Below are 72,089 nucleotides of genomic sequence, written 5' to 3'. Positions count from 1 at the left end.
AAGAAAGTTCAATCCTGTAAAGAATAAAAAATATTGAACCTGCACAAAGAAGACTCGTGAAACACAGCATTGGGATCATGGCTATATTTATTAATATAACTACTCAAAGGAACTGCAAACCAAACTAAATGAATTCATGAACTATGGGCTGATGAATAATCTAGCTAGCTCTGGTAGGGAAGCTCCTCTCCAAACCCCTGAGTACAGTGGTACCTCAGTTTTTGAACAGCTTGGTTCTCAAACTACTTGGAACCTGAACACTTCAAACCTGCAAATGAGCGTTTGGGTTTTTGAACTTTTCTCAGAAGCCGAATGTGTTCTGAGTATAACTTCCATTTTGAATGCCATACTTCCATTTTCCGAGTGAGGGAAGGTGGGCAGGGTGGCAAGCGAGCAGGCACGGGCTGCCCTCCAGCGCTGGTCTCTTCGCTGCTGCTCACAAGTAGGAGCGGGAGCAGGCAGCTCAGCTGGGGCGTGCGAAGCCTCCACTTCCCAACTGAGAGATCAGCTCAGAGCTGGGGCTGCAGGGCTGCAGGGCTGCATTCAAAATTAAAACTGAAACTTTCTGGAAAACCACAAAGCCAACAAACTTGCAACTCATGAAAAAACAGCAAAACAACAAACTGAAAAAGCAAACCAACCGCAAATGAATAAAAATCACAAGAAAACATAAAATAACACTGACACTGACCCTAACCCTAATTCAAATCCTTACTCTAACCCAGTCCAAAAATTAACCCTAACCCTAACCCAGAAATGGTCTGGTAAAATTCATGTTAAATTGCTGTTTTAGGGGTTGTTTTTAAAAGTCAGGAATGGATTAATCTGTTTTGCATTACTTTCTATGGGAAAGTGTGCCTTGGTTTTGGAATGCTTTGGTTTTGGAACAGACTTCTGGAACTGATAAAGTTTGAGAACCATGGTACCACTGAATGTGATGCTGCTGCAGGCTGTGAATACTCAATGAAATATGGGCTGTGGACTAATCAGGCTGTGACTGCTCAGAAAATGACTCTCTCCTTGCTAGCTGAGACTTGGCTATGACACAACCTGACACAATCACTCAGGCCCCTCTGTCTAGCATTCAACCAAAATGTACATCAATAGAAGTACAGTGTCCAGATCAAGGGAAGTAATAATTCTCCTCTATTCTGCCTTGGTTAGACAAGCTGGAATGTATGCAGAAGTGGGCTACCAAGATGATAAAGGGTCTGGAAACAAAGCCTTACAAGATATGGTTGAAGAAGCTGTGTATGCTTAGCCTGGATAAGAGGAGACTGGGAGGAAATAGGATAGGCATCTTCAAATATCTGAAGTGTGGTCACATGGAAGATGGTGCAAGCTTGTTTTCTCCTCATGCAATAGTCAGTGTAGTCCTTTCATATTTCTTCCATGCTGGAGTATGTTGAAATATCATGATGCTTCTTGCTTGCTTGGATGGTGGGTGGATAGGAGACAGGGGTGCATGGTTGTAGATATAAACCAGCCTATTGTCTGAAGGTAAAAATCACATTCATTCTTCTGCCCAATTCTGCCTTTAGCCTTGGCCCTACTGGCTCCTAGATGGTTACCTAGAAGGGAATGTGGCCCTTTGGATTAATAAAGATTACCCACTCCTGTTTTACAAAATGGTAGAATTCTTTCAAGTGAGTCTTTGGTTAATGTGAGTGTGGAATTCAATCTGTTGCCTATAATGAACATTTAATGAGAACATTGAATAACCCTGAGAGATGAAAACTGATTGTTGAGTTGATTGTTGAGAATCCAAAATGGGGAGACCAATATACCATCAAATAAAGTCTATCACGATCTGAAGAAGTGAACTCATGACTGAGCAGGCAGCAGATAGGAAGGCCCAATCCTTGGAACTAAGAGATATTAGACACTGCTTTATTTTGCTTTAAATGCTTTACATTTATATGGACACCCCTCCCCCAAGGCTATATAATATATTCATAATTACTAGAAATTTACATAATTCCCCTTCCCATCAACCAAGTATTTCAGAATATAACCATCAAGCTCCTGGCAACTCATTGTTCAACATTCATAATGATCTCTTGTTGTAGCTTAATGAGAGTTATTCTGTGTTTGTTTGCGGGAGGTATGAAATGGCACGAGACTTTGGCTTGACTAGAGGGAACAATCCTTCTGGGATAAAATTCTCACTTAACCATAGCCCCACAGTCACAAATGTTAATTGGACATAGCAAATAAAGTATTAAACGGTCACTGTTTTCTGTTAACTGGAATATTTATGTGGTAATTAAGCCTAGTTCAGGGAAAATAAACACCAACAATTATAGCAAATCACAGTTTTTTATGGGCTAAGCTCATTTAGGAAAAAAAATCAAAGGTCAATTTGTGCAAGTTAATAAATTAGCATCTCAACAGTTGCTGTGAAATCAAGAGAATGCAGGTCTTGAAAGGTCCTTGCAGTATGTGCTGGGTTCTTTCCTTGACCTATTACCAGAAAAGTAGCCATTTTTGCCTTTAGACATTGCCTTTAGATACTGCAAAAATAAACAGGATATTTAAGAACCATGTATATATTGTGCAAATAAAATTATAGAAGTCATACTTAATTAAAAAGAGCAACAAAGAATCAGAATAAATCTATGAATTTGTTTGCATGTATGAGTTCTCATACCCTCCAACCTGCTGCAGGAAAAAAAGAGACACATGTCTTCTTGGTGAGTCACATGACCAATGCAAGAATATAGAGCCCCCCAAAACACATTTTTTGGGTGCTACAATCTCATGCATTTTGGGTATTGTGCTCTCACGTGAGAGCACAGAGCCCAAAAACAGGATGTCCCAATTTAATTGGGACAGTTGAGGGGTATGAGTTCTCTCTTTTGAAATTAATGTATGGGATGCTATGTGCATATTCTGGAACTATCCTAAACTGAACTGGTTGCACCATGATAACTGTAATACATGTCTAGTCATTATGCCAATAAATGCTGAATGAATGAATGAGAAGTCAAATTCCCTGATCTGCTTTATATTATTTGGAGCCAAAGGTGGGGAGCAGATTTAAGCCAATGCCAAGGGAGACAGAACCAACTAATTCTAGTTTCCTCCCATCCTCCTCCTTATTTTGTCCCATGAAGGAAACACCGAGACTAAGGTGGAGGAAGCTATCAGACAGTGCAAACAACTGGATAATTGTAAGCAAGAAGGTAGGTAAGTGGGAGCTGACTAAGGCCAGACTGTGGCCAGTGGGGCAGAGTCCCATTTGTTCTTATGGGGCAGTGTCCACATTGCTGCTCCTTTCCTCAACCCCAAGGGAAAGGGAGCCTCATCTTGGAAAAATCAAATGCAGAGTTCTGATGAAGATGACAGTCATAGACCAGAGTATAAGGTTTCCATGTAAAAGGTCCCCAAGTTCAATTTTGAACATCACTGGTTAAATGGGCAGGTAGCAACTGATAGAAAAGAATGACCCTGGAGAGTTGCACCTAGTAAAGGTAGAAAATACAGGGTAGAAGTGAGATACAGCAGTGGCATCATGATGGGCCAGATGATCATTTGCACTATACTGTACATGGCCACAGGCCATGTATTTACCATGTGGAGGCAGATGCACATACTCAGCAAGCATATCCTGGACATATCCTCCTTCAAGAAAAGAAAATGCAAATATTTGCCTCATCTTTTGATAATGGATATCCTTTAGCTTATTGCTTGAACACCACAAGTTATAACCTGCGAAATCCTGATGGAAGGGAATAGCTGCACAGTAGGGCATACCCATACACTTTTTACCATACTTCCCCAAGAAGTAGTAACAAGAATTTCAGTGGGCCCTGTAGGAGACTGGCAGGGAAAGTAGGAATGCACACTGGGTCTATCTAAACACCAGATAACAAACCCAGCTGGGCTGATTTTAGTCTACCTAGGATTCAGCTTGATCAGGTTGTAGGAGCCACGTGGAGCAATCCAGGACTGTTAAAGCAGGGTTGGTCTGACTGCAGGAAAATGCATGCATAACTAAGGTTTAAAACCCTGATTAAACATAGTCAGAAGGGAAGGAAGAAGAAGCACATCTCCTTCTCCATCCCCTCCTGATTCTTCAAGATGCTCAAATTAGTTCAGGGCCTGGATCTGTGGAGGGGCAGTCCTGAATTATACCAGGTTGGATCCAAAGCAGCAGATTGGATCCTAAATCGGATTGGGGGCATGCACAACTCTTAGGGGAAATATCTGGGAATGAGTGAGATATATTTTCCCTGAACTTTTTGGGTTGGTTTAGATATACAGTGGTACCCCTGGTTACGTACTTAATCCTTTCCGGAGGTCCATTCTTAACCTGAAACTGTTCTTAATCTGAAGCACCACTTTAGCTAATGAGGCCTCCTGCTGCTGCCGTGCTGCCAGAGCACAATTTCTGTTCTTATCCTGAAGCAAAGTTCTTAACTTGAAGCACTATTTCTGGGTTAGCGGAGTCTGTAACCTGAAACGTATGTAACCGGAAGCCTATGTAACCTGAGGTACCACTGTAAATATTTCTCCCACCCTTTTCAATTGTTTTGGACTGTTTCCCCACCTGTACTCTTATTACCATGAGCTGAAGGTAACCAAACAGTGTTTGCAGACTTGACTGCCTTCATACTCTGCATCTGAGTTTCTAGGATAGACCTGCCTGGCCACTTTTGTAAATGCAATGCAGAAACAGAGACGGACTGCTGGCTCTTCTTATTTTAAATTTGTGGGTTGATTTCAGATGCCAAGCCAATCACATGGCTAATTTTGGAACATTCCACAAGAGGATTGAGTACATCTATTTTATGCTTGACCTTTCAAATCCCCCTTTCCCTCCCTCCTACTCAACTTCTTAGATCAGAGAAGGAAAATGGAACAGAAAATGTCTTCCCTGAGGATGAAGATGAAAACTCAAATCTCCTTGCATTTCACTCAAGTCAAAATGTGGAAGAGGATTACCTATTTGGTAGGGCAAGGAAGGAATAGGATATCAAACTTGTTCATGTACTACAGTAAGATGTTCTCTGGCTAATAGTTGACCCTAATAATGCTACTGTCCATTGTTCTCATTAGCTGTAGCTCCAACCCCAAAAGCAATCGCAACAGCTAAAATTGCCTATCATAGTAACAGTTGACTGAGGTCTTTGAATGATGACAGCAACCAGCAATGATGCAAACAATATCCAATCTCCTAAGGTGCAAAGCAATGTTCTGTTGTTGTTTTTAACCACTCTAATAGGGGATGGGCCATTGTGAAGGGGTAGAAGCTGCTTTGCATGTAGCAGGGTCCAGTTTCAATTCTTACATTTCCTGGGAGGCCTGGGAAAGTATCCCCTGTCTGAAAATCGTGGAAAGTCAGCTTAGACACTACTAAGCTTGTTGTAGTTGCTTAGTTGTTTAGTCGTGTCTGACTCTTTGTGACCCCATGGACCAGAGCACGCCAGGCACTCCTGTCCTCCACTGCCCCCCGCAGCTTGGTCAGACTCATGCTGGTAACCTCGAAAACACTATCCAAACATCTCATCCTCTTTCGACCGCTTCTCCTTGTGCCCTCAATCTTTCCCAGCATCAGGGTCTTTCCCAGGGAGTCTTCTCTTCTCATGAGGTGGCCAAAGTATTGGAGCCTCAGCTTCAGGATCTGTCCTTCCAATGAGCACTCAGGGCTGATTTCCTTCAGAATGGAGAGGTTTGATCTTCTCGCAATCCACAGGACTCTCAAGAGTCTCTTCCAGCACCATAATTCAAAAGCATCAATTCTTCGGCGATCAGCCTTCTTTATGGTCCAGCTCTCACTTCCATACATCACTACTGGGAAAAACATAGCTTTAACTATACGGACCTTTGTCGGCAAGGTGATGTCTCTGCTTTTAAAGATGCTGTCTAGGTTTGTCATTGCTTTTCTCCCAAGAAGCAGGCATCTTTTAATTTCATGACTGCTGTCACCATCTGCAGTGATCATGGAACCCAAGAAAGTAAAATCTCTCACTGCCTCCATTTCTTCCCATTCTATTTGCTAGGAGGTGATGGGATCAGTGGCCATGATCTTAGTTTTTTTGATGTTGAGTTTTAGACCATATTTTGCACTCTCCTCTTTTACCCTCATTAAAAGGTTCTTTAATTCCTCCTCACTTTCTGCCATTAAGATTGTTCATCTGCATATCTGAGGTTGTTGATATTTCTCCTGGCAATCTTAATTCCGGCTTGGGATTCACCCAGTCCAGCCTTTTGCATGATGAATTCTGCATATAAGTTAAATAAGCAGGGAGACAATATACAGCCTTTCCCAATTTTGAACCAATCAGTTGTTCCATATCCAGTTCTAACTGTAGCTTCTTGTCCCACATAGAGATTTCTCAGGAGACAGATGAGGTGATCAGGCACTCCCATTTCTTTAAGAACTTGCCATAGTTTGCTGTGGTCAACACAGTCAAATGCTTTTGCGTAGTCAATGAAGCAGAAGTAGATGTTTTTCTGGAACTCTCTAGCTTTATCCACAATCCAGAGCATGTTTGCAATTTGGTCTCTAGTTCCTCTGCCCCTTTGAAATCCAGCTTGCACTTCTGGGAGTTCTCGGTCCACATACTGCTTAAGCCTGCCTTGCAGAATTTTAAGCATAACCTTCCTAGCATGTGAAATGAGCACAAGTGTGCGGTAGTTGGAGCATTCTTTGGCACTTCCCTTCTTTGGGATTGGGATGTAGACTGTTTTCTCCAATCCTCTGGCCACAGCTGAGTTTTCCAAACTTGCTGGCCTATTGAGTGTAGCACCTTAACAGCATCATCTTTTAAAATTTTAAATAGTTCAGCTGGAATATCACTTCCTAGCTAGATGGACCAATAGTCTGACTCAGAATAAGGCAGCTTCCTGTGTTCCTGTTAGTGAACATGCTCAGGGCCATAGTTAACTGGAGGCTAGCCAATGTCTCAGCTCTGGGTCAAGCTTCTAGAGGGGTGCCACTGAGGTTCCCAGCTTGCGGGGGCTTCCTCCAACCACAGCCTCTCCTTGCAGCTCTGGAGTCTAAAGTGTCCTTCCTGTCTTTCATAGCAGTGTGGGTGGATCTTGACCTGCTGAGCACCGGAGGGATGCTAATATGCAAGGGGAGGCAGGAAAACCTGGAAAACAGTCCTCATTCCCCTTTCCAAAAACAGGAACTGTGTGCGAAAGAGAAATCCTGGAGAAGGTTGCTCTCCAAGCAAAATTGAAAAGGTTAAGATGATGAGAGTTGTAGCACTAGAACATCTGGAAGGTCACAAGTTCCCTACCCATTCTTTTAAATTACAAAAATATATATTCTAACCTTCTATTTGTGAACATGAAAAAGAAGAATAGTAGTTGGTGACTTTGCAAACCTAGTGCTTTCCATAGTTTGCTCAAATAATAGGAAACCATGGTTTCTCATTACATCTGAACAAGGCCTCTGAAACTCTGCAGGCAACTCTTTGGGAAAGTCATACTATAAGCAGAGAATCTTCTCTCCATTTCCAACCTTCCAGTAAGTCTGGCATCTGGGACCTGTCTAATTTACCAAGAGAATCTATGTACAAACAAGCAAAGGGCAGGAGTAGCTGGAGTAGGCCCAAGGTGGTATCTGAACAACTTTTAAAGGGTGGTTGCTAGGGAAACAACTCTCTGTCTTTGTTCCTTTGCAGAACAAATGTCACTCAGACATTTGATGAAAGTATCTTATACCTGCAATAAAGAGAGGAGCAAAACTAAATATATGCACACGAGCCTATTTTCTGAAGAATGAATGCGAACCTTGTGTCACATGATGTACAAGAAGAGCTTTTCACGATGTCTCTAACACAAGGTGATATTTTCTTCTCCTTAATATTCTGTTGTTCTAGGAATGGAGAACAGGTATTGCTGACCTATAATTCCCACCAACCCTGACCATTGGCTATGCTAAATAGAGCTGATGGAATCTGAAGACCAACTTACCTGAGCATCATTAATGTGTCACCCCAAACTTCCAGATCCCCCTAAACCAGGGATCAACAACCTTTTTCAGCAGGGGGCCAGTCCACTGTCCCTCAGACCTTATGGGGGACCGGACTATATTTTGGGGAGAAAAAAAGAACGAATTCCTATGCCCCACCCAGAGATGCATTTTAAATAAAAGGAGAGATTCTACTCATGTAAAAACTGGCTGATTCCCGGACCATCCGTGGGCCAGATTTAGAAGGTGATTGGGCCGGATTCGGCCCCCGGGCCTTAGTTTGCCTACCCATGCCCTAAACTAGTGATTGTTTTGTTCTATTTTGACAAGAAACAGATGCCAAAGTGGTATGCTGGTTTGGTACCATTTTGTGTTGCCAACCGCACTTTCTGTGCCATCCTCCAAACTCAGTATTTGACCCTCAAACCAGGGGGCATATGTACACCCCAGAGAGAGAGAGAGAGAGAGAGACAGACAGACAGACAGACAGACAAGCAATACTCCAAATTGTTTCTGTTCCCAGAAAGGGCAGGAGGTGGAGTTCTGATCTCTTCACCACTTTTAATTGATCTCTGAGACATTGAGAGAGAGATGTTGAGATCTCTGAGCAAAAAAAACCCCCAAAACCTTGTCTGATTAACTGCAGTTCAGTGCCAAAGTATTGTGCTGGTTTGGTGTTGCTTTGTGCCGCAATCCCCATTTGGGGGTTTAGGCCATTTACTTGTGACCCAGGTTTGCGTGTGACAAGGTTTGGTTTTGGGGTGTACCTATTGCCCCTGGTTTGACTTCAATTACTCAGTTTTAGGGGCTGCTCAGAAAGTGTGGTTTGCATCACAAAATGACACAAAACCAGCACACCATTTTGACACTCATTTGGAGTCAATTGGATCAGGTTGGGTTTCTGGACATTTAATTATGACCCAAGTTAGAGTTTCAATTACTCAGTTGGGGGGGGGGGCAGCACAAAACGGCACTAAACTAGCACTAAACATTGGCATCAGTTTGTGGGGATTAGTAATTTTGTTAATGAAGCAACAAATCTGGAGAACCATGGGTGAACATGAGAAAGACAATATAATACATTGTATCTAAACTTATGCCTTTGATGCCAGTATATGAAGTAACATCATTTTTAAAATTGAAGGCATATACAAAAATTGCATCAAGTAACAAAATCATTTCACATTACGTTAGGATTACACCCTTTCCTGCAGAGTTGCAGTGCAGCCCTACAAAAAGGGTTTTAATTCACTAATCTGATTTACAGAACCATATTCTCCATGTCTATCCAGATGTAAGCCCCATTGAGATCAACTGGATATATTCCCAAATAGTTGTGTATGGCAGGAATAGAAAGCCACAGGCTCTAGGGCCAAATGTGGACCACTAGTTCTCTCCCCTAGACCATGCCACATACGTCCAGGCAACACACTTCATTGGCCCTGCTTCACACCTGAATTGGTTTTGTTAGCTGGAGTGTATCCTTGAATTGCCTCTTGTTTGCCTAGGTGGAGGACTAAGGGCTGTATGTGAATGTGGATATAAACTAGTCTATTCACAGAGGTAAAATTTGTATTAATTGTACCACTCACTCTTGCCTCTAGCTATGCCCACCACTTGCATGTGCCTGAATGGAATATGGCCCTGGGGCTGAAAAAAAAGGTGTATATGATTGCAACCTTAATCTATTAATTGATCCCCATTAATCAACTAAGATTTGTTTAATGGGAAGTCTTGGTTACCCAGTTACTTTAAGATAAAACTGTTTTTGAGTAACGTGTAAGGCACATTGCAAAACACTATCAAATTGTAAAACCAAATTATTTTAAACAAACAAAATATGGATTGACCTGAGTTCTGAAGCCTTGTCTACACATACAGTCTAGCCTACAGTGAAGTTTCACATCATTTCTAAGGTCTGCTATATTCAGTGATCTTATAAAAACTTTCTAGTAATGACTTAGTCTGGGGTTCTTTGTCAGCCTCCCAGAATTATGACTATAATCATTGCCACCCAGCATAATGCCCCCATAAATGCATTAACAGTAACTTAATACATTTTAATAGAAAAGCTACACACTCTTCAGGAACCAAAAGTTGTTATAGCTCCAGGATCCTGCATTTCATTATGAATATTTCAGGTGTGTTCATTAAGCTATTTAAAAGCAAATGGTGAATCTATGGAACTGAATAAATGCATTTTGTGGTGGGCGAGTGCATGGCGTGCCCTTCATAGAAGCCATTAAACAAGTCATAAATAAACTTCTCCAGCTGAGAAGCAAAGATGTTCTTAAAGGGGATAGGAATGAAACAAGAGCCAGAACAAAACAGAACAACAACAACAAAGAGCATCTAGGTTACAGGTGAAGGAATGGTAGAGGTGGAAATGAAAGATACCAGCTAATTCTAAGAATCCTGGATGACTTTACTTTGGCCATATTTTTAAAAGCAAAATGGCTTGCTTTGTATTTCCAGGTCAGAATGCAGTTATCCTTTGTTCTTAACCTTTTAGAATAAATGCATGCAATGTGAACACAAATTTTAGGTGGGAATATGTACAAAAAAGGGACGCGGGTGGCAATGTGGGTTAAATCACAGAGACCAGGGCTTGCCGATCAGAAGGTCGGCGGTTCAAATCCCCACGACGGGGTGAGCTCCCATTGCTCGGTCCCTGCTCCTGCCAACGTAGCAGTTCGGAAGCTTGTCAAGTGCGAATAGATAAACTGGTACCGCTCTGGCAGGAAGGTAAACGGCATTTCCTTGCACTGCTCTGGTTCGCCAGAAGCGGCTTAGTCATGCTGGCCACATGACCCAGAAGCTGTACACCAGCTCCCTTGGCCGGTAAAGCCATTTCCGCCTGAGAGGAGAGGGGGTTGCGGGCAAAACCCTCCACCCACACACGCGGGGGCGGGGTCTTGCCCCCGCGTGGTCAGGGAATCCCCGGGCATGCCTTCCACCCCGTCCACCAATCGGCGGACCACGGAGGCAGGGCCTAGCCATGGACCAACGGGGTAAGGGGGCTCTCATACGGTTACCAGCTGCACAAGGTAGTGGGCCCTGCCCGGTGAGGGATACAAGGCGTTTCCTATACTTAAGGCCCTGTAGCCCAGGCACCCTTTTTAATCACGCGGATAGATCACTGTTGGCTAGACACCAGTTTACAAGGGTGATGCGCCTGGCTTTGACAGCCTGCAGTCTGCCCGCGGCTGAATTTGCGGCTCACTCCTTTCGGATTGGGGCCGCCACCACAGCTGTCCACCTGGGGCTCTCCGCAGAGAGGATAAAGGACCTGGGGCGGTGGAAATCTAATGCCTACAGGGCTTACGTGAGAAAGAATTTATGACTGGTGTGGTACCCTTACCCGGTTTTTTCTGTCTATTTGCTTTTCGGAGTGCAAGAGGGTGCGCATTTGGTTGGTGGGCCACAGCATTGTGCATTGGGCCAAGAATTGTGCAATGACGACCGGGTTGGGGCAGAATTTGAATTTACCTGCCAATGTCGAGCTGGTGTGGATAGCACGAAGAGGGATGCGCTGGAGCGAATTCAAGCCAGCTGTGTTGGCAAGGGCCGCCCGCGAGGGCCCCCCGGATGCCTTGCTTATCCAGTTGGGAGAAAATGATCTTGCATACCGTAAAGCTATTGACTTGAGATGGAACATCTTTGACGACCTGGCTGATCTGACGGCAGTTTACCCAAACATTACTATACTATGGTCCTCGTTGCTCGAGAGAAGGACATGGAGGGATTGTTTGAGCCCGGTTGGAATCAATAAAGCAAGAAAGGTCTTGCAGCGGGCTGTGGAACGTAGAGTGGCGGCTCTGGGTGGGTGCATCATTGGCCACCCGAGCATCCAGTACAGCAACGAGGCCCTCTACAGATGGGATGGCGTGCATCTGTCAGATGCTGGAAATGATATTTGGCTGGGGGACATCATAGCAGGAATTAGGGATTGGTTACAGGTTTGAAGGTACTGGCGGCGAGCTTTGCTCGAGTGGCGGTTAGGCATTGGCAGGGGTTTATTGTTATGCAAATGAATGGGAGGAAGGAAGCGCCATCACCTTCCCCAATGGAAAGGGTAGTCCAGTAAAGGACTCCGGGGGGCATGGCCTTGTCCGAAACCTAGGGAGGTAAGGGCCTCCAGCACGCCCCCGAGCGGTGACACCCGTGGGATCCTAGTTGGCGTACTTCAACAGGTCTCCCACGGCTTGTGGACAACCCATCCCGGTCACCATGCCGGGTAGACGGTAGGAGCCAATGCCTAAGGCCAATACCTTTCAATTCTGTAATCAATAAAGTTGTGGCCTTTTTATGCCCATTAACCTTAAATAATGTGTCCAGTGTCTTCATTTCTCATGGGGGAGGTTACTTGCCACGCAAAGCCATTTCTGCCTGAGAGGAGAGGGGGTTGCGGGCAAAACCCTCCACCCACACACGCGGGGGCGGAGTCTTACCCCTGCGTGGTCAGGGAATCCCCGGGCGTGCCTTCCACCCCATCCGCCAATTGGTGGACCGGGGAGGCGGGGCCTAGCCCATTTAAGGCCAGGCATGCCCCGGGACCGCCCTCTTTTCCCTTTCCCAGCTGAGCGGTTTTCCCATTCCACCCACCCTTTAGGTTTAGCTAGGTATGACCTTGCTATGGACTTCGGTTGGTCGCCGCAAGGGGCCTGGTAGGAATTTTTCCAAGTTGGCACACTTCAAGCCTTTTGGTTTTTTCGCCTACCTCGTAGCAAACGTCACAACTTCCGCGGTATTGGCGGTTAGGCATTGGCAGGGGTTTATTGTTATGCAAATGAATGGGGGGAAGGAAGCGCCATCACCTTCCCCAATGGAAAGGGTAGTCTGGTAAAGGACTCCGGGGGGCGTGGCCTTGTCCGAAACCTAGGGAGGTAAGGGCCTCCGGCACGCCCCCGAGCGGTGACACCCGTGGGATCCTAGTTGGCGTACTTCAACAGGTCTCCCATGGCTTGTGGACAACCCATCCCGGTCACCATGCCGGGTAGACGGTAGGAGCCAATGCCTAAGGCCAATACCTTTCAATTCTGTAATCAATAAAGTTATGGCTTTTTATGCCCATTAACCTTAAATAATGTGTCCAGTGTCTTCATTTCTCATGGGGGAGGGTACTTGCCACGCAAAACGAGATGAGCGCCACAACCCCCTGTGTGTGTAAGCTTGCACAGTGGCAGAGAATGGGAAGAGATTAATTTATGACTGAGAATATGCAACAGTGAAATACTCAGGAAATAAATTGATCTTTCAACCCCTTGTAGGCAAAGGTTGCAGGGATTATGTAAAGCCCAGAAAACTTTTCTATATGACCACAATGACTATGCTGAGCTTCAAAGATTCACCCTGCATTTGACAAGGGATGGGTGTGTGGAAATATCACTTTTTCACTGGCCCCATCTGTATTATGCATATAAAGGAGTATCACACTCCTTTAACAAGTCATGGTTTCCTCCAATGAATTATAGGAATTGTAGTTTATTAACTACAGTTTACTGTTTTCCAAATTACTGTTTTCCAGAGATACAATTCCAAGAGTTCCCTGGGGAGAGGGACCAAGTAGTAAGCCACTCTGAAAATTATAGCTTTGTAGAGAAAACAGGACTTTTTCTAACAGAATTCAGAAGTCTTAACAAACTACAATTCCCAGCATTCATTGAGGGAAGCCATGATTATTTAAGGTGGTATGCTATGTTTTCAACACAGAATGCTGATGGGAGCTGGGTGTTGGTTGCTTTCTCTAAATATGTCTCCTTCCCTGAATACTTGGCAAACATTTTTAAGAATTAGTCTCAACTTATTGCATCTTTCAAAGAGGGTAAAATTCACACAGTTTCTGTTTGCATGGAAAGCTGAATGAAGTTGAGGGACACTGAGGTTTCCATACAGGACAAATGAGTCCCCATGCAGGACTTTCGCTCTGTCACAGGTCTATATGGATGGGTTATTTGTCAACTGAATTAATTCAGAGACGTCCATGTTATCCTTTAGAAAGGGCAAAGAAGCCAGGAAGTAAAAAATAATCCACAAAAATGGTGGGTTGTGGTTTATTTGTGTGTGTGTGTGTGTTTGTTTTGTAGTCACAAAAGGAAAGCAAGAGACAGGGAAGTTAATAGAGAGGGAAATTATATAAGCATACTGCTACCTTATGATTAACACACTACAGTTCTCAGGACTTTTTGAGGAAAACCATGACTAATTAAAATAGTATGCTACTACTTTGAACATTGAATGTAGACAGGGGCTGGGGGGTGGTTTCTTTCTCCTTCCCTGAATACTTGGAAAACATTTTAAAGCTGGCATCCCCAACCTGCGGCCCTTCAGAAGTTTTGGCCTACAACTCCCATGATCCCTAGCTAACAGGACCAGTGGTTAGGGATGATGGGAATTGTAGTCCAAAACATCTGGAGGGCCGCAGGTTGGGGATGCCTGTATTAAAGGATTCGCCTTAACTTCTTGCATCTTTCAAAGAGTGTAAAATTCGCACTGCAGGTGTAGAATGCTTCCCTTACATGCTTTTCAGCAGAGTCCACCCCCCAATGTTTTTTTGAAGATAGTGCCTCAAAAACAGAAGATGAGGAGGAAAGTTCAGCAGGCAGAGGGGTGTGTTTGAAACTAATTTCAATTTGCATAGAAAGCTGAATGAAGTTGAGGGACATTCTGAAATTTCCATACTGGACAAATGAGTCATTATGCAGTCTATATGGATGGTGTACAGTGGTACCTTGGGTTAAGAACTTAATTCATTCTGGAGGTCCGTTCTTAAACTGAGACACCACTTTAGCTAATGGAGCCTCCCGCTGCCACCACACGATTTTTGTTCTCATCCTGAAGCAAAGTTCTTAACCCCAGGTACTATTTCTGGGTTAGCGGAGTCTGTAACCTGAAGCATCTGTAACCCAAGGTACCACTGTATTTGTCAATTTAATTGATTCAAAGAAATTCATGTTATCCTTTAGGAAGGGCAAAGAAACCAGGTAGCAAAAATTAATAATAATAAAAAATGTGGTTTCTTCCCCTTCTTTTTTTGTACAGTCACAAAAGGAAAGGAAAGATAGGAAAGTTAATAAAAAAGAGGTTAATATAAAAATAAAACTACTTATAAGTAAACTACAGTTCCCAGGAGTTTTTTTGAGGAAAGCCAGGACTGTAGTGGCTTAATGTTCAGTAGCAGCGGCTACTGTACATTAAGTGGGAGATTGTGCACAGAAACCTTTGCAGTGCGCCTTCCCTAATACCAGGAAGCAGTAGGAGCCAGAAGAACTTCAATTGTTTCATTTATTCTTGAACAGCATGTCTTTGTTATGAACTCTTTATTAGTGTTATATTTGTTCCGATAAATACTTAGTATAGCCATTCCTGTAAGACAATTTTTCCTGGAGTTAATCTTAATCATAATAAAGGTAATTTCAGCCATTAATGCTGCCTAGTATGCCTCCTAAATTAGACCTTACTGGATCTCATTTGAGAAACATTCCGCTGAAGGAAACCTTTAATCAAATTAAGATATTGACAGCTATGCAAGTCAAGTCAGTGATTAAATGGAAAGGTTTGTAGTAATGGAACTTGAATGCAAGATTAATTTGACAGAAAGGAACATTCTTCATAGCTTTTTAGGTGCAACCTGCCAAACATCACTGCTGCATGTACTGCACACATTTGTGGCCTCATATGCAAGACTCAGTGAAGGGTATAGAAGTGTAAGGAAAACTGTGGCTATGCATAACCCCACCTCCACCACCTGATCCAGGACCTTAATTTGGGGCCATGGGTTGGCCCTCATTCAGCTTTGGCCAACTTGGAGATCACCCAGCCTAGCCCAGATCTGGACCAGAGTTAATGGGGAGGACGGGGCTAATGTTTAACTTTAATTTTTTTGCTGCCATTTTAAATGTTTAAAGGGCATAAAAGGATGCTGTCATAAGCTTGTCTGAGCCAAGTTGTCATTTAATAAATAGGAAAGTTCCTTCGTGATCTTTCAGATGGTCAGTGACTATTAAGGGACATTTTCTAGCTATTAGCAAGGCCACACTCCGTTTTAAATGTTTAATTAGGGTTTTGCAAGGAGATCTAATTTCCAAACTTCAAACATCATTAGGGGTTGAATGCCTTCATTTTTGCAAATAAGTGAATGAGCAAACAAACAAATATGGCATATTTGGATCAAATTAAGAAACAAATTAGGAATATTTCAATTAACATTTTTCTCAGCAATTGGGAGAATGATCTTTATCCTGAATATTCCTGCTCTTTCCCATTGTTTATATTGCCTGTACTTGTCTGTATAGTGGAGCTTTGGGTGGTCTAAAATAGGTGTATGAGGGAATACTCTGGGTGCCAGCTGTGCTTCACATAGTTTCTAGAATTGAAACCCTTGAGATTGAGTTTTCTAGTTTTTTAATTGTTACTCTGGAGACATGTGGAAGTGGGAGTGCACAAATTGATATAGATAAATATGCTAGATTTGACAGTTTGATTACTTTATTTATGCGTTCCAAAATCTTATTAATTTCAGGTTAGCCATATTGATTTGTATGCTGTTGGTGGATTTTTGTCATTGTCTTGTTGGGCTGTGTATGTGATAAAGGGGAGCCATACAGGGGTGAAGGTGTCTTCCTCTAATTGTTCCCGTGTCAGTTTCAGTTTATTGGTTAATTTTTCTAGTAAGGCTGTTTCCCATACTATTTGGTACCATTGGTCCATGCTTACTCCTGACAGGTCTCTCCAGTGTCTGGTTATGATGCTTCTGGGTGCTGAAAGTAGGTGGATTATGAGTTATTTGTGGTGCAAGTGGACATTATTGTCTGGGAAGTTATTGAGTAAGGCCAATTCTGCAGTGATTTCTAATACTTGCTTGGTTATTTTACATATTTCTCATATGGTTGTTGTCCAGAATAGTTGGATTTTGGGGCATTCCCACAACATGTGGAGGTATGTGCCTGTGGAGGTGCACCCTCTCCAGCATTTTGGTGAGGTTCCTGGTCATATTAGAACTAGTTTTCTTGGTGTTAGGTACCACCTGTAGGTGAGTTTCAGAGTGAGTTCTTTTCCTTTTGTTGATATGGATTTAAAGGGGGGGGGGTTAGACCACATTCTGGTCCATTGAGTGGGGTTAATCTCATAGCCTGTGTCATCCTCCCATTGTATTTTGATTGCATCTAGGGGGTTTGTGGGATTTTGGAGTAGTATTTTGTATACTGCGGATACCATCCCTTTACTGGGTCCCTTTGTTGTTAGGAGATGGTTTTTAAAGGTTGTCAGGGGCCTAGTTGCTGCTGATTTTACTGCTGGATTGTTTAAGAGGGCATGTAATTGGTGTTGTGCTAACCAGGGAATTTGGGTGTCTTCTAGTTTGTCTTGTATTTCTTGTGTTGACAAAGGTTTGTTATTTTTATAGAAGTCTACAGTCAGGGACGCGGGTGGCGCTGTGGGTAAAACCTCAGTGCCTAGGACTTCCCAATCGTATGGTCGGCAGTTCGAATCCCCGCGGCGGGGTGAGCTCCCATCGTTTGGTCCCAGCTCCTGCCCACCTAGCAGTTCGAAAGCACCCCTAAGTGCAAGTAGATAAATAGGTACCGCTTACCTAGTGGGAAGGTAACGGCGTTTCCGTGCGCTGCGCTGGTGCTGGTGCTGGCTCGCCAGAGCAGCTTCGTCACACTGGCCACGTGACCCAGAAGTGTCTGCGGACAGCGCTGGCTCCCGGCCTCTTAAGCGAGATGAGCACGCAACCCCAGAGTCGGACACGACTGGCCCGTACGGGCAGGGGTACCTTTACCTTTACAGTCATACCTCGGGATAAATACGTTTCAGGTTGAGCTCTTTCGGGTTGTGCTCCGCAGCGACCCGGAAGTAACGGAACATGTTACTTCCGGGTTTCACCACTCGCACATGTGCAGACGGTCAAAATGACATCACGTGCATGTGCGGAAGTGGCGATACACGACCCGTGCACGCGCAGTCACATCTTACGTTCTGTTCAGGATGCAAACGGGGCTCCGGAATAGATCCTGTTCGCATCCCAAGGTACCACTGTATTAGGCGATATAAGCCTTTGGTTTGCCAGGTTTTAATCTGGAGGTTTTGTGCTGCGTGGTGGAATAATGTGTGGTACGCCAGGGGGATTAGTGGGGATAGGGTTGGGGATAGTTTGCCTATTACTGTTTTCCATGCTTTGAGCATGGTCTATGTATACCTGTTAAGTGTTGTGGGAATTTTTATTAGTTTGTTTGGGAGGAGAGGGTGCAGGTATTTTCAACAGTGTCCCTCTCTAGGTGTATCCATCGTTTTGTCTCATCTTCTAGTATATATGGAATTATATGGTGTATTTGGTTGGCACTGTAATATGCTTCTATGTTGGGGATTCCCCATCATCCTTCTGAGGTGGGGAGGTGCAGGTATTTGGGGCTTATTCTTGGTTTTTTGTGTGAGAAGATAAAGGAGTGTAGATTTCTCTGCCATCTGTGGAGTATTGATCATGACTATTTTGTCTCAGAGAGTGGAATTATTGTTGTTCCATCTCTTTAGGTCTTTATTTGTTGCCACAGGGGCTTGTAGTTGTAGAGGTACAGTTTACTGAGGTTTCTGGTTATTTGTACCCCTAGGTACCTCCTTCCCCTCCTGCTTCTGCCCTGGCTCCGAGGTTCTCCTGACCGTGGAGCTCCAGATGGCTGGGTGCCCTTGATCCCGGCTCGATCAAGGTCATGGGGGGGTTGCGGTTTGCTCTGGGTGCCCCCCCCCCATTCCTCTCCATTGTCGGTGCTGGTATCAGCACCAAAGGCACTGGCAGCGGCAGTTCCAGGAGCCAGCCAGGTAGCTTTATAGGTTCTGACTGGCTTCAGGAGCTGCCTGTTTCCGTGGCATCCACCATGCTGCCTTAACTGGAAGTCATAATAAGAACGTCTTAAATAGGATAGTGCTCATTAAATACACTCTGTTTATAACATTTGTAATTCAGCTTTTTCGTTTGTTTTCCTACATCAAAATGATATTTTAGATCCAGATTTATTAAAGTCTTGTGTTAGGGTCTTTAATTCAGCTAAGAGGCTTTCCTCCCAATATTCACCTTATCCATTTTTGTACATCTAGAGCTCTCGCTTATACAATGTCTCCTGGCTACCAATTTAATTGTGTTCCACATCAAGGGGTCACTGATACTTGGTTGAGCATTTTCTTCAAAATTATATTTTAAGGTCTGAGAAAGGTGATCTTGATACAAAGTATCAGATAACAAACATGCATCAAAATACCATTAAAACTCTCTGGGTTTGCAAGAGCCCAGCTTAAGCGGCACGGAGATGGGGGCATGATTAGATAGTTATTAAGCCATATCATTATCAACTACCTTGTGCCCAAATATCCAATGACATGAACAAATAACTATTGTAAGATCTTGTCCTGAAATGATTATAATGGAATGTATATGATCTCATTATTGGATACAGAATTCTCCAGGAGTCACACAGACTCTCAGATTTTGGAAGTTCAGAAAGTTGCTTGCCAGTAGTGGTTGTAGAATGTCTTTTACTGTTTTTGTCTAGGGTACGATATAAACATGCATTTAGATCACCTCCCAGGATTACACCACCATCCTGACAGTTGCAAAGTGGTCTATGCATAGAATGCAGAAATGCAGAAATCTAGAGCCGGGTGCATAAAATGATCCTGTCATAAGCCTGTCTGAGCCAAGGTGTCCTTTAAAAAAAGGAAAATTTCTTCATGATCTTTCAGATGGTTAGTGGCTATTAAGGGACATTTTCTAGCTATTAGCAAGCCTACACCTCAATCCAAACACCATTCAAGGAAAATATTGAGTTTACAGGAACTGGAGCTCATTTTTAACCCTTCTTGCGACAACTGCAGGAATCATTCCTGTCTCATAAGTACCGTCTTCATTTCTTTCTTCTCTTCACACCCAGGAGGAGAGTTGCATTAAACTTGAAGAGTGTTGTTCATGATTATGTATTTAGAGACTCTATTAGTCCTCTATATAGGGAATGCAGTTTTCTATCTTGGTCCCCTTCTAATAAATATTTAATACATAGCTTGAAGCTCCTTAGGAAAGAGCCTCCTCATGGCCTGGACTCCTCAACATTACTGTGACATACTTATTAACTGAAGCAAAGGCCCTGGGGGGAATTCTGTCTGCCTCTCTGTCTCTGTCTCACCCTATATATGCAACCATCAGCTGAGAGCTGTGTCTTAATGGAGCACACACAACTTTCTATTGCTGCAACACTAGGGTATATATATTATAAAGCCACTGTGAGCTTTGTTCTAGAAGACAAGCACTTGCAATATTTCTGGCTTATTAAAAGGGAGCTATATGAGCTTAAAATTGGTACATGTTGTGAAAAAGAAGGGTTGATTTGAGTAAAAGAAATGGTTTCTGAATTCCACAATCAATCACATTTCTCCTACAGGCATGGGTGCAATTCCTAGCCTGTCAGTAGCCCCAGGCTAGGAAATATTAAATGAGCTACTAAAATTTCATGTTATAGCTTTATAACTGTAACCACACTGCTGGCACCCACTGTTTTCTGCTACAAGAAATATCATACTGCTTCCACAATATGGTTAACAAATGTCTGAAATACACACAAACACACATGCACAAATACTGTTTAATAATGGGAAGGTTTAAGCCTGTTTAATGGGAAGGTATAAACCTGGCCAAGAGGGATATTTTAAAAATGACCTTTTAAAATTATCTGTTTCATTCTCCCCAACTTCCTCCTGCTCTGTTGTCATATGAACATCGAAAGCGGCCTTATATCAAGTCAGATTATTGGTCCATCTTGCTCAGTATAGTGTACACTACTGTACATTCCTGTTCCAATGAATTTATCAGGTAAAATGGAACTCCATGATCTGAAGGGCTGGGGGAAACTGCAGTGGAGTATTCCATGTGCAACCTAAGCTTTGGAGTAGCACTGTAATGTGTGGAAAAGGGCTTTGTTTTGACTTTGATAATTGTAACTGGGAGGTACATACATATACAGAAAAACATGCAATATTGGATTAAGTTTGAGGAATCCAACTATCTCATCAGTGCCTTCTGAAAATCATTTCACTTCCAAATAAAAAATTTCCCAGGAGAAAAATAATGCATTAAGGGCATATGAAGTATCATGATGAGGTGTATAGGGTGGCATATATTCCTCTTTATTAATCAATATTTTTCACCAGGGAATCTGGTAACCAGCTATGAAATATAACAGTGCTTTGAAATGTTACATCCCTGTGATGTTGGCAGCCTCTGTGTAGCTCTTTATAGGTAATATAATTCCAATAATCTCATTTGCCTTTAACTCATTATGGGGTGTCCTAATGTTTCTTTTCCAGTTCAGGATGTTTCAGATTCAAGGTTCCTTAATGAACCTCGGCTTTCCTCAGCTTTCTTCCTGGACTAGTGGGAGCGATAGCTACTTAACAGCTCCACAGGGCTTGAAGCACAGAGGCTGCTTTGTGTGTTCGTTAGGGCTCAATAAAATGAAGTACTAAAAGTTTTATAGCTGAAAAAGAATGGGTCACCTTGTTGCCATGAAGGTATGGGAATAGTTGCCACTTGTAGGGTATACAATGAAAATTCTCACTTGATGATCCAAGTATATTTCTATGAAACTGCCTACAACAAAGAAAATCTGGAGCAAAGGTGTTGGGAGGGATGTGCCATATCAGCTTCTTCCCTGAAAAGAAAGCCCTTTGTCTTGCTCTCCTAATTTCCCAGATGGAACAAGAGCATCCTTATACATCCATGAAGTGAGTCCATAACATGAGGTTATATGATGATAAAGGCCATGAGCTTTGTAAGAACTGTGTATCAGAATCAGGTTTTCATGGCCATAGTAAAACTAGTAGTTGTCTGGGCTGTGTATCCAAGCTAAGATGTTGTTGTTGTTGTTGTTGTTAATATTATTAGCTACAGTAAAGCTAGCAATGCCTACTGCCTGGTGTGCTCTGGTCCATGGGGTCACGAAAAGTCAGACACGGCTAAACAACAACAAAGCTAGCATTGGTCTAAAGGGCTTTAGAAAGCCTATTCTGATCACCATTAATTAGGGTGAGAAACTGCTCACACAAAACAGCAAAGTCCACATGTGCTAGCTCCTGAAATGTGATGAGTTCCTCATGGGCACCAATCCTCATGCTCATTAGTTTTCAGGACGCCAGTTTTTAATCCGTCCCATGCAGCAGGTAGAGAAGGACAAGCTGTCGATTTTGGATTCTCTCTGTATTACAGTTACAGCTGAAAACATTCAAAAAGCAGTTAGTTAAAAATATTATTTCATGCAGTGATCTCAGGGTTGCCAGGAACCACCACTGAAAAGGCCCTGTCAAAGATCACTGTCAACCAGGCAGCCCCTGGTAGTGATATCACCAACAAGGCATTGAAGTAGATAAACAGGTACCGCTGAAGCAGGAAGGTAAACAGCATTTCAGTGTGCTCTGGCACTCGTTACAGTGTCCTGTTGTGCCAGAAACGATTTAGTCCTGCTGGCCACATGACTCAGAAAGCTGTCTGTGGACAAACGCTGGCTTGCTAGACCTGAAGCGAGATGAGCGCCGCAACCCCATAGCCGCCTTTGACTGCAATTAACCATCCAGGGGTCCCTTACCTTTACCTTTATACTTCTTTGCTATAGTATCTGCTGTTTTAACTCTTCAAGGTGGTTTTATTTTATTTTGTAAAAGACATTGTGTTTGGCACTGTTTTATTTTTGAGGGTTTGTTTGTTTGTTTGTTTCTATTGCATTGTGTGATATCCAGTATTGATTTCAATGGGTCTCATCACTCAGTTGTTATCTATCACCCATTGTTATGTTTAAAAGTTTTCTATTAACACTCTACGTCACCAACGTTCTACGTCACCAACAAGGTATTGTGAAGTGACCATAAATATGAAAATAATAAAACATCTCAGAACAGCAACGAGTTGTGAATAGCAAGATGTCTTTGCTTTATTGAGATTTCACAAATCAGGGATGGTGAAGCTGTGACTCTTTCACATGATGTAAACACCTCTTCTGGAAATCTAGCGGAAGTTTAGTGCTCATTTCTATGTTAATGGGTTCCAGAAAAAATGCATTTGCCACCCTGTTAACTTGAAAAATCACAGGAGCTTTGTGTTGTAGTTTCCATGTTCTTTTCCTAATCACATCATCATTGATGAAATTTGGGGCAGTATCCTAGCATGCAGTTTTTTCACACTACATTGTGGTATATTGATCAGAAAGCCACAATTCCATAATGCAGCAGGAGAAGCCTGAATTGCAACTAGTAAAATTAGCATAATAAACCCCATGTCTGAATGAAGCCCAGGTTGGATAAAGCTGATGTGGATGGTGGTAAAATATAACAATTACAAAACAACTCTTGCAATAATGATTTAGAATACAGTCCCACAAATGTTTGTGTTTAATATTTTTGGCACTGCTTAGTACCTTCCACTCTTTCTAGCCAAATTTATTCCATGTGTGAAATACATGCAGTGATTAGACATTAATGAGAATGGAATACATTGTTTAAATCATATAAAGGTAAAAAAACAAAAAAATGAAGTTAGTTAGCCCAAGACTCTAAAAAGGACATCATTTTCTATGCGGAGAGCAATAAATGTCTCATTCTTCTATCTTCAATAAACCAAGGGTTTCTTCTTGCAATTCTTATGCACTCCATCACCATGCTAAGTTGTAATTTTGAAGCGTTCAAAGAGCTTCATTTAGTGAAAACTCTGGAGGGATCCGACAGGCTAATTGCCAAATTATATTCTGGCATGTCATTAAAAACATAACCTTGGTCCCTGATTGGACATGTGGGACAGAGATCTGAACATTAGGTATGGTCTAGGGGCCAGGTACAGGGTAAATATTAACATTCTGAATCCTTTTTCTTTCTGCTGACACAGATTTATCCATCATAAAAACTATGACATATTCCTAATGAACACATCTAAGGAAGAATTATGTTTGCTAGGAGCCTTGCTATGATGGGACTTGGGGAGCTCAATGGAGGAGAATGGCTATGGCTGCATATTCCATATCTGAACTTCAACTCTGCCTTTCCTCAGCTTCAATTTCCAATTTGAATTGCACTTCAGGAGCCACAGTTCAACCTCAAAACTGTTTCAGGAGCAGGGTTTTTTTCCCCATATCCTTTTGACCTCTCTTATCACTGTAGGTTTTCTTACCTTCTTATAACAATAAAAGCAAATATAAAGAAGTCACTTAAAAACAATGAACAGTGGTCAGGCTCTGAAAAAGCATCCTTTCTAGCCTCCTCACCTCCACAGTGAAGCCCAGTCAAGGACACCGTGGGACTTCCAGGAAGTGGGCACCTGTCCTGAACCCCAGCATAGTCAAAGTTAAGTCCCAATAGTGCTCACAAACCCAAGGGCAATGCTGGAGAATAGTCAGAAAGTCCAAATAATATAAGAGGAAATTATTTTAGGTGATCGCTTAGGGTTTGATTGTAAGAGAAGGAGGGAGAGAAAATTCAAACTTTATTTTTTTTAAAAAAAAATGTTTAGTTTTCAAAAGTTTACATACTTTACCATCAACAATACCTGTCTTCCCCACTTTTCCCCCTTCTCTCCTCCCCCAAACTTATACTGTATACAAAATTAATGTCTCACAATGACTGTAACTGATTAGTAGAAATGATTCTATCCAAAATGATTGTCCTGAAAAAAAGGACAATGCACATACTTTGGGACCCAGAAAATCTTCTAATTACAATCATTTTTTAAAAAGCTGAGATCTCATCCCCACTATCTGCAGGTGAGATCTGCTTCATACTCTCCTTGAGTGTTTTTGCCTCTTAGATGGATGGAGGATACAGAGGGAACATACAGTAACCCTGCTGAACAAAGGAAGCATTTGCATTCATTGCTCTCTGGCTGCCAACCACTTGCATGTGGCCCCCAGAAGGGGAGAGCCAGTGTAGTGTAGTGGTTAAGAGCAGTAGACTCGTAGTCTGGTGAACCGGGTTCGCGTCTCCGCTCCTCTACACGCAGCTGCTGGGTGACCTTGGGCTAGTCACACTTCTCTGAAGTCTCTCAGCCCTACTCACCTCACAGAGTGTTTGTTGTGGGGGAGGAAGGGAAAGAAGAATGTTAGCCACTTTGAGACTACTTAAGGGGAGTGGTAAAGCGGGATATCAAATCCAAACTCTTCTTCTAGCTCATATGGGAATGTGGCTCTCAGGCTGAAAATAATTTCTCATCCTTGATGTAATCTATTAGGAGTATTTTTTCATTTGATTAATCTGACATCTTGAATAAATACGTTCCCTACCCCTCCATCCAAACTTCCCAGTGCTCCACTCCTAATTCTGTAAATACCCGAATTTCTGATACTATATCTGTGCAAGATAGTCACTTGTTGGTAATCTTCCTGGAGACTTTCTGGATATGATGAACCAGACTATACTCTACCCAAACCAATGGCACAATAACTGCATTAGTTTTAGTTGTTGGGGTTTTTTAAATGCACCATAGGACTCTGTTGTTTCTCATTTAGACAATAGTTGATCACATTGCTTGAGGTTAGCCCCACCATTAACATGGCTACATGCTTTGGCCTCTCTGGGGCTGTCACAGACAGTTCAAATCAAAGCCTAAATGGTTAAAAATCTATTGATGGCTGCATTTTCTTCCTTAGGTGAACAAAACACCAGAGATGTCTTTTATCTCCATTAGCTCTGAACAGCTCCATTTGTCTCTCACTTAGAATGAAACAAGATCGTCTCTTCGGCAAAGGTAGCCCTCATTCCCAATATTGACATGAGCCCCTAGACTACCAGTTCATTAAAATTAAACACCCATTTAACCACTGATGTAATTAAAGTTTATCTATATCCTATATCTCTGCCCTTGCTTGCAAGTGTCACTTTAAAGGTGCTCTGCAGCGATAGATAGATGATAGATAAATATATTTTTAAAAACAAAAGGGTCCTTTTTTAGATTGTGCCATTCTACAGCAAAGATCTCAAACCTCTCCATTCTTAAGGAAATCAGCCCTGAGTGTTCACTGGAAGGACAGATCATGAAGCTGAGGCTCCAATACTTTGGCCACCTCATGAGAAGAGAAGACTCCCTAGAAAAAGACCTTGATGTTGGGAAAGATGGAGGGCACAAGGAGAAGGGGACAACAGAGGACGAGATGGTTGGGCAGTGTTCTCTAAGCTACCAGCATGAGTTTGACCAAACTGCGGGAGGCAATGGAAGACAGGAGTGCCTGGCATGTTCTGGTCCAGGGGGTAACGAAGAGTCGGATACAACTAAACAACTAAACAACAACAACAACAGCAAAGATCAGTGACAGCCACCCAACAGAATTCAGATGCAAATAGAAATCATATTGTAAGCAAGTGACTGTTCTGTTGGCACCTTTATGGTAAGCAGCTAAAGGTGAAGGGTACAATTTACCACCACCTTCACCAACAGGGCTCAGCTGTACATCATAGCTGGGGTGGAAGGGCGGCAGAAAGATGTGGAGGTGGTGCAGTGTTCAGGCCTGGAACAGGCCCAATGCCCTTCTACAATGGCAGAGAAACTGGCTTAGGATCTGATGGATCCTGGACCAGCTCAGCCCTGCCCATTCCTTGCCCCAATTCCAGGGCCTTTTTCTTGGCTACAACTGGTGAATATAACTCCAGCATTATTCCCACCCACTCACATGTTCAGCAGCTGGCAGGAGACTAGCTTAGCTGAAAGAGCTGGACACTGTCCTCAGGTCAGCACAAGGGAGGTTTGAATTGCTTTTCTCAACTCCTTGTCATGCACTGGTACAGCAAGATGCAAGAAGATTCCAATTTACATGTTTTATTGGGAACACTTTAAGATCTTTATTTCTTGTTTAAGGATAGTGATATATCAGCTATTTCTATTTTTTTTTATTTAAAAAATCAGATATACCGACTCTTCCAAATGCTTTTCTTTAACAGTGTTTACATACTTCCAAATAAATAATAAAATTTGCTGAAGAAATAAAAGTATGGACATACATAAAATGTATTAATGAATAATTTTAACATACATTGTGATCAACCTAGTTTCCTACATTTCAGAACACTTACAACATACCGTAGCATTGCTCCAGAGCACTGCTGTAGTTGATCGTAGCTCCTCCTAGGGCCACTTAGGTTTTCCAGACTGTCCCTGAGTAAAGTGGTATTAAAAGTATTCCTGAAGCACTGCAGGATGTAAACATGACCTAATACATGCTGGGGTAGAGAAGAAACTCATATTGGTTTGCAAAATTCTGTTTGCTTTGCAGTTTAATGCAAAATCACCTAATGTGCAGATCCTGAAATCTGAATCAAAACACCAATCTCATTCAGACTGTGCAGTTCTCAGAATTTTGCAAAACAAACAGTTCTTAGCAACAACAAAAAAGTGTAAAAACAATGTGCATTAAAAAATGCATGTTAGTGAAAATAACATAAATAATTGCATTGCATTAAAGGAGCATGCTCACATAAACATAAGCAGAACTGCATACAAAAAAAAGTGTATATTAGGAGAAATGTGGACAAAAATGCTGATGGATTTTCACAGGACTTTATGGTTTTGTTTATCTATTTTACACAATCTACATACTGCTTGATTTTAACAAAACCCCTAAGTGGCTTATCAGGAATATTAAAGCCACCACTATGCAGTTTAGAACAAGTAATTAAAAACAGCAGTAGACTAAAAGGTGCTTTTAAAAAAACGCAATCCAGTGTGAATTCGAGAGTGGAATTATGAGAAACTAAAGAGAAATTGAAATTGATGGATGTATCCATCCAAATCTCCTTTACTAAAGTGTTGATCATAGCTTAGGTTATCCACTGGCTTTCACACTTCCTGAAAGTTTTGACACTTTCACTAGCTAAACAACATGAAAACTTGTCTTAAAATGCATATTTTAAATGGAAGATAAATCTAGAATGCATGTTTAATTTTTTGTGTAAATCCATTGAAAATGAATTTGCAGATTGAGGAAATGAGTCAGAACGAGTTTATGGGTGCCCACATGCAAAAGTAACATAGATCAGAAAAAGATGGTGATTCTTAAGGAATGTTAGAAAGATGTTGGAATAGAATTATGTGGTTTTAGCAGAAAAGATATAAAGGACTAAGTAAAAATAATTTGGTGAAAGAAGGGAATGTAAAATTACAATATATTAAGATAAAATATTAAGATAAACTATTAAGATAAAAACAAAGTTGGAAAGGATTTGCTGAAATATCTAATTGAATTAGAATACAAAAATGGGAGGTGTGAGGAGGTCAAGGAAGTAAGTGAATGAAAGCAAGTGATGTAAAGGGTTGATTTGTTCTTTCTTCAGTTGTTTGTATTTTTTCTATTTTTCTTTTTTATTTGTTTCTCTTTGTAACCTTTAAAATTTGAATAAATATTATTTTTTAAAAAAAAGAAAAAAGATGGTGATTCACCCACCCTAATCCATGGTTTTACACCATGCAATAGAAAATAGAAGTGAACTGGGACAGAGAAATTAATTTGCATTTTCTTGGCTGAGTCCCAAACCTTCAAGCAGGTTTGACAATACCACTGAGAAAAATCGCAAATAGATGCTGAAACATTATCTCTATGTCCAAACAGAGCAGACCCACAGAATTTGGCATTTTATTTGGGACAGGGGCAGGCAAAGGGAGCTCACCTCCCATGAGATGGTGTCTATGGCTGGAACCATGTAGGTTTAATATGACTGAGCTGTGAGACTGTAATGTAATTTGGGATGGAGGTTGTCTCCTCTTTTAAATGAAAGATATTTACTGAACTAAATAGGGGGATGTACTTACCACGATAAGAGCAAAGCCTTTTGTGTGCTTAGCACTGATTCCCATCCCTCCAAGATTAAAATACTGATAGACATTTCCTAATTATCTTTCATCCTCAAAACTTTATTGCTAAAAAAACCCACCCCAAAACCACAACACCCCTCCATCTCCCTTCCACACTTTAGACAGAGGTAAAAAAATTCCTTCCTTTTCTGTAATTGAGAAGCAACGTCAGTTGACTCTCCTGCCAAGCCATGATAAAATTAAATGACATGCTCCGTTGTCGTATACTATTATTTCTCCCCTGGAAAAGGTGAAAAAGTATTCAGGAAGGGAGAGAATATGGAGGATGAAGACAGATAAAGAAATATCTGAGGCCCCAAAGAGAAACAGCAACATTTGTCCAGAGGTGGGATTGATGTTTATTGACAGAACAGAGGCAAGGAGCTTTGTGACGATTACGCCAAGGCACGACCCCTTGAGCTTCTGGTAACATCAAATGGATGTACTTTGGAGAGTCCCGCCTTCAAGACTGTCATCCTTTATCTTGGCAAACATCAAAATCAGAGAGCAAAAGGGAGAAAATGAGCAATTGATTTTCCAGTATTGTCTTAACCTGCAGCCTAATTGAAGGTCAGCGGATGTATTCCTGTCAAACATGAGAGGTTTTTGCGATTCAGTGTGGCTGTCTCTCACAAAGCCATCCAAACAGGATGGATATTCCTGAGGGCGCTGAGAAGGATAACACTTTATCCAAACTTCTCAACTGTCTTTATGAGGAAAAAGCAAGGCTCCTGTAGAAGCAAATGCAAGGTAATTGGACAGGATGTCAAAAGTCTTAGAGAGCCAAGGATGGGACCTGAGAGCGAGCTGAGGCAGGAAGAATAAATGGATGTTTGTCATTACAACAATAACACATTAAAAAAAAATTGTGCTTTCATTGAAAGTGGGTGATTGCATTCCTCCCTCAATGCTATTTTTTCAACCCTCTTTGAAGGATGAACAATAGCAATCACTTTTGTTTCCTAACATGATGAAGGACTTGCTGTTGTTTCATCTGAATCACTTGCTTTATTAGAGTACAAATGCAGTATGACAGAGGAAAAGAAGATGTCAGGTAATAAATAAAGAGAACTGGATCCCTCCCTCCCTCTTTTTTGATGTCGCTGCTGTGTTTTCTGTGCTGCTTCTGCCCTCACTGACACCACATATCACCCCAAATCAGACTGAAAAGGAGAAAAATCAGAGACGGAAGCAGAGGAGGGTAAACAAGGCACCCAAAAATGGGGTGTGTTCTCCTGATCCTGATGTTGCATTTTCAACAGAAAGGTGCAAACCTATCAATTTCAGTTTCTCATTTCTTCCATGTTATGTTCATTTCCTCACATTTCCCCAGCAGTTGGCCATTTTTACTATTTTTTATTTTAAAAATCCTCATGGAAATTCATCAGCATTTTAGTGCATCCCCCTCCAATATACACATTTTTATATGCAATTTTCTTAAGTATGATGCATTTTCCCCATGTTGTTTTCACTGCTGTTCACATTTTTATGCACACTTTATTCTACTATATGCATTCTTGCATATATGTTTCAGTTTAATTCAATTCACATTTAAAGGTGAATCTATCTAATATGCACCTCCCAAAACAATATGTGAACCAACAGCAAGTAAAAATGCATTATATTAGGGGAAATGGGGGTTTCCTTACCATGGAGCTTTCCTGGTACTTTTCCTACTATTTTGACTCAGATGTTAATGAGTTTTGATGCTGAATAATAATGGTTTAAAGAAACAGCAACACTTGGAGGGAATCAAGTTTGGTAAGGTTGGTAAGAAAAGTAAAGAAAGTTGGTAAAGGTATCACAAATTGTTGAAAGGTTGCCTCAGAGAGCAACCATGCAGCAGCCCCATGTAAAGTGCATGGTACTAATCAACTCTCTGGGGGTTACCAATGTGTGTTTCCAAGGTATTACACCCACCATAATATCTAGGGTTTGGGTTTTGTTTTGTTTTCACAAAGCCAAAGCTAAGATTGAGGTGTTACAAGAATGCCATCAAGAAGCCCCAGTGAGGCTCAGAAATAATACTAAGCATGAGAAAAGTTTCCCTGTATTGAGCTACCTGGTTTTCGATAACCTTCCTCTTCGCACAGACTCAGCCAAGAGCAGAGTTTTGGCATTAACTTAGCACATCTTGGTTTTGAAAGATTAGTTACTTTTTTTTTCTCTCCCCCTACCATCTAGAGAAATTTTCTATTCCTACTGTATAATATAATTCAAGAAAGATATAGTTACACCTGCCTAGCGGGGAAGTCAGCTTACAATGATCAAGTAGTGCATCATTTTTGTGTGCAGAGATATCATGTCTTCCATTATGTGCTATTACAATAAACATTTTGCACACTTTGGGGGGGGGGATTATACAGAGCCATGTGCCAGGCTATTAAATAGGGGGAAAGAAAGAGACATACTAGATGCATATTTATCATCCTACACGCACAGCAAGTGTGTTTATGAGAGATGCAGGAAGTAAGCCCTTCACCAAGGATGTGGACTTTGATAAATAAGCCCATTTTATTCTCACTGGTAAATGCTCATGCACTCAATACTTTTCACTTTAAGCCCTGGGATGACAGTTACCCTGGAATGCTGACAGCATCTGTACTTGGAAACCAGCAAAAGCAGTGGAGACAATTTCTAGAAAAGCTGGAACTAAGAATTAGTGCAAAATCAGAAGCCAGTTTTCCCAGATGCAGCAGTGAGTCCCTCAGGGTGTTGTTGGGCTCCAGTCAGCACCAGCCACCATAGCAAATAATAACAATTACAGTAACAACAGCAATAATAAATAGTTTCGGTTGCCCCAGTCACTCTGGGAAATTTCCAACAAACACAGTAAGGTGTTGAATATTAAAAACTTCCTTATACAGGGCTGCCTTCAGAAGTCTTCTAAAAGTCAGATAGTTGTTTGTTTCCTGATGGAAGGGCATTCCACAGGAGAGGTGCAACTACCAAGAAAGCCTGCTGTCTGGTTCCCTTTTGCATTTCTGATCACAGCACCCAAGCTGGATCCTAGATGCAACCTGTCCCAGAGCTGTGACTCAACACCTACGTACAAATGCTTGACTGGCTCTGCAGATTAAAATTGTACTCCATGCTAGTGATTTCCCAGTTCAGATTTTTGCCCCATACCTACATGTTACACAGTCCAGCCAAATTTAGGCCCTTTAATTCTCCCCAATTGAATTGGGGAGGGGGGATTGGATGTCTAAGGTTTATAGTATTTATTTCCCATTGAACTGGAGACTTCAGGGACTGTCTGGTTTTAAAAATACTTTGATAATTTTTGATTTACACACAATCTTTAAATATAAGTTTGTTTAAAGTGAACAACTTTACTTCTTTAACATAGACAAGCAGTGTGAAAATTCAACTGAGGAGAATAATAACACAAGGAAAATAATATTCAGTGACAGAGGAGGAGGAAGGTGTGTATGTGTGTTGCAAATCTCATGAATAACATTCATGAATAAACCATTTCTGTGCTACTGAGGCTCAGCTGGTCTTCATTTCAAGCTATGTATTTTTACCATCATAGCCCACTGGACAGACTAAGCCTCTGTGTCCAGCCTGATATGTTTGTACACCCTATATTTAACGATTGCTCCTTTCTGATTGAAATATCTTCAATCATGGGGACAGAATTATTGTATCTGCTTCAATGAGCCATGGAAACGTCAGCCTTTACTAAGCTAGCTACAGCTTTACAATAAAAAAAAAAATGTTAGCTAGAAGATGGGCAGGGGGTGGGTGGGTAGGGGGATTGTTTCCTATTTTATTTTTGGGTCATGGCTTTCCGACCTGTTGAGCGATTTTGCAAGCAACTATCAGCAAGTTTTTTTCCTTCCTGAAGAGATTAGATTGGCACTGAACAAAAATCAAAGACATAAAGAACAATTCATTTAAGTCAATGGGAGCATTTCTTATCTTTCTCTCTCCTTCCATTAATTCAGCTTGTATCCCATCATCCTTCTAAGGAGGTCATGGCAACATAGATGCCCCTGCTGTCTATTCTCACAACAAACAAACTGTAGGGTTGGGAGAGAGAGACCAATCCAAGGTCACCCAGTGGCTTGATATGTTTATTCGGTTTATTCAGTTATGCAACCTACTGCATTAAATAAGGCTTATTCCAGGGGTGGGAAGGCTTCAGACCACTAATTGCTAATCAGAAATTAGGCTTGCCAGACCATGTTGGCTAAGGGAAGGCCAAGTGCCCTATATCTGACATCACAAATGGCCCCAGGTGTGGGGCAGATGAAGTTGATAGCAGCAAAAAGGAGTATGCAGGCACTGCCAGTCAGTTGATCAAAATCAACCTTTGCACCTGCAGCCAACCCTTTAATCCTTCCACCACATCACTCAACCAGATGTAATTTGTGCAATCAGGGAGGTGAACTCCACCTCTTGGTCAAATGTGATCCTGGGGTGCAGACTCACCCAACCTTTCCAAAGAACCATCTTACACCCAACTGTGCAATTGGCCTTCTTTCTGGCCTAGTTCAAGCTCTCAAGGTTAGGGCTCCTGCGTCACTGCCACCTTTCTAGTAACTGAGCACCTGACAAATATGCCTGGGTTTGGGCCAGGGGTGATTGTAAGTCTTCAATTATGGCCCATGTGAGGTCAGTGTCCTTCTGGAGACCTAAACCATTTCTCCCAAATTGTATAATGATGATGTCTGGGGGACCACCTGCCTCAAATTTTGACTGCTGCCATGGTCATGAACTCTTGTCTTCTCATGCCTCTCCTTTCTAGTCAGGAGATCTGGATGCCTGAGGGAAAGGCCAGGTTGTTTCCTCTTCCATTTGCCTCAGGTCGAGTGGATGATGCTTAACCACAAATCCATATCTTCTTGCCCAGCATACCTGCAATAGAAGAGGCAACAGGAAGATGTGATGTCCAGGGTATTCTGGCACAAATATCTCTTGTATGCTGTGGATCTCCACTGGCCCATGGCTTTAATTCTCTCGGCAGGAAAGCCCCAGGAGGTGGCAGTTGTGGTGGCACCTATTCTGAAAGAGTGAACTGACAAGTCTGAGGGTTGCATGCCACATGCCACTATTGTTTTGCACAACACCCATGCCTGGCTAGGTGAGAGCTATCCTTGTGGATGAGCAGTGAACCAGGCCTAAGTGGCCAAAGGTCTGGAGTCTTTTGCTGGACAGGGGCTCTTTTCATTTATTGCTGCTAACTTTATTATGGAGCCTTTACTTAACTGATCTTTTTTTGAGAAGCGAATGCAAATTGAAAGCTCTGGAGTCAATGATATGTCCTGATACAGAAGCCTTCTGGAGAGGGTTTCACTGCTACCTTCATTCACACATTCAACTACTTTCAGGGCTGCAAAGACTGGCATTGAATAGGCCACACTACATGACCTGCACTCATACCTCAGTGGGAGCCATGGGGAAGTGCTTCTTGTCCAGATGCCCAACTTGAGGGCTGATGGGCCATAGAACCCTAAATGATACATGTTGTAGGGTGACTCTTAAGCTTGGTTGCCAGTCGTCAACCAGCAGTTGGGCTGGTTGATTTCAAGATACACATGCAGCATTCAAACCTGCTGACAACTGTAATCAATAAGGTTGTGTCTAGTTTAAATCCCAGTACAGTGGTACCTCGGGTTAAGAACTTAATTCTTTCCAGAGGTCTGTTTTTAACCTGAAACTGTTCTTAACCTGAAACACCACTTTAGCTAATGGGGCCTCCTGATGCTGCTGCGCTGCCGGAGCACGATTTCTGTTCTTATCCTGAAGCAAAGTTCTTAACCTGAAGCACTATTTCTGGGTTAACGGAGTCTGTAACCTGAAGTGTATGTAACCTGAAGTGTATGTAACCTGAGGTACCACTGTATTGCTATCCTGTGTCTTACTGTAGTTATGTGTAGTCACCTCCCTGCCTGTGGCTCCACAGTACCTGGACCCGCAATATATTCCCTACCCAGGTCAGACCTCATTTGGTCTGTCCTGAACCTCTTCCCAGGCAGTTTTCAAATAATAACCCTTATTAGAGAGGGAAGGAAAGCCTCTCTCTCTCTCTTAACATCTGCACAGGGCAAATTATTGGACTTCAACATTGGGTGGGTGGGGGATCTTAAATCCATACATTTCAAAGGCATCTCAGATTCTGAACCACTGGGAGCAGAGTGAACCATTGGGATCATGCAGTGTGCGTGTGTGTGTGTGTGTGTGTGTAAGACTTTTTGTCATTATAAACCAGAAGATTGAAGGCAGAGCAGCCCATTTATGTGAATGGAGCTGTCTGATAAGAGCTTAGTATTAATATAATGTGTGGCAGGATTTTTGTAGCACAAGGGTCAGCAAGTAAGTTAACGACACTGCTGGGAAGCGTTATAGAGTTTTCACAAAACAATAAACTCTCTCTCAACAATCCTCAGTGCTATAATCATAATATCTTATCTCCACTGATAAACCAGGCTTTTCCACTCTATCATTTTCTCATATTGGTTGAGTAACAAACAATGCACATGTTTAAAATGTCATTTATAGTACTATAAAGACTTGCGGTAAATAATGTGGCTTCTGACCCATCCCATGCCTAGTTATTTCAGTGCCATAAAAAGAGACAGCAGCAGTTAGTTTAACAGCACTCCCTGAATTTCCATTGATTGGATGCATCACCTTCCTCTTAGGTAGGCAACTCTGCTTGCTCAGTTCATCTGATAAAGCGTTGATCCATTTAGCAGCTGAATGTGTATAATGACTTAGGGGGATCAGGAAATCTGAATTAAGCTCTCAGGAAAGCTAAAAATAAAGTTTTGCAAACAAAAACAAAAAATGCATAGATATCTTGCCCAGAATAACAAATGAAGTGAATTTAAGGATTCCTCCTTTGGTGGAACACTTGTATTTGTATTTATAGTTACTAAATACAGGTGACTCTCACTTTAACGTAGGGGTTAGATTTCAGGGATAGCATGTAAAGCCAAAATAAAATATAGTCAAAACACTTTGGTAATCCCACCTGCCATTGAACCCAAATTCCATCTCTGGATGTGTGCCCCGTTTCTGCCCCCTTCTAAAAACTAAACATTTTCCAAGCTCATAAAGCCAAATGCATACAATTCACAACTTGTGAGATACTTGTATAACCTTTTCTCCACAATACCATGTCCTATACTGGCAGTGTTGGTTCTCCTTGAATTTTCATTGGCTTTTGAGGTCATTGACCATTGGCATTCTTCTGTAGCAACTGAAAAAGATGATCATTGGAGGTACTGTGTTACAGTAGTTCTAGTCGTACTTCTAGGGTTGCTACCAGAAAGTAGAGGTCCAACGTTGTTCAGCGCCATGGTTTTTGGCCTCTGGGTTCCTAGAAGGATCCATTCTATTTCCTATGCCCTATGCCTAATGTGTGCCCTTTATGTACTACAGTTGGTTCTCCTTGAAATTTCAGTGGCTCCTGAGGTCATTGAGCAATTGGCATTCTTCTGGAGCAACTGAAAGAGATGATCATTGGAGGTACTGTATTACAGTGGTTCTAGTTATACTTCTGGGGTTGCTACCAGAAAGTAGAAGTACAATGTTGTTCAGCTCCATGGGTTTTGGCATCTGGGTTCCTAGAAGGATCCATTCTACTTCCTATGCTATTTAACATCTATAATAAACCATTGGGAGCAGACATCTTGGGATCTGGGAAATGGTGTCAGCAGTATGCCAGTGACACACAGCTCTGTTACTACATTGCATTGCATAAAGGGCAGGCTATTAAAGTGCTAGGCAGAGTCCTAAGGCAGTGATGGGGGTGTGGGGAAAAGCCAACGAGACAGAAGTGATGTTGGTGAGTGGTTCCTGTGTAATGCCTGTTCTGGGTAGGGTTGCACTCCCTTTGAAAGAACAGGTATGTAGTCTAGAAATACTCCTGGATTCCATCTTGCGTGGACAGGCGGAGTCCCCAGATCCCGAGTGGTCCCCCCCGTCATGTGGAATAACGACTCTAGACAACGTGCTATGGGATTAAATTGGCCACAACTTTATTAAATTTCAAATGTGGGTAGACCTTGGCTCAGGCATTGGGCGTTCTCCCTCCCTAGTCCCCAGCCGGGGACCTAGGGAGCATCAGGGTTATCCAGTGTGTGTGGAGGGGATGGGCCGGCTCTGGAGAACATATGTTCAAGCAGAGATAGCCGCCCCCGTTACGCCGCCGCAGGGGAGAGCAATGACGACCTTTCGGCGTACGGCCAAAGCCTCCCTTCAAAAACCCCTTTAACGGGGAACCCTGGTATCGCCGCCGCAAAGAGGAAGATGGACTAAAGGATTCCGCCCAAGGCCTGATACCGCCAAAGTTGTGACGTTTTGCTACGGGAAAGGCGAAACCTGCCAATGCAGGGAAATTCCTTTCCGGCCCTTTAACAGCGACCTTATCGTAGCAGCGCCCGCATACCTGTGGAGAGGTTAACCTGCAAAACCTATGAAGAAAAGTTAACCTGCAAAAGAAGACATTAACTGAGGGTGGGTAGGGTGGGAGAAGCTCTGGAGCCAAGTGAGGATTAACAAGTAAGATCCACCCTCTATTGTGTGGGCAGGTAATCCCTCCCCTTACCTGGCCTGGTTTCCCTGGCAACACTTCCCCCAGGTGGGATTGGACAACTCACTCTATTGTGTGGGCAGGTAATCCCTCCCCTTACCTGGCCTGGTTTCCCTGGCAACACTTCCCCCAGGTGGGATTGGACAACTCACTGGGGTAGGCGGGGACCTCCAGGTATCCCACCTGAGGGAAGGCAAAGCCTATGCTGATGGGGCCACTCCAGATCCAGGGCTGCACGTGTCCACGCAAAAGGCGCCCCCCGTTTTAAGTGGGGAGCGGTCATTGTCACTGGAGTGGCTAGGAGTACTTATGCTTAGGATAGCCTGGCCTCAGTTAACCATACTCCTGCTTAGGGTACTGTAATGTGTTGCCCTTTGGCAATGATGCTGCACTTAAAGATGGCCCATGAGCTGCACCTAGTGCAGATTGCAGCTGCTGGGTTGGTAAAAGTGGTAGCCTGATGGGTCCATGCATCACTGGGTCTGAACGAACTGCCCTGGCTGCCAGTAAATTACCAGGACCAGTTCAATGTGTTCATACTAGTATATAAATCCCTAAATGGCTTGGGACACTAGTACCTAAAAGAGAACCTTCAAATTCTATCCAAATGTGAAATCATGGGGCAAATTTGGCAATCTTGAGAATTTTAAGGGAAGAAAAATGTTTTCATGAAGGTCAGTCTTCACCTATGTGACAATGTGGACACATATCCACTGTTAGGTGTATACACCAGCTTGTCATTGTTAAGTGTAAACCAGATTATCAGAGCCACAATTACCATCATTGGAGTTTTGTTTTATATTATTTTAACTGAACAAAGGGAAAGACTGATGCATTGGAGCACAAGGTATTAAAAACTAATGACATTAATACACCAAGACTGCAAACTTTTGTCTGAGAGAAATGTCTCCCTTAAAAGACTATGCCAAATTGATTTCTTTCTTTTAGAGGAAGGTTTATTTTAAAGCAAGCCCTGTTTTGTTCAGTGTGAATAAATGTCTTACGGTAACAGCCTGTCTTTCACAGTTAATTGCGACTTGTCTCCTTGGATATCATCATTTGCATAATTGTGATTCTTTTCAATAAAAAAGGGATTATATAATCTCGGAGAAGCAAACATCATAAAATTTAAATTTACATGAAATTAAAGGAATAAGTGCACCATGGTAACAGTACTATTAGCTTCCACCAAAAGAATATAATCTTTAATATTACACTCCCTATATTTGTTGAGAGGGGGGAAATCACTTTCCGACTGCACTATTTCTCAAATGTCACACAGAATTAAAACATCAGACCTCACTTTGAAGCTCCCATATTGAAATGCATATCAATTGCAGCTTCATGGAAATGTTTGCAATAAAGTTCTCCCAAGGTTAGTTTTTTAAGTTGTGCAATAGACAGACAGCCATCACAATAAATGAGAGAATAATTAGGACTCAGCACTCTTCATGATCATCTCCTTTTATCATTGCACAACATCCTTGACTTTGTGAAAATACCCATTGTGCAATCCTATCTGTAATTATTCTAAGGAAAGAGATTTATTTGGTTCTCATTTTAATACAAGCCTATCAAATTCTCACTGCCAAACCACCCTGTGAATCCCAAAGGCAGAAATTCACACATCTCTGAATTTCAGGATGCGGTTCTCTGACCAAAAATCAAATAGCATACCTATAACTTGATACACTGAGAGAGATTGCACTCACAAATCTGTATATGAGTCACTATAGTGTGCAAAAACTATTTAGGGAAAATCAGTTTCAAATTGCACATATTTGAGGGAATTGCATATAAAATGTGCAGAGTAGGATGAATAAGCATGACAATCCATGTGACAAACGAACAAATAAATAGTTAATACAGAAATAGGACAAACTTGAAAAAACCGAGAAACTGAGAGAAATTGAAATTGACATTTCTATTCAGCCGTGCTTGAAGGATGTCCCATTGTTGTTGAAAGGATTTACTCCCCAGTAAATGTTTAGGAACATGGGTGGCGCTGTGGGTTAACCCACAGAGCCTAGGTCTTGCCGATCAGAAGGTCGGCGGTTCGAATCCTCACAAACGGGGTGAGCTCCCATTGCTCGGTTCCTGCTTCTGCCAACCTAGCAGTTTGAAAACACATCAAAGTGCAAGTAGATAAATATGTACCGCTCCGGCAGGAAGGTAAACGGCATTTCCGTGTGCTGTTCTGATTTGCTAGAAGCAGCTTAGTCATGCCGGTCACATGACCCGGAAGCTGTACGCTGGCTCCCTCGGCCAATAAAGCGAGATGAGCGCCGCAACCCCAGAGTTGGTCACGACTGGACCTAATGGTCAGGGGTCCCTTTCCCTTTCCCTTTAAATGTTTAGAATTCCGGATTCCAAATCTTACTGCCATCTCCAATCAAACTGTACCTCTCTGGAGATGTGGGCTAGATTGTGACAAGGGGCAGGGGAAAATATCAATGTTTCCAAAGCTCATATTTGCCTGGGTCAAAATAGGAATTTATCCAGCTTGTAATTATCCTCAGAAGCTCTTCTATCACATTGGAGTGTGAGATGAGACTCTGTACATGAATTAAAAAGAGATTGCTTTTTAATTTAAGTCTACCCAGAAGATATATTTCTGCTCTGAGAAAGATAAACACATTTGTGCAGAGATTGATTTTTTTTCTTTTCTTTTATGGTAAGGTTCTTCATGATCATGGAGAACCCCAACATTCTATAGCTTTCAGACAGGTGAGACTTGTTTGACTGAGAAATGGGAGAACCCCCCACCCAGCAAAATACCCTATTGTTTCTGTAAACACATTATATATATTATTGGTTACATATCCCCCCAGCCTATATTTTCACGATCTTTTCTGGTTATGGTGAAGCTTTATTTTTCAACAATTCTCAGTGCCAAAAATTTAGTTGGTTTCCAGAAGGGAAGCCTGTATATTTGGAGACTGCCATTAAAGAGGTTTTGGAAGGGCATACCTACTGGGCAATTGCTTTGCAGAACAAGATGTATATCCAGTATGATAGGTGTGTAGTTGGTGGTTTTGCAATGTTATATTGCATTGATTATTTTGTTGCATTTTTATATTGTATCTCTCTTTTGTATTTATGTGGCCCCTTTTGGCCCAAAGCAGTATATCAATAAACCATAGCATCACATGATCTGTCACTTATCTCTTTTCTATGCTATGTTATGTTATGGTCTAGGACTAAGACAGCAACTTAATTTCAGAGTATAGAATATTTCTCTGCCTTTCAGACTGTTTCTCTGCCTTTCAGACTCTGCAAATGTATAAGAGTGTCTTTGGAGAAAGATAGGCTATCAGACGACATAAGAGCAAATTGCAAAAGCTGTTGAAATGTCCGGATGACAGCAGGATTTTCTTGTGTCAGGCATTAGAGGACACCCGAAATTGCCCTCTGAAATTGCAGCACTAATCTCCACACTACACACACATACACACACATTTAGTTGCCAATGAATTGGTGGTTCATATTAAGCAATAATTTCCTCAAGTCAAAAATGTAAGGCAGCTGGATGTGGAAAGTAGGACAACTTAGGAGGAACAATATTTGTTGTGAAGGTCAAATGAGAATAAGGTTAAACAACACTAGCTTCTTCTCCCTCCCACTCTTCCCTCCAACTTCATTCACTCCATAGCCTGACTCTTAGGACTGGCCTACTCATTCAGGGAAATGAAAAGGGAAGGGGAGGGAAGCAGTTGAATGAATTGTAGCACTTCAAAGTATAGGCAGAAGAATAATGTCTTTTGAATGTCCTTCACTTGTGTACCAAATTCTTTGCAAGCACAAAACAAGTATAGCAGAGATCATGTTGAGATGCAGACATTCTTCCTTGTGTGCTGTGGTTTTATGCATGCACAGAGGTTAAGTGCCCTCCTCACCCCCAACATAAAGAAGCATTCAGATACTGCAACTGCCGCACATAAGTATGGCTAAAAGGTAAAGGTACCCCTGCCCGTACGGGCCAGTCGTGTCCGACTCTAGGGTTGTGCGCCCATCTCACTTAAGAGGCCGGGGGCCAGCGCTGTCCGGAGACACTTCCGGGTCACGTGACCAGCGTGACAAAGCTGCTCTGGCAAGCCAGCACCAGTGCAGCACACGGAAACGCCGTTTACCTTCCCGTTATAAAGCGGTACCTATTTATCTACTTGCACTTAGTATGGCTAGATCAGTCTATTTCACATGTGTTCAAAAGTATATTCAATCCCATTTTTGCATCAGTGAATTATTTTATTTTAAAAAATGTACAAAGATGTTATTTGGATGTGTATTTAAAATATGTATTTAATCATATACATATAAAATGTGCTTTTAAGCAATGTTTTGTGCTATATCCAGTGTTCACTGCCTGCTAGCGCAAGAGCTTTTGTAGTACAGTCATGCCTTGGTTTTTGAACAGCTTAGTTCTCGAACGTTTTGGTTCTTGAATGCCACAAACCCAGAAGTGAGTGTTCTATTTTGCGAACTTTTTTGGGAAGCCGAATGTCTGACATGGCTGCCATGACTTCCAATTGAGCACAGGAAACTCCTGCAGTCAATTAGAAGCCGCACCTTGGTTTTTGACCGTTTTCGGAAGTCAAACGGACTTCCGGATTGGATTCTGTTCGAGAACCAAGATATGACTGTAGTTGACTAATGACGCTTTGTGTTGTGGAAAAGAGAAATTCAGTGCAACTCCTGCACCAGCAGAAACTTATTGTGCAACATATTGTGAAACATATTGTGAAACATACTTACCAGCAATTTGCTTATGCACTCTCTTGTGCAACAATGTTCCACCAGTGCAAACCATTTGAGAAGAAGAAGAAGAAGAAGAAGAAGAAGAAGAAGAAGAAGAAGAAGAAGAAGACTGTTAACTGACTTTAACTAAGCTGTACTTTGGATACAGCCCTTTATCTAAAGCAGGGCTGGGGAGCTGCATGCCAGGGTGGACAAATACAGCCATCCTGGCCTCTTTTTTCTGCCTCTTGGGAATCGTGTGGCTCTCCAAAGGTTCCCCAGAATAGGATGTAACCCTCAGAATGGAAAATATTTCCCATCTCTGACCTAGAGGCAGTTATAGTGGCAGGCAGTGCTCCTGTCAGTGCTTGGCCATTGCAATTCCATATAATGCCCCATCATGACATTGAGGGTAGGTACTGCCGTTTTAATTTCCCACAATCAACTGGTGTTGATAAGAAGGCCTGAGACTGATGGCAAAATGATGGGAGCATAGAAATGATAATTTCGGTCAAATGACTCCCACCTTAACTGGTACAATAGAAAACATTCCTGATGCTTTATGAAGACAGGACTCCAAAGGAACATACAAGCGACTAGTCACTCCATGTAATATATGCAGCCTTCCACTGTCCAAATCGAATTCTCCCTTTGTCCACTGGATGAGGCAGCATTGCCTCTGAATAACACTGAAGAGCCATTGCTGCAATTGCTGCAGATAAGTTGCTTTCATATCTATTTTTCACAGCTATCAATAAGCAATTATTGTTCAGTCCGATACAAAGCCTTGGCACACTTATTTGCTCAGAGCAAGGGTGTTATTTTTAAATTTGAATTCTGAGATGTATTGGAGAAGGAATCAGTGCACAGTATTCAAACATGTAGCTCACGAAAGGGCTTTTGCATCAAAGCAAGTCATCAGTGGATGGCATGACAACTGGTTTTTGTGTGTGTGTGTGTTTCCAAATGCCGCTGATGAGAAATTAAAGGTAAGTTATTGCTGCCACCAACAGGCTCAACCTCAGTGTGTTACATTTGAATGCTTTACTAAATAATCGCAGAACAGAAACCAGTGCTAGGTTCGCATGTCTTGGACTCTGATATCCTTCCCCAACAGAGAGTCCACACAGACATTTAGCAGGACGTTCGATTTTAAAGCACAGCATGACAGAAGGAGGTATTTTTTATATTTCTTTGATAGACCGGGGGGGGGGGGGGAATCACCATCTGTGCAATAAACAGGAATGTAGTTGTATTGTGCATAATTTATTCCACGCAGAGTTACACAGTTGACATTAAGATACTAAAAATGCAAGTAACTTGAATTTCAAACACAAGAAGGTAACTTAGATTAGGTTAGACTGCATGTCCATCTAGCCAAGGGGGGCCTACTGTGACTGGTATTCGGTCTCCCAGGTTGCACGCAGAGGTGCTTGGCACACCCTGCTGCCTGATCAAAAACTAGAGATGCTATTGAGGCTGAGACCTGCATGCAAGAATATGCTTTCTTGCTGAGCTAAAGTCCTTTCTTTAAGTAGTGGGACTGAACTGGGAAAAGAGATATTTATGAAGATGCTAGATGTAACTAAATGATTCTTAGGATCCTTTTCAGCTCTGATTCTATAATGTAAGACCAGGGTAGTAACTATAAGATGCCTGCACCAATAGTTTGGCACAAGTACATCTTTGGAGTACATGCTATCAAAGGGGAGTCCTGCATATGTTCAATATTGTTGCACACCACCCCAATCTCTGAATGGTGCGAAATTTCAGGGGCTCCAGCTGTTTACCCAGGGTCCAGTTTCCTCAAAATGAAAGACAATGGAGATTATGGTGTCTTTAGGTTATATGGTTTATTTACACATATGCAACCTGATCCTACGATGGCGGGACTAACAGCATTAGCACCCCAGTAAGGTCTAGCTTCTCCAGTAGCCGCAGCCTTGGATCCCAGCAGAAATCAGGCGTGGCTCTGTCTTTCAGCTGCTCACCCTACAGCCTGTCAACTTCCAGCTCTCACATACAACTCTGGCTTTTGTCTTTCTCACTCCTAGCTTTTTGTCCTTCTTACTCCCAGCCACCTATTTGCCCTCTGGAACTAAGGCTGTTACGAAGAAGCTGCCCTGACTTTTCCAGCAATTGAATCCTTGCTGGATCCAGGAATTAAAAAGAGACTCAGGCACACAGCCTACCCCACCACTGCCACTCACAACACCATTTGTCCTGCTAAATAACATTGGTGATTTCCTCTAAGTCCCATTCAGGAACTTTCACCTTGACATCCTGAGAAAAATGTGTTTGCATTTTTCTCTCTTCTGCTTTTATCTGAATTACTCAAATGTTTTGCACAAGCAAGATTCTCCGAATTAGCCTTTAAATTTCATTTCCAACAGTGCTAAATAGCAGCTGTGCTATCAATTCTCCTTTTGTTTCTTGCCTTTTAGATCTCTACGCTTCTCTTGTAAAGAAATCTGGAGAAGCAGGTGCTATTAATACTTCAGTTAAATGCCATCTACACCTTTTCTTTATTCTTTGATTCATTTTCCCCGCCACACACCCACACCCACTGGACTTCAATGGGTTTGATAAAAATTTCTGCACAGCTCAATTAGCTTAGGCTGGCACCTACTGGGCAATTTCTGTCACTGCGCACTTAGTCACCAATTGAATATGTATAGCTATTCATCCTTACCTTGGGAACATTGAAGTTTTACATTGTAATTACTTGCTTTCTTTTGTGTTTTCATTTAGAAAGCACCTTCTGTTACCTGCTTGAAACTGCTTTACTGGAGTTCATTTTAGAAAATCAGATGAGTAAAACCTAGCCAATGCTCTCTTGAGAAGTCCTTAAAGTATTTTAGTTGCTTAGGAATTGCATTGTAAAGGATGCAACAGATATTACCTAAATGCAGTGTGGTGGAGACAGTGAGTCTTGTGCCAATTATCTGTGTCAAGATCACCAGCCACAGGATGTTCATACTGAAACACTTCCAGGGATAAGTTAGAGCTATTGCTTGCTCTTGAAAATCACAGCCCTCTGACATCCCAAACAGCTTCACCAGACACCTGCCTAACTCCATGCCTTTCCTATTTGATTGGCCACAGCCCTTCTCCAGTATTCAACTCCCTTGTTTGCCAGCATACAAGAAAGCACCTTCTATGTGAAGTTCATAGATTAAGCATTTCATCTTGTTCCTACCTTATTTCATCCCTGGTGTTGCTGGATCGCTTCCTGCTCCTCAGCTTTGCCAGAACTGATACAGTGGTAGCTTGGGTTACATACACTTCAGGTTACAGACTCCGCTAACCCAGAAATAGTACCTCGGGTTAAGAACTTTGCTTGAGGATGAGAACAGAAATTGTGCAGTGGTGGCGGCACAGCGGCAGTGGGAGGCCCCATTAGCTAAAGCAGTACCTCAGGTTAAGAACAGTTTCAGGTTAAGAACAGACCTCCAGAATGAATGAAGTTCTTAACCCGAGGTACCAGTGTAGTGAGTTCTGAACTTCTCTATCTGCTCATGGCCTCATACTCTTTTCTTGTAAAAAATAAATAAAATTCAGCCTGAATTACATCAGGGCTGTGCACTGGTTCTAGCCTAGTCTTAGATCCAGAACCAAATCAGGAGCTTGTTCCCTAACTTTCCCTGCCAGGCCATATTCTCAAAGCAAAGATACTCTTGGGAAGTAGGGTGGTGGTGGGGATTAGGCTGCTAAGCAAGAGCAGCCCCATGCCTATCTAAAGGTAGAAGTGGTCCTGCATATAATAATAATAATAATAATAATAATAATAATAATAATAATAATAATAATAATTTTTTATTTATACTCCGCCCTCCCCAACCAAGGCCGGGCTCAGAGCAGCTTACAAGCAATAATAAAAACAAGATGAATGATTACAAACTTAAAAACAAAAATAAAATACAACATTAAAATAATGGAACATTAAAATATTAAAATGTAGCCTCATCGCAGGAGGAGAAGGAAAAGAAAAAAAGAGAGAGAGAGAGAGAGAGGGAGGGAGGGAATCAAATTAGCTCCAAGCCAAAGGCCAGGCAGAACAACTCTGTCTTACAGGCCCTGCGGAAAGAAATCAGATCCTGCAGGGCCCTGGTCTCATGAGGCAGAGCGTTCCACCAGGCCGGAGCCAGAGTTGAAAAGGCCCTGGCTCTGGTTGAAGCCAATCTAACTTCCTTAGGGCCTGAGACCACTAGGGTGTTGTTATTTATGGACCTTGAGGCTCTCCATGGGGCATACCAGGAGAGGCGGTCCTGTAGGTACGAGGGTCCTAGGCCGTGAAGGGCTTTAAAGGTCAAAAGCAGCACCTTAAATCTGACCCTGTACTCCACCGGGAGCCAGTGCAGCTTGAAAAGCACTGGGTGAATATGCTCCCATGGCAGAGACCCCGTGAGGAGCCTTGCTGCAGCATTCTGTACCCGCTGGAGTTTCTGGGACAGCTTCAAGGGCAGCCCCACGTAGAGCGAACTACAGTAGTCAAGCCTGGAGATGACCGTCGCATGGATCACTGTGTTCAAGTCAGGGCGGGAAAGGTAAGGGACCAACTGCTTGATGCGGCGAAGATAGAAAAATGTCGCCTTGGCTGTTGCTGTAACCTGTGCCTCCATGGAAAGGGAGGTGTCAAGGATTACACCCAAACTCTTAACGGAAGGCAATGGCACTAATTGGGCCCCCCGCAAGAGAAGGGAGTTGGTCCCTCATCCCCATGCCATCCCGACCTAGCCATAGGACCTCTGTCTTCGAAGGATTTAGTTTCAATCGGCTCCCACAAAACCATCCAGCCACAGCTTCCAAGCATCTGGTCAGTGTGTTCGGGGTCGAGTCGGTGTGGCCATCCATCAGCAGATAGAGCTGAGTGTCATCAGCATATTGGTGACAGCCCAGCCCAAAGCTCCAGATAATCTGGGCAAGGGGGCGCATAAAGATGTTAAAAAGCATCAGGGAGAGAATTGCGCCCTGCGGCACTCCACACACCAAGGAGTGGCGCGACGACATTTCCCTCCCTAGTGCCACCCTCTGTCCCCGACCAGAGATAAAAGAGCACAACCAGTTACGGGCTATGCCCTGTATCCCCACGTCTGTGAGGCGGTGGTTCAGAAGATCATGATCAACCATGTCAAAGGCTGCTGACAAATCTAAAAGGATCAGCAGTCCTGACCCACCTTGATCCAGTTGTCTACGGAGATCATCTGTTAGGGCAACCAGAGCCGTCTCCGTCCCAAAACCAGGACGGAAACCGGACTGAAATGGATCTAATGCCGATGTTTCCTCCAGAAACCTACCAAGCTGTTCAGCAACCGCTCTCTCAATTACCTTACCCAGGTATGGAAGATTTGAAACTGGGCGGTAATTGGATAGGTCTAAGGGATCTAATGAAGTTTTTTTTTAAGAGTGGACACACCACTGCTTCCTTCAGTTCCCCTGGGAATGTCCCCGTGTCAAGGGACAAATTGATAATTTCAACCAGGGGGGTCCGCGCAACATCTGGACACTCCCTAATCAGCCAAGACGGGCACGGATCAAGGAGGCAGGTGGTGGGCCTACCAACTTGGAAGAATCTATCCACATCAGTAGGGAGTATCCGATCGAAATGGTCCAACACTGGACCTGAAGTCAGTCGAGGGGCCTTCAGTTCAGTCACTGTATCTAAATTGGCAGGGAGGTCACGGCGGAGCAATAGGACTTTCTCCGCAAAAAAACTCGCAAATGCCTCACAGCTGTGGGTCGAATTTATGCTTAAATTTGGTTGTCCTCCTAAGGACGTTATTGACCTAATTATTCTAAAAAGTTGTGCCGGGCGAGAGCTAGTGGATGCAATGGAAACTGCAAAGTAAGAGTTCTTAGCAGCTTTCATAGCCATCTCATAGGCTTTCATAAGCGTCCTATAAGATGTTCTTGAGGCTCCGTCACAAGTCCGTCGCCATACTGGCTCTAGCCGTCTGAGATCCCACTTCATTTTCCGGAGCTCCACAGTAAACCAAGGGGCCTGGTTTCGACGGGGTCGCAGAGGGCGCTTAGGCGCGATCTCATCAATGGCTGCCAAGAGCCGGTTATTCCAGTCCTCAACAAGGTCATCTAATGAGTCGCCAGGAGGAGCAGGGTTCCACAAGGCTCGTTGGAATCTATCAGGATCCATCAGTTTTTGCGGACGAGCCCAAATAGGTTCGCCACCCGAGCCGGGGAGGAGCGGGAAGTCAATCTTGGCTTTCAGAGCGTAGTGATCAGACCATGGCACTTCCACAGCAGGGAGCATGATCACATCTATGCCAGCCCCAAAGATCAGATCCAGCGTGTGGCCTGCTTGATGAGTGGGGCCCAAAACAACCTGAGAGAGCCCTAGTGTTGCCATGGAAGTCACTAGGTCCAGAGCCTGTGAGGAGGGAGCGGCATCGGCATGGACGTTGAAGTCTCCCAAAACCAGTAGGCTTGGGAACTCCAAGGCCCAGCCTGCCACCACCTCCAGCAGGTCTGACAGGGTGGCTGCAGGTGTGCTGGGTGGTCGGTACACCAGCCAGACAGCCAAGCTCTCCTTGGTGCCCCACACGAGACCAACACATTCAATGCCGGAGATCGCTGGTGATGGCAGAGCTCTGAAAGAGCAATCCTCCCAGAATAACAACGCTACTCCTCCCCCCCGACCCACAGTCCGTGATTGATGGAGGACAGAGAAACCTGGGGGTGTTATCTCATGTAGGAAGACTACTTCGCCTTCCCGTACCCAGGTCTCCATCACGCAAGCCAGGTCAATCCCCTGCGAGACAAAAAAGTCACGCATGGTGGCGGTTTTGTTGCCTATGGACCTGGCATTGCACAGCACCAATGACGGAGGTGTGTAATCCTTGCTCTTCCCACCCTCATCCCTTGGGATGGGGCGTAGATTGGAAGGGGTTCGAGGATCACTGCATCTTGAAACCCTTCGCCGATAGAGATATCTAGCCCCACCGCCATTCCTCCCTAGCCCTTCAATTGTGGAAATCCCAGATCCCATACTAGCCTCCCCAATAGATGGGTAACATCCCTCAATAACAAGTCATCTTTGGGCCAGGACTCATGGGTCAAAATGGTATGGGAAAGAGGTGGAGGTCTGATAGGGTAAGTATCCCTAGAAGATAAAACCCAACCAACTGCACCCCAAGCGGGGGGGACAGTCCCATGGTGTTTCATTAACTGTCAATCCCCCTCTCCCTCCTGGGTTAATTGGAGGATTGTTGATTCTATCTGTGGCTGTGGAAGTATTAATGAGGTATGTGTTATAAAATGTGGATCACTGGCCAACAAAGAGCCAGATTCGAATTTGGAAGATCTGTCAATCCTGTCTCGCCAGGAGTACAGTACAGAAGGCTGATCATTCTGATAAGTTTTTGGAACATTAGGCAAAGGTCCAGATGTAGATTTGGTGCTGGATATCTCCAGATTGTCAGCAACATAGAGTTCTTTATGTGTTGTTGCCATAGAAATGTTGGAGGCGCCAAATTCCTCATCTAATTTGGTGTCATTTGAAAAGAGAACAGGGAGTTGCACTGATGTCTTTCAATGGGATAAAGAGCTGTTCGACGTCTTTAAATATTGTGCTCTAGGCTCTACTGTCCATATGCATGAGAATTGTAGTATCCCGTGAGAATTGTAATATTGTAGTATTCCCAAGGATGCATGGGAATTAAATTAAATTCATTGAATTAAACAGGTAAAGAGCATGCAGAGGACAAGACCTCTGCAACATCCAGCCAATCCTACTTGTTTAGCCCTCCAAGGCCCAGAGCAAGGGCACCAGACTGTTCCATGCCAGCACAGGGCTGGCATTGGTTGCTCTGCCCACTTTGGCTTCTGGCCCCAACCACCACCAGCATGTGGTCCTTGGAAGGTTGCCTAGAAGGGAATGTGTCCCTCAGGCTGAACATTGTCCCCACTGCACCTCTACAATATAATTATTATAAAACTGAGGAGTGTTAAAATGCTGAGGGAAAAGAAGACGTAGAATTGCAGCGATAATTGGGTTTAAAATTTAAGGTGGAATAGAGAAAGAGGACGAATTTATATTTAATTGGGCAAGATAGGTTGCTGAATAAGGGTACTAAATTAAGGATGCAAAAAGGGAAAGGTATGGGGAAGTCCGGGAAAAGAGGGTTATGAAAATAAGGTTATGAAAATATGAGTTTTTTGTTTGTCTGTTTTTTGTTGTCTTTTGTTTTTGTTAAAAAAATTGGAAATTAATAAAAATCTTTATAAAAAAAATAAAATACAATAATGTTTTGATCCGGTGAATAATGGATAATACGAAATTATAGCCAGGCTGCAGTCCAATTGTTGCTTTAGCTACTTGTACCAGCAGTACCTCCACAATGAACTGTTAGGGTGTGTTTTCTGCCTCTGGGGCAATTTTATGAAATGATGCCCCCACCCCACACATACACCAAAACCACACCTAACTCTGCTCACAAATAGAGGAGATAATTTTAAAAGGCTATTTGCATGAAGGTATAAAAAGAATGCAGTTTACTATTTATCTATGGAGCCATCCCCACGATGCAGAAGGCTGGATGTAGTGTCTAATATAGGGCCTTTTACACTACATCCCAAAAACAAATTGCTGCTGAGGCATCTATATACCAGCCTTCTTTATCACGCTCTGTGGCTGTGGTTTTCATTCTGCATCATGAGCCGCCATCTACACAGCCCTGTCATTGCAATTGGTCACACATAGCACCACAAGCATTCTGTTCAGTCTCTTAACTGGGGAAGAAGAAGAAAAAATTTAATCTCACCCATCACAATTGCAGGCTGTTAGTTGAAGACATTGTGGAGAGATGAAATCTCAACAAGAAAGCTAACAGACAGAGCCACCACCATAGAGCGGCATTTGCAGGCTTTGAAAAGTCAAGTCGGATACAAGGAAACCTTGATCCTTAAAGCTCATCCAGATGGCTTCTATTTCAAAGGACTGATACTTTATCATTTTAATTACCGTAGGTTGAATCCAACTAAGTGCTTCTTAAGGTAGACCCATTGAAATTAAGTCAAGCCTTCCTTACTTGAAGGTAGGCTTCTCTCTCATTATTTGGAAGGCACTTTGGAAGCCTTTTTTATGACAAGTGTGGAGTGCAAAAATATTAAAATAAATAAACTTGGTGGCGAAGATCCTAAGCACAAGTCCTTATTAGTAGCAACATCAGTTCTGAAGTTCCTTCCTGGGGAAAATTCTGCCTGTTAGGGCTCACCCACATTTCTGTTTCTCATGAGATGTTTTCCACTTGGTCTGGGACTTCTAGGCTCAGATCTGAGAGGTTTTTCTTCAGTCCCGCCACTTTCCCTGGAAAACCCCCACTGTTTTTACTGCTGAATTGGCAGCAGTGACCTGGAAGTCATGGACCAAATGGAAGTGTGGATGAGCTCTCAGTTTTTCAACCCTAAATTAATTCAGTTTTATTTAAGAGAGCCTCTGAGACTGATCCCACCTCCTTATCATTTTGATGAAGTATTTCACTGCTAAATTGTGAATTTTGGATTTGTGTTTACAGTGGAACCTCGGTTTTTGAGTGTCTCAGAAGCCGAACGATTTGGAACCCGAACACAGAAAACCCAGAAGTAATTGCTTCCATTTTCGAATGGGCCTTGGAAGTCAAACGGTTTCTGACTTTTTTCAATGGAGTTTGCTGACTGCCCATTGATCCTTAGTTTTTGAACATCTTGGAAGTCAAACCGTCTTCCAGAACAGGTTGCATTTGAAAACCGAGGTTCCACTGTATTTGTTTTCATCGCTTGTCAAATATATGTGAGTTCCAGCCAGCAACATATTGAACCTGGAATCTTCTGCATGGAAGGCAGGTGCTCAGAGGTAGGGCCTTTCTCCAAGCAGGTCATGAATGCACTAACCTTCTCTAGTCATTGTTTCCCAGCGACTGATATAAGGGGGTTATGGCTTCTTATATTAGAGGGAGAGCATAGCCATTATCATCATTAGATATGGATAGTCTTATTCTCCATAAATTAATTAAATAAACTGTACTGCATGAAGAAGCACTACCCTTCTGCCAGTCCTGAACCATCTGAAATTTAGTTTCATCAGATGACCCCTTTGAATTCCAGCATATCTAGAAAGGGAGGGAAAACCTCTCCCTATGCACTTTCTGTATCATGCCACCTTTTACTTGCTCCTTTTCTCCTAAGCTAACAAGGCTCAAATGTTCCTCAAGGGAACATCAAATGCTTTTTTAACAAAGCAGACATGAAGTCAACTTTGTCCAGTTCCCTTCCCCCAGTTCTTGTTTAATTTTGGAAGAAGTAACTCCTCAAACCTGACTTTCATAAATGCTACACACTTTTCATTTCATTTATTTCTCTACTTCTGCTCTCTTTTTTATATCTGAAAATTCCTTCATTCTGCATACAAGCACTCTTTCCCCAGAAGAAACTGTCCCTTCACATTAATGTCCTGCTAGTCCTCTGATAAATTCGCAATGTACGTGGGGGGGGGGGACTCTTCACAAACACTGCAATAAATGATCTTCTCATTGCTCTTCTTCCAAATAATAGTGAAGGTTCAGCTCATCCTGATCTCTGACAATGACAGGCTTCTAATAGGTTATATTGTAAAACTACCAGGCAGGCTCCTTGTGTAATCAGAAAGTCTCAGCATTTCATCTCCCAGAAAAAAAGAGAGAGAGAAAGAAAAGAGTTCTCCTGTTCTCTCTCTTGTCCTGTTCTTAAAGAGATGACCTTCAGGTTCTTTCATGAATACTATGGCAAAGATTGCAGGCTCTTAGCAATATCAGCCCATCTGCTCCTAACTTTGCATTCATGTCCCTGAATGGCCCCAATTGGCTTCGTCCGTACCCTTTTTTAATGTTTCAGATCTTTATTTTCAAAATCAATTTCTTTAAACTGAGGAGAAGGGGAAATGACAAAAATAAAATTAAATGGCCCTTGTTTTCAGTGATGGCATGTGCGATTGTCACGTGATAGAAGATGTATGATCCATTGTGAGGTAAATTAAAGCACCATCTAAAATTATTTTCCTGCTGTACTAATGTATATTATTTCAGGTTTTTTTATTTCATTTATTTCAATTATTGTAGCTTTCTATAATTATCCAGGATGTCTTTGGCAGGCTAGATCTCCCCTTTTGCTTATCTTTCTAAACAAAATAACAACAGAAGTCTGAAATATAAGACTATAAAAATATGGTTCACTTGAGGAATTCTGTGGCCCAAGCCCCTGCCTGGACATATGGACAGAAGCTTTTCCTCCCAGATCCCTACTTCTGGAGGAACAAGCAAAAATTACAACCTGCCCTCTGTTGTTACCTAATGCCTAACCTGCCAAAGTTGTGACGATTGCTATGTTGTAGGCAAAACCCTAAGGCCAGAGCCAATTTGCCTGATAGACAAATTCCTACCTATCCCCAAATAGGGTAGGGTGGGGTTCAGGGACAGGAGGAGACAGACCCTGGGTAAAAAGTTATTATTACACCAGCAGCACCTGGAATGTATAGGCCTGCCTAGGAGAAATAGGAAAAAGAAATAGGCACTGCCACAACACCACAGGAAAAGTGCAACTTCCTGAAAACTTGAAAAGGCAGTCCAAAACTTCAGAAAGAGGTGCTATTGAGCCAAGTCATAGTCTTCCAGCTTCTCATGAAACAAGTCCCATTTATCCTTGGAATCTGTCAGGGCATTGTTGCCTTCTGCCACCAACAGCATGGGAAGCATCTCACCCAGCTCAAAGGTCACCACCTCATCTTTGTCCTCAAAGAGATCACTCCTCTCCCTGTCCTCAATGAACGTCCAAATCTGGTTTCTCCGCTAGGCTCTGTATCTGTCAGGTGTCAGGTAATCCAGTCCCTCCCATAGTAGGCAGCCAGGAATAGATAAACAAGGAGAGTTCTTTTCCTTCTCCACGGTCAACAGGCTGGATTCTAAAGCAGAAATTCTAGCCAAGAGATCATGATACAAATTGTCACGAAGGTAGCACAAAGAGATGGTGGCTGTTCCTTGCCTGTCAACAGATGTCTCTTGGGACAGTCTTCTCCTTGGCAACCAGTCGTAGTCACCCTCCACATAGCTCATCTAGGTAAACTCACTCATTCCACACTCCCTCCAACACTGGGTGTGTGCTGATAAAAAAAGTTGAAGGGTTTCTTGGTCACTTCTCAAGTTTCACTTCCTCCGCTAGGCTCTCCAAGTAGGGACTTCTTGCTCTCATCCACATTCCCACTGTGAAGAAACAGCTTCTGTCCGGCTTGTCTCCAGTCTCAGCAACTGACTGTGCTCTCCATCCAGGTCTCCATCTGTCGCATCCAAAGTCCTCTAGCTGTCATTCAACTAGCTTTCTTCCTGCTGCTCTCTAAACAAACAAACACTTCTTTCTTCCATTCTCTTAACAAGATTACAAACACTCTCTGCAGTACCACAAAGAGATGGCATACAAAGAGTTTAACAGACCTTTATTTACCAACAGGTAACATTCCAAAGAAAGTCAAGCAGCAAGTCTAGGAGGCAGCATTCTAAAAAGCACATCAATCAGCAGGTTCAGTAGATAGCATTTTAAAAAAATCTGTCAGGCAGTTTTACTAACTGGATATTTATAGTAAGTGGGGGAAGGGACGACCCACCAGCCCAGGCACAACCTCCTACTCCAATTAACAATACCTGCCTCTACTGGACAAATACTGAAAAAAAAAACAAAAAAAACAAAACAAAAAAACACCAGTTAGGGACACATGCCTCTGCTAAAAATCAAGTTCATGACACAAATGAGATTTGGATGGCTTGTGGTTGGACTTACAGTCTTGAGCAGGTCTGCTGGGACTCACCCCTGGACTGATTGCTCTGCTCTTCTCCATCCTCATCCCAGAGCTATTTGAAACAACAACAACAATTGTATTAGGTTTTTGTTTTTTTTTGGGGGGGTGTTATTTTTATTTTACAAAAAATGGGTTTTAACAAAGTCAGAAGATAATTCACCTCGTGAAGTTATAAGAACATAAGAAAAGCCTGCTGGATAAGATGAATGGCTCAGCTAGTCCAACATCCTGTTTTCTCAGTGGCCAACTAGATGTCCATGGGAAGCCTGAGTTTCATTTGACTGATGTTCACTTGACCTTCTGCATCTAAGTAAAACACCACTCAAAAGGATTTGGGTACAATGATATGATAGTCAAAATTTGCTTTTGTGTGAGTGTGTTTTACTTGTGCACACAAGCGCACATGTACCAAAACTATGAGAAGATTTCATTTTTTAAAAAAATTATTTATTGAGATTTTTTAAATACAAAAGTGCAAAAATAATAAACAATATGACATATATCATAACATATTTTCAAAGCTTCTTTGGACTCCCTCACGTCCCCCGCTCCCACTTGCATCATTGTATAACTTTTTCCAGCAATTTATCAACTTGTTTACATTCTTAAGTCTCATTCATTTAATTTAGTCTAATAATTCTCCAAAAAAATTATATTTTCCTCAATCTCATTTATCATCCAGATTACATCTAATTTAGTGGTGCTCAATTGTTTATGATCTGGCATCCTTCTTAACATTCAACCAAATTACAGTGTTTTTGTAAATAAGTCCTAAATTTCTTCCAGTCTTCTTCAACCCTCTCCTTTCCCAGGTCTCGGATTCTGCCGGTCATCTCAGCCAATTCCATATAGTCTATCAGTTGCATCTGCCATTCTTCCAGTGTGGGTAGATCTTGGGTTTTCCAGTGCTTAGTGATGAGTATCCTTGCTGCCGTTGTTGCATACAGGAAAAAAGTTCTGTCCTTCTTTATCACCCTCTGGCCGACAATACCCAGGAGGAAGGCCTCTGGTTTCTTAGGGAAAGTATACTTAAATACCTTTTTCAGTTCATTATAAATCATTTCCCAGAAAACCTTCACTCTAGGGCTAGTCCACCAGAGGTGAAAGAATGTTCCTTCAGCTTCTTTACACTTCCAACATTTATTATCAAACACATGATATATCTTTGCAAGCTTGACTGGGGTCATGTACCATCTATATATCATTTTCATTACATTTTCCTTCAAAGCATTACATGCAGTGAAGTTCAACCCAGTGGTCCACAACCTTTCCCAGTCCTCAAACATAATGTTGTACCCAATATCCTGTGCCCACTTTATCATAGCCGATTTAACCATTTCATCTTGTGTGTTCCATTTTAACAGCAAGTTATACATTCTTGAAAGTACCTTAGTCTTAGGTTCTAACAGTTCTGTTTCCAATTTTGATTTCTCCACCTGGAACCCTAACTTTTTGTCATTTTTAAAAACTTCTTTAATCTGAGCGTAGTGTAACCAGTCTCGCACTTTATCCTTCATTTTCTCCAAACTCTGCAATTTCCAATTGTCTCCATCTTTTTCTAGTATTTCCCAATATTTTGGCCATTTGGCCTCCATACTGGGGTTTTTTCGGGCCTTAGCTTCCAGCGGTGAAAGCCACCTTGGAGTTTTATTTTCCAATAAGTCTTTATATTTTGTCCAGACATTAAACACTGCTTTTCTGACAATATGATTCTTAAAGGCCTTATGGATCTTAACCTTGTCATACCATAAGTATGCATGCCATCCAAAAGCATTGTTAAAACCTTCCAAATCCAGAACGTCAGTGTCCTCGAGAAGTAGCCAGTCTTTTAGCCAGCAGAAAGCTGCGGCCTCATAATACAACTTTAGGTCTGGCAGGGCAAAGCCCCCTCTTTCTTTCGCATCAGTTAATATCTTAAACTTAATTCTGGGCTTTTTGCCCTGCCAGACAAACTTAGAGATGTCTCTCTGCCACTTCCGGAAGCACTCCGTCTTGTCCACAATCTGTAGTGTTTGAAACAAAACCAACATTTTTGGCAATACATTCATCTTAATAGCGGCAATTCGGCCTAACAAAGAAAGTTTCAATTTTGTCCAACTGTCTAAGTCTCTTTTAATTTCAGACCAACATTTTTCATAGTTATCCTTAAAAAGACTCAGATTTTTTGCTGTTATGTTTACCCCTAGGTACTTTACTTTTTTAACCACAGTTCTGTCTCTCTCTGAAACCGTTCCGACTCTGTATCTGTTAAATTTTTTCCCAACACCTTAGTTTTCTGTTTATTTAATTTAAATCCCGTCACCCGACCAAAGTCTTGAATCAATTGTAACACTCTTTTCGTACTAAATTCTGGCTCCTGCAGAGTCAAAACTAGGTCATCTTCAAAAGCTTTAAGTTTGTATTGTTTCGCTCCGACCTGGATTCCTTCCACCAACCGGTCCCCTCTGATCATGTTCAAGAGCACCTCCAGAACCGAAATAAATAGCAGAGGGGAAAATGGGGCAACCTTGTCGTGTTCCTTTTTCAATTTTAAACTCTTCTGTAACCACATTGTTAACTATCAATTTAGCTTTTTGTTCTGAATATATTGCATCAATCCCATTCTCAAAACCCCGTCCCACTCCCATTTCTTTTGAATTTCCCTTCATAAATTTCCAAGAAATATTGTCAAAGGCCTTCTCCGCGTCTATAAAAATTAACACTGCTTTCGTATTTATATCTGTTTGCAAAAGTTCCAAAATGTCAATGATATTCCTTGTGTTGGCAAACAAGTGTCTACCTGGGAGAAAGCCTGCCTGATCTTTATGAATTACTTCATTTAATACTTTTTTGAGTCTACTTGCCAAAATGTCTGCAAATATTTTATAATCCACATTTAAAAGAGAGATGGGACGATAGTTCTTAAGTTGTGTCTTTTCAGCTTCCGATTTTGGTATCAATGTGATAAAAGCTTCTTTCCACGATTCCGGCGCCTTCTTCCCCTCCATAATTTCATTGCTGACCTCCATCAGTGGTTGTATCAGATAGTCTTTTAATATCTTGTAGTACTTGGAGGTCAGCCCATCTGGCCCTGGGGATTTGCCCAATTGCATGTTCTGAATGGCTTGTTCAATCTCTTATAGTGTTATTTTGCAATTCAGGATTGATCTATTTTCTTGTGACAACTTTTTTAGTCCATTTCCCCCCAGAAATTGTTTAATCTCAACCTCATCTTGCGACCCTTGAGTATATAATCTTTTGAAATATCTCTGGAAGCACTTTCTGATCTCCACAGGGTTCTGAATGTTTCTTCCTTCAATTTCTAAATTTGTAACTGTATTTAATTTTTGTCTCCTCTTCAACTGCCAAGCTAGCAGTTTCCCACATTTATTTGCCAATTCAAAAGTTTTTTGTTTCATTAATTTAATCTTCCACTCTATTTCCTGGTTTATCAATTTAGAATATTGTGCTTGATGAAGTTTGATTTCTCTCAGGATCGGCTGTGACTTCGGATTTGATCTTAACTTCTTCTCCAATTCTTTAATTTTCTCCAATATCTTATCTTTCCTCTCATTTTGTCTCCTTTTCTTTACAGCATTCTGTTGTATCAAGAACCCCCTCATTACAGCCTTACTTGCATCCCAGATAATTCTTTTTTCCACCGTAGTGTTCATGTTTATCTCAAAATAGTCCTTCAAGGCTTTTTGGGCCTTCTCAACAATCTCCTGATCTCTGAACAAATTGTCATTCATCTTCCATCTAAAGGAGCCGGTTGGTATTAGTGTCATATCCATTTTTACTGCATTATGGTCGGAGCAGGTCTTTGGGCAGATTTCCACCTTTCTAACCTTAGGTGCCAGGCCTCTAGATATCCATATTTGGTCGATTCTTGTCCAAGTCAGTTGGGCTTCAGAGAAGAATGTTCCCTCTCTTCCCAAGGGGTTCTTTATCCTCCAGATATCAATCAAATCCATATTGTCTGTCATTTCAAAAAAGGTCTTTGGTAGTCTGCCATCTTTTGTAACACTCTGGCTTTGTGACTTATCCATGTTGGTTGATACGACCCCGTTCATATCTCCCAACAAAATGATGTTGTTGTAGTCCAGATAATCCAGCATGATCTCATGCAACTTCTTATAAAATTCCGATTTCCCCTCATTTGGTGCATAAATTCCTAATATCAAAAGTTTCTTTTTTTTTTTTCATAAAATTTTTTATTAGTTTCCAAATTTTTAACAAACACAAAAACAACATAAAAACAAACATAAAAAAATCATACTTTCTTTACCTCATTTCCATAAGCCTCTTTTCCCAGACTTCCCCATACCTTCCCCTTTTTGCATCCTTTATTTTAAACAATTGTTCAGCAACCCTTCTTAGCCAATTAAAAATAAATTCATTCTCCTTTTCGATTTCACCCTTAACTTATCACAATTTATCGCTGCAATTCTACGTCTTCCTCTCCCTCTGCATTTTAGCACTCCTCAATTTTATAGTAACTCTTAAGATATATTTTAAACTTCTTCCAATCTTCTTCCACAGTCTCTTTCTCTTGGTCACGGATTCTGCCGGTCATTTCTGCCAGTCCCATAAAGTCGATCACTTTCGCCTGCCATTCCTCCAGCGTGGGTAACTCTTGTGTCTTCCAATACTTTGCTAGAAGAATCCTTGCTGCCGTAGTAGCATACAAAAAGAAATTCTTATCCTTCTTCGACACCAGCTGGCCAACCATACCCAAGAGAAATGCCTCTGGTTTTTTGTTAAAGGTGCACTTAAGCACTTTCTTAATTTCATTATAAATCATTTCCCAGAAGGCCTTAATCTTTGGGCAGGTCCACCAAAGGTGGAAAAAGGTACCTTCAGTCTCTTTACATTTCCAACATTTGTTATTGGGCAAATGATAAATCTTCGCAAGCTTGACTGGGGTCATGTACCACCTGTAAATCATTTTCATAATGTTTTCTCGTAAGGCATTACATGCCGTAAATTTAATACCTGTGGTCCATAACTGCTCCCAGTCAGCAAACATAATGTCATGACCTATGTCCTGTGCCCATTTAACCATAGCAGACTTCACTGTCTCATCTAATGTATTCCACTTCAACAGCAAGTTATACATTCTTGATAAATTCTTAGTATTGGGTTCTAACAGTTCTGTTTCTAATTTCGATTTCTCCACCTGGAAACCAATTTTCCTGTCTTGTTTGTAGACCTCCATTATTTGAAAATAATGGAGCCAATCTCGCACCTTGGACTTTATTTTCTCATAACTTTGTAGTTTAAATTCACCACCTTCTTGTTCTAAAATTTCAGAATATTTCGGCCAATTGGTTCTCATATTAAGTTTCTTTACCTCCTTGGCCTCCATCGGTGAGAGCCACCTGGGAGTTTTGCTTTCCAATAAATCTTTGTATCGTATCCAAACATTATATAGTGCTTTCCTGACAATGTGATTTTTAAACCCCTTATACACTTTAACCTTGTCATACCAGATATATGCATGCCAACCAAAGTTATTATCAAATCCTTCCAAATCTAGAATGTCTGCGTTTTCAAGAAGTAGCCAATCTTTTAACCAGCAGAAAGCTGCCGCTTCATAGTAGAGTCTTAAGTTCGGCAGGGCAAACCCTAATATCAAAAGTTTCTCTCCTTGGTGTTGTATCTCAATTGCCAAAATTCTTCCATGTTCATCTTTAAATAGGAATTTGGGTGACAGGCTCTCTTTTGCATAAATAACCACACCTCTCTTCTTTACTCTGTCCGAAGATATAAACTCCTGGCCCAGTCTTTTGTTTATTAGCACTTTTCTATGGAGCCTAGTCACATGTGTTTCTTGCAGGCAAATAATGTCCAATTGTTCCTTTTTTAATATATGAAATATTTTCCTCCTTTTTTCCGGAATGTTACAGCCATTTATGTTCCAGCTCAGAAGTTGCAGAGACATCCTGAAATAATCTAGTTATTTTTCCAGGGGTGGTATCTTGTTCGCTGAGTCTTCAGGTTCCAAGGGTGCCGGTACCGCCGGTGCTCCAGGCCCAAAGGGTAGTTCAATTCCTTTTTGAAGGTCCTCTCCGTATGTGGTCAGAAATTTGTCTCTATCTTCCAGTGTTCTAATTTTAACTTTCTTCCCTCTGAAGGTGAAAGATAATCCTTGGGGAAATTCCCACTTAAAGATAATTGAATTGCTCCTAAGCAATTTGACCAATTTAAGGTAGGCGGATCTAAGGTCCAACAGTTGTTTAGGAATATCTTTGTAAAACTCAATTCTTCTATCCAAGATGTCCAGTGACTTTCCGTAATGTAGGCCCAAAATCTTATCCCTTTCCTCCTTTGATCTCAATATTATCAAACAGTCTCTGGGCTTTTCTTTCTTTACAAGTCTTCCAAGTCTGAAAGCAGACACAATTTTAAAGTCCTTTTCCTCTAAATTCCAGAACTTGGAAAATTCTTTAGTCAGAAACTCAGCTAAGTTACCTTCTTCCACTTCTGGTATCGACCTTATCCTTAAATTACTCTCCCGGTTCCGCAGTTCTATCATAGATAGATAAGTCTGATGTTCACCTACTTGTTTGCAGAGTGGTCTTACCTCTTTTTCAAAGTTTTCTAATTTTTGACTAGTGTCCTCGGCCAATCTCCGATTTTCTACTGTGGCCTCCGTCAACTGCCCAATTGCCTGTGCGTTCTGTGATACTTGTCCGGTTAATCTATTTAGACATTCTGTGTTTTGTTCAATTTTGGCTGTTTGTTCATCGACTTTCTTGTCCAAAGATTCCCCTCTCTTGTCCAGAGATTCCAATTTTTCATAGATTTTCTCTAGAATAGAGGCAGTTGCTCCTGAGGCCATATCTTCCAATTGTAAGTGTTCAGTTTCTCCCTCTCCTGCCCTTGGCAGAGAAGCAGCTTCTTCCTCTGAAGGCAAAGTAGGTACAGATGATCTACGTGCCTGCGAGACTGAGGTTAAAGTTGTCAAAGTTGCTTGTCTAGTTCTTCCCCTCTTTCTTGCGCCACTCATTCCAAAGTTATCTAAAAGTCAAGGTCAAGCTGAGTTGTTCCCATGAGAAAGCAGCAGCCCAGAGAAAAACAATCAGACAGGAGGTCGGGGAAAAGGAAAGTGAAATAATGTCACTGCTATAAATCCCAAATCCTCTAGAGGGAGCTTAAAATGTCTCAAGGGAAGAATCCGAACTTTACTAGAATCAAATTTAATGTCCAGGGACCTTCAATAGCAGATTTTAAGCAGAGTTGGTATTAACAGCCACATTGTATCAGACAGTGCATACTGGTACTTCAATTGATGTTTCAAAGTAACAAGTCCAAACCCCCTCAGATTGTTGCAAGTTCTAATACACAATAGCCAGATCTGCAGAACTGACAGCTCAAGTTGCTCAGGCAGCTCCAGCACCTGGGTTTCTCATCCAAATTGTAGTCCAATAGAAGATAGGTATCACAGTACAAATATAAGTCAGATAATATGCTTAAAAGTCCTGATTTTGTTTTAAAAAAAAGTTCAATGGGTGCTCAGATCAGATAGGCTAAAGATTCTTTTTAAGCCTCCACTCCTCCAGCTCTTTGCTTTAAAGTTCAATGACAGCGGAAGACGGACTTCCTGTTTTGCGTCGCTCCGCTTTCAGCCAAATTCAATAATTTAGTCTCAATTTTTTTAAAGTCCTTCTTTACTCACGGGTTGTTGCTTTCCCGAATCCAAAATTTCCAGGAAAAGAGGTCAGCGCTCACCGGCAGCAGCAGCGCGGCTTCACTCCGTAGATGGCGAAACGACTCCTGCGCCGCTACCCCCTCCACATTCCGGAGCCCCTTACGGGGTTCCTTCTGCATTTTGGGGGCCGCTTCTGGCACCCGCCGAGTCTCAAGACCACAGGCTCTTGCTGCCTGTGGGTTTCCGATGTGGGTCTCCGCTTCGCCGTAGCGGACGACCCAGTTTCCGCGGAGCTTCCCCTTCACAGAAGTAAAGGGGCCGCCATTACCGTTCACGCCACCTCCGGAAGTGACTGTGCTCTCCATCCAGGTCTCCATCTGTCGCATCCAAAGTCCTCTAGCTGTCATTCAACTAGCTTTCTTCCTGCTGCTCTCTAAACAAACAAACACTTCTTTCTTCCATTCTCTTAACAAGATTACAAACACTCTCTGCAGTACCACAAAGAGATGGCATACAAAGAGTTTAACAGACCTTTATTTACCAACAGGTAACATTCCAAAGAAAGTCAAGCAGCAAGTCTAGGAGGCAGCATTCTAAAAAGCACATCAATCAGCAGGTTCAGTAGATAGCATTTTAAAAAAATCTGTCAGGCAGTTTTACTAACTGGATATTTATAGTAAGTGGGGGAAGGGACGACCCACCAGCCCAGGCACAACCTCCTACTCCAATTAACAATACCTGCCTCTACTGGACAAATACTGAAAAAAAAAACAAAAAAAAAAAACAAAAAAACACCAGTTAGGGACACATGCCTCTGCTAAAAATCAAGTTCATGACACAAATGAGATTTGGATGGCTTGTGGTTGGACTTACAGTCTTGAGCAGGTCTGCTGGGACTCACCCCTGGACTGATTGCTCTGCTCTTCTCCATCCTCATCCCAGAGCTATTTGAAACAACAACAACAATTGTATTAGGTTTTTTTTTTTTTTTTTGGGGGGGGGGTGTTATTTTTATTTTACAAAAAATGGGTTTTAACAAAGTCAGAAGATAATTCACCTCGTGAAGTTATAAGAACATAAGAAAAGCCTGCTGGATAAGATGAATGGCTCAGCTAGTCCAACATCCTGTTTTCTCAGTGGCCAACTAGATGTCCATGGGAAGCCTGAGTTTCATTTGACTGATGTTCACTTGACCTTCTGCATCTAAGTAAAACACCACTCAAAAGGATTTGGGTACAATGATATGATAGTCAAAATTTGCTTTTGTGTGAGTGTGTTTTACTTGTGCACACAAGCGCACATGTACCAAAACTATGAGAAGATTTCAAATGAGGGAAATCCTAACTTTTCCCCAATAAGTAGGATGCAACTTCTACTGCAAAAAACAAAACAAAACAAAAATGTCCAAGGCCATTTTCCCCCCATGTGCCTTGCTGATATGATAGCACTTCACCAAACGATGTTCAGCAAAGGCTCTCAGGCATGTAAAGTACATATTTTGCATAAGCTTCCAACTTGGTAAATGTAATGTTTTCACTATCATGACTTTTTGTATGCTGCCAAGGAGCACTTTAAACTACTTGTGCTTTCTGCTTTGTCAGTTTTATGGCCTCTGTTAAACATTACAATTTGAATATATATTGGGCAACGGGAGGAAGAGGAGATATCCAGCTGTACTGGCAAAACCTGAAGAGAGAAAGAAAAGATGCAGTTCTTAGCATGAATTGTGCTTTGTCATACAAATAAAAACTTGTACTGACAAAACCAATATGAACAGGTATTTCTTAGTCCATTTCAGGTGTAGAATCTTAATTAAATTTTAGCTTTGAGATAGATGGGTCATACAGTGGTACCTCAGGTTACAGACGCTTCAGGTTACAGACTCTGCTAACTCAGAAATAGTACCTCAGCTTAAGAACTTTGCTGTTGGATGAGAACAGAAATCGTGTGGTGGCGGTGCGGCGCCAGTGGGAGGCCCCATTAGCTAAAGTGGTACCTCAGGTTAAGAACAGTTTCAGGTTCAGGACGGACCTCCAGAACGAATTAAGTTCTTAACCTGAGGTACCACTGTATATGAAATATGTTCCCCAGCCCATGGGCATATTGCTAGGGCTGATGGGAGTCATTTGAGGGATCAAAACTAAGGTTTGTCAAGCTCAGTAGGGTTAGGGCTCCCATATGTCCTCTTTTTCCTAGACAGGTCCTCTTTGCGTGGACAGGCGGAGTCCCCAGGTCCCAAGCAGCCCCCCCCCGTCATGTGGAATAACAACTCAAGACAACGTGCTATGGGATTAAATTGGCCACAACTTTATTAAATTTCAAATGTGGGTAGACCTTGGCTCAGGCATTGGACGTTCTCCCTCCCCAGTCCCCAGCCGGGGATCTAGGGAGCATCAGGGTTATCCAGTGTTTGTGTGAGGGATGGGCCGGCTCTGGAGAACATATGTTCAAGCAGAGATAGCCGCCCCCGTTACGCCGCGGCCGCAGGGGAGAGCAATGATGACCTTTCGGTGTACAGTCAAAGCCTCCCTTCAGAAACCCCTTTAACGGGGAACCCTGGTATCGCCGCTGCAAGAGGAAGATGGACAAAAGGATTCCGCCCAAGGCCTGATACTGCCAAAGTTGTGACGTTTTGCTACGGGAAAGGCGAAACCTGCTAATGCAGGGAAATTCCTTTCCGGCCCTTTGACAGCGACCTTAACGTAGCAGCGCCCGCATACCTGTAAGAAAAGTTAACCTGCAAAACCTGTGAAGAAAAGCTAACCTGCAAAATAAGGCATTAACTGAGGGTGGGTAGGGTGGGAGAAGCTCTGGAGCCAAGTGAGGATTCCCAGGTAAGATCCTCCCTCTATTGTGTGGGCAGGTAATCCCTCCCCTACCCGGCCTGATCTCCTTGGCAACGCTTCCCCCAGGTGAGAATGAACAACTGACTGGGGTAGGCGGAGACCTCCAGGTATCCCACCTGAGGGAAGGCAAAGCCAAGCCTATGCTGAATGGAGCTGCTCCAGATCCAGGGGCTGCGCGCGTCCACGCAAAGGTTGCCCCCCGTTTTATGCAGGGAGCGGTCATTATTGGGAGTAAAATTTCAATCCAGGCAGATTGTTTGAATTTGTCAAAATGTCTGGGTTTTTGCAAACAGAACCAGGAAATGTGTGTGTGATTATTACTCTTTACTTTTTCCTGTCTCTATGGACACACCTGCCCTCTACAAAGACTTGCTATGCAAGCGGAGTTAGGAAGTGTGCATCCGATAAGCACTCTTAACTTTTTCCTATCTCTATGATGTGCCTGCATGTTGGGTGTTGGGATTAGGCAGATTGACAGGCTGCTACCTAGACTTTTCTGAGCCGTTGACCATGCCAGTGCCCAGTAAGCTGCCTGTGAGCAGGTGGGAAAGACTCCCCAGGGAGGTCTCTGCTGTCACTTCCCTGAGGGGGGACTCTCTGTCTCCCTTTCCTCTTCTCCCTTTCCCCACTTTAGGGTCTCCCATATACTCTGTGTGCCTCCATGCCAGGATCCCCACCCCATCCTAGTGCATTATCCTTATTGATTGCAATTAAGCTGACTCTGTTTTCAATATTGGAAAGATCTAATAAAAGAAAGAGAGAGCTAGCTAGTAAAAAGGATTCCCCCAAGTTCCCCCAGTCCTAATTAAAAGTTCTTTGTGTAAGGCAAATGGGCATTTGGATAGCTAGTGTGGAGATTAACCACATCACCTTGGGTACCTCTAAACACAATTATTGAATGTAAGTTAAATTGCTTAGCTCTTATGTAAGGTCGGGAAAAGCCCCCCTCCACATTTGTGTGGTGGTGGTGTCCTGAAATCTTAGGAGACTGAATAACCTAGTAAATAAAGTGCTGGGGGTTGGGGGAGGGACATGGGTGGTGCTGTGGGTTAAACCACAGAGCCTTGCTGACCAGAAGGTCTGCGGTTCGAATCTCCGAGACGGGGTGAACTCCCATTGCTCGGTCACTGTTCCTGCCAACCAAGCAGTTCGAAAGCAAGTCAGAGTGCAAGTAGATAAATAGGTACCGCTCCAGCGGGAAGGTAAACGGCGTTTCCATGCGCTGTTCTGGTTTAACAGCAGTGAACTGTATATATAGAGGGGAAATCTTTAGAGGGCCATAAACAGCAGTGTGAGCATTGAGGGGAGGACAAAACAGACACCAAGGTCCTTGAAGAATGGAACACTCTCAATTCAGCTGAGCTGAGAACAGCATTACACAATCCAGAGAAGTATAAAATCTGAAGGGAAACTATATTGTGTTCTTTACATTGTTCTGCAAGGGGCATATCAGGTCAGTGCATATCAGAATCAGTGGTACCACAAAGTTTGGACTACCAGGTTGAGGTGACAAGCTGTGGCATGCTGACAATCAGGGGAGGCCAGGTGGCTGCTTCCATTTTCATTAAAAACATCATAGCAAACAGTATGACTGTGATCTGAGCTGTACTAATCTGGTGCCACCTTTAGAATTGTGGGGCCAATCAGAATAGGAAGGTTGACAGCTGGGCACACATTGGAAAAGAGTGGTGTCATGTAGGTAAACTTTGAACAGAGCAAAGTAAAAATTCGGGAGAAGAGTGACCTGATACTGGTTTTTATTCCAACTGGGATTCACAAAGACTGGATTCTTTAAGCACTCGTTCCTCAAAATAACAGAGAAACATCAAGGGGTGTGTGCTGCTGCTGCTGCTGCTGCTGCTGCTGCTGCTGCTGCTGCAGCTGCAGACTTTGTCTTTCTCATGGGCTTCTGAGAAGAATCTGGCTGGTCAGTGATAATCATGGCAAGCAAAAAGCTAGACTAGGTGGACCTTAGGTCTGATCAAGAAGTGATGCATTATTAGGCTACAGAGGAAGAAAATGGGTTCTTTGCCTGTCATTTGTTACGTCTATCATAAAAAATAGTCTGTTCAGTTTGTGGTTTTGTTTTTTGTGTGTGTGCTCTTCTGTCCTTTGACACATAGTTCAGAGATATAAAAAAGGAAGATGGAAAACAATTTCATTTTATAGCAGTGTGTACCAGTGTTTACCAGAAGATGCACTAAAGACCATGAAACTTAACTCACTACTTAAGATTCCTCAGGCAAGTCTTTTTCCTGGTTGAAGTGGGCTGTAAATTCTGGAAGCACCACAGAGATATCTGGACCCATCCTGCTCTTGCCAGCATACCAAAGCTAATGAGAAAGGATTTTCATGAGGATGAGCTGGGACAACTCAAGAAATTATTTGTAGGAAGTGGGACTAAAGTGATTGTGATGAATAAACTGAAAATAATAATAGTTACAAGATGTGCCAGTTACATCCTATGAATACAGTAAATTGTCTAATACCAGGTGAGACTACATAAGAATGTATGAGCAAACCAAAGGTTGGATCAAACAAAATGACCATCTTGTTTAGCATGCTATTCTCATAATGGCCAACTAGCTTGCCCATGGGAAGCTTAAAAGCAGGACCTAACTGCAAGAGGTCTTTCCCCCACATGTGATTCCCAGCAATGGGCATGCTTCATCCAACAATGGAGGTAGAACATGGCTAGATGGCCTTGATAACCTTATATTCTATTAATTCATCTAATTCACTTTTAAAGCCATCCAAGTTATTCATCTAACCCAGCATTGCCGATTCTGACTGAAATGAACTATCCGGAGTCCCAGGTAAAGGACTTCCACATCAGCTGCCTTCTTATCGAAAAGCAAGCAAACTGTGTTTGAACCTGTGACCTCCATGGTACAAAGATCGGCTCTTCCCCTAAGATTTATCTGGTGATTGAAAATTGAAATTACAGAATCGTATTGTTTCAAGATGGTCTGTGTTCTTTCCAAGTATATTATTTCTTTGCATAAAATAAGGGGGAGTGAGATATTTTATCATAAAGACACAGTGTTCTCTCCCCCCACCCCCACGTTTCTTCGTTTATTCCTTAAAGCCTGCATGACTGCAGAATATCCAGATGGAAGTAAAGCAGAGGAAAATGCTTTAATAAACTACTAAAACAAGAAGTTACAATGTGCTACTTTTAAAGCATGGATTACTTCTTAATCTCAATTCCTACAAGAAACTTCTGAGTAGTTTCCTTTAATGAAACCATTTTGATTTTTATATTTCTAAATTCTATATGCAATTCATTCCCTGTTGCATTTCTGGTCTAATCCTGAATCTTGTCCCTTTTCTCATCTCCCCCCCCCCCAGCTTACTGAACTAAAATTCTAATAGTTATAGCGAAGCAATTTTCTGATGCAGCAAACTATTTTCACAAACTAGGTAGTAGTTGTAACTTCCTCTGAGAACTTTTTGCACGTTTAACTAGATTGGGTCACAAAGAGTCGGACACGACTAAACGACTAAACAACAACAACAACAAAAATCCTACCTGTCTATTGTTCTGTGATCCAAGCTCTAGACATAACAGTATACATTGATGCAATCAGGTAGAGGACATCACACACTAGCTGCTGACTTGCACCCTGAATACAATGCCCAGATGAATATTTATATTGCCAATTCTTAATTGGCCTCCAGGTCAATCTGCACAGGAAGTGACAGTTGTACTCCTAGCAGATAAACATCTATATATTACACACCAGGTAGCGAAATTTGTGCTGACAGCCAAGAAGCTACATTCCAGCAATGTGTATGCACTCCAATCTTAAGTCTTAATGTTGTGAATTTCTTTTTATGTTGTAAACTGCTACACATTATGTGTATGATTTTAGATGAAAGTTTTCTATTATTCTCTGTCATCCATTGTAAGGCATTTGGCTATATACAATAAAAATTGATTGATTGACATAAGCAATACAGGGTCTTTTAGCATCCTTCTGATAAACCAAAGATTCATATCATATAGCATTCAGCTGCCACACTGGCAAATCAGGTGCTCATATATGGTAAGCCCAGAAGGGGAAGGACTGTAGGTAGAGCACCTGCTTTGCATTCAGAAGGTCCCAGTTTCAATCCCTGGCATCTCCAGGTATGACTGAGAAAGAATCCGGTCTGAAATCCAAATGGACCAGTTTCTAACTCATATTCGTGGGTTGAACTATATACATACAAGCATTGTTGCTACTGGTTAAGAATTTAAGTGAACTGACAATAATTTTTTTTGAAGAGGAAAAAATAATTATTGCAGTCATTTTAGGATGTCAAGGCTAGCTCAAACAGAGATCTATTCCTAGAGCATGCTTTTGGCACTGAAAATTAGCATCCATCTGGGTGGGTGGCTAAGATAGCCTTAAAATGTTGATAAATGCCCTCCATCACTATCAATTCCAACAGCAGATTAACCGTGCGACAACTGCTCTCTTCTTTAATTCGATAAGAGACACCTTAGAAAATAGTTTTATTGAGCTAAATCATTTCAATATACATTTAGGAAGAGGTTTCTTTTAATGGGAGGCAAGATTAAAATGCGTGATGAATTTGGAGACCAACTGGCTTGCAAGCAGTTTGGATGGAGAAATGCCTCATCGTTGCACTAGGTGCCAAAAACATTTGTATTTATGGTAACTAAAATTTGCTCAGCCATTTGTTGCTAGCAATTTGTAGCCTTGCAGGTGCTGACCGGTGGCTGGAAATACACACACACACACACACACACACACACACATATATAAATATATATAATTATTATGCTGTATTGGGCTCTGAGAACAAAGCAACTAAGCTCAGACAGTTGTACGACAAGTTTTTGACTTGCACAGAATTCTTCACTGACCTGAATTAGAGAATAGGTCTGTTCACACACAAAAGTCGTCCCAATATGGGTTCTCTTTCTGTGCTTACTTGAAATGGAGATATTGGTAAGGTTAGCCTTTAAAGATGCAACATGGAAAACAGTTTGTGATCAAACACAAGGTTACACAAAACACTTTATTCAGCTTATGGTCAAAATTCCTGAAAGTCATATGGAGATAGCAGAGATGAGGGAACAGATACACTCTAAGACTTTCCATGGTTCAGGGCACCAAGAGCTTTAGGATATTGGAGCACTTCCATTTCAGAACACCGCAGACACCAACTTGGAAAGATCCCACTCACAGGTAAATCTTTCTCTAGTTGTTAGTAGTTCCACAGTGGTGGTGGTTGGGAATACAGATGTCACCACTGTTGCTGTGGGATGGGTGAATCTGTCTTTATTAAGATTCTCACAGTTTTTTGTATTTCCAGTCTTAAGCTTAGTTCTCCACATGTTAGCACCAGTTTGCAAATTGCTTTTTAAAAATCTCATGGAAATGCATAGGCATTTTTGTGTGAATTTCTCCTAATGCATTTTGTGTGTGTGCCGCACAACCTGATATACACAGTTTTGCAAAGCCATCTTCCCTAGCACAAAACCCCTTTGCATGTTATTTTTACAGATATATGCAAAAAATAAAATAAAAAAATGCACACTTTTTTGCCAGTATATGCATTTTGAACTTTTAGTGATTTTCTAAGCCATTTTATTCTGATCATAGAATCACAGAATTGTAGATTTGGAAGGGTTCACAATGGTCATCTAGTCCAGCCCCTCGCAATACTTTACAATAGCAGGTAATGCAAGGATGGAGAAGCTCTAGCCCTTCAGATGTGGTTGGACTTCTACTGCCATCACTCCCAGCCTGAATGATCAATAGGCAGAGATTATGGTATATGTAGTCCAACAACATATGGAGGGTCACACATACTGCATCTCTGACTTAAAGTATAGATACACCAGAGGTATAGATACACCAGAGAAGTCAGAAGCCATGTAGGTGTGGGTGACAAGCAGTGGAGAGAGATGTGATGTTAAAATAGGAGCAATAGGCAATAACCATAATCCATGGCTCATTTAGTCAACTATCTGGAGAATCTGAGCATCTGCTGTCTCCACCACAGGATCATGTGTCTTACAATGATACGTTGAAACAATTTAAAAGATATATCAAGCACAAAAAGAACTCAACACAGTGGGTGTGGGTGGGTGGGTGGGTGTTTGTGTCTCTGTGTGTATACACATGCACACACAGTCTGCTCTGATAAGAAACTAATCAGCAGGTGAAACACCAACAGTTCCATCTTGCAAACATCACCAGTTTACCAAGTAGCTGTTTGCTACACATTAACTTTTATACACAACTGCTTGGAGGTTTGAAGGACGGAAAGGCCAAAGAGCAGGAAGAAAGGTCAAGCCAGATAAGTAAAAGTCCATATTTCATAGAATTACTGATTTACTTATCACTTTTCCTTGTGGTTTGACAGGCATCCAAGTGATTAGGTTAACTCCTTCAAATAGATTTATAGGCTCCGGAGAATTTTTATTCAATTTACCCTTGGGGAAAAGTCTTGGCATAATGTCTTTATTGCTGGTGGTTGTGATTTTTTAAAGGTCTCAAGGAATAATGAGGAGCAGAGAGTGATGTCAAAGGCATTTGGTTACATTCAGGGATTCAGTAAGAAATATTTACAGCTGCAGAAGCATTTGAATGAGAGACACATTGCCGTCTGACTCCTTTGCTCCATCAGCGCACACAATTAATGCTGTAGTCTCAAAAACCAAGTGTGTGTATCAATATAACCTTGCATACACTTATGCTTCCTTTGCTGATCACTG

Source organism: Podarcis cretensis, assembly GCF_951804945.1.
Source record: "Podarcis cretensis genome assembly, chromosome: Z".
Taxonomy (NCBI): Eukaryota; Metazoa; Chordata; class Lepidosauria; order Squamata; family Lacertidae; genus Podarcis; species Podarcis cretensis.
Note: the sequence above shows the minus strand (reverse complement) of the source record.